General features: G+C 42.9%; 1 protein-coding gene across 4 annotated transcripts; it reads left to right on the top strand.

Annotated features, from left to right (window-relative positions):
* Positions 1–7,449: 7,449 nt before the first annotated feature.
* LOC113035964 (uncharacterized) lies at positions 7,450–45,708 on the top strand. 4 transcript variants are annotated; one of them, XM_080288382.1, is made up of 4 exons: positions 7,450–7,732; positions 36,334–37,906; positions 40,124–40,651; positions 44,663–45,708. In XM_080288382.1, exons 2-4 carry the CDS (start codon positions 36,544–36,546, stop codon positions 44,683–44,685), a joined length of 1,914 nt encoding a protein of 637 aa, XP_080144508.1. In that variant the 5' UTR covers positions 7,450–7,732; positions 36,334–36,543; the 3' UTR covers positions 44,686–45,708. The 4 variants fall into 4 exon arrangements, with proteins under 4 accessions (XP_080144508.1, XP_080144511.1, XP_080144510.1 ...); XM_080288385.1 differs by lacking the exon at positions 7,450–7,732 and adding an exon at positions 8,696–8,904; XM_080288384.1 differs by lacking the exon at positions 7,450–7,732 and adding an exon at positions 8,722–8,800.
* Positions 45,709–55,794: the final 10,086 nt, after the last annotated feature.

Consider the following 55,794-nt stretch of genomic DNA (forward strand, 5'->3'; position numbering starts at 1 on the left):
AAATCACAACAACAGTTGCCTCAATGTGCTTTGTATTGTAAGGTAAAGACAAGCTTAAGGCTCTGCCTCCAACTGTACTTTTAAAGACCCCAGGAACCACAAGTAAACCTGCAGTCTGAGAGCAGTGCTCTGTTGGGTGATCTATGAGGACTTTCAGATAAAAATGGCCCTGATTATTCAAGATGTTATGAGAAGGATTTTAAATTTGATTCTTGATTTAACAGGAAGCCAAAACAGGAGAAATCTGCTCTCTCTTTCTAGTCCCTGTCAGGACTCTTGCTGCAACATTTTGGATTAGCTGAAAGCTTTTCAGGGAGTTTTTAGGACTTCCTGATAATAATGAATTACAGTCGTCCAGCCTGGAAGTAATAAATGCATGAACTAGTTTTTCAGCGTCACTCTGAGACAGGATATTTCTAACTTTAGAGATGTTGCACAAATGGAAGAAAGCAGTCTGACATATTTGTTTAATATGTGCGTTGAAGGACATGTCCTGGTCAAAAATGACTCCAAGGTTCCTCACAGCGTTACTGGAGGCCAAGGTAATGCCATCCAGAGTAAGAATCTGCTTAGAGACCATATTTCTAAGATTTTCAGGGCCGAGTACAATAACCTCAGTTTGATCTGAATTAAGAAGCAGAAAGTTAGCGGCCATCCAGGTCTTTATGTCTTTAAGACATTCCTGCAGTTTAACTCATTGGTGTGTGTTATCTGGCTTCATGGACAGATAGAGCTGGGTGTCATCGGCATAGCAGTGTAAATGTATGCTATGTCTTCTAATGATGCTGCCTAAGGGAAGTCAAAGGAGCTTGCAAAGAAAAGCGTCTGGACTTCTTTAAGTTGCTTGAAGACGTTTCACCTCTCATCCGAGAAGCTTCTTCAGTTCTAAGGTCAAATGGTGGAGAGTCCCAGATATAAACCTAGTGGGAGTTTCCCCCCACAGAGGGACAAAAGGACCCCCTGATGATCCTCTAATCGCCTGAGCCAAGGTGGGAAACTGGGCGTGGGTCCCAATCAGCCAGAGTTTCGGGTGTGTTCATTGTGAAACCTGGCCCCACCTTATCATGCGAATTCCTGAGGTCAGATGGCCCAGGATGTGAGTGGGCGTTAAGGCGTCTGGGAAGGATCTCAAAACTGGATTATGGATGGCAGAGAGTTGGTGTCGTAAACCCCCGCCTCTGTTCAAAGATGGTCGCTCACAGTGGACATAGATGGCTTCTTTCACTCCTCTTTCAAACCATCTGTCCTCTCTGTCCAAAATGTGAACATTGGCATCCTCGAAAGAGTGTCCTTTATCCTTAAGATGCAGATGGACTGCTGAGTCTTGTCCTGTGGAGGTGGCTCTTCCAGACGCTTTTCTTTGCAAGCTCCTTTGACTACGATGACCTGGATGACTGAGAACCTTCACAGACATACTGCCTAAGGGAAGCATGTATAATGTAAACAGAATTGGTCCTAGCACTGAACCCTGTGGAACTCCATAATTAACCTCAGTGTGTGAAGAGGACTCTCCATTTACATGTACAAACTGGAGTCTGTAGCCACTTTTCCATAAGTACCTAGTCACAACACTCGAGTTGGATCGACTGGTTTTCCATTACAATCTGGTACTACCTAACATGTGTGGTTGTCATCATAGCAATGTGTCCAAGCATCATGCAACACGAACGCTACAAAACAGGTGGATGTCGAAGCAAGAATATACCTGCTGCTCGGTCTGTGGCTTTTCATTACACTCGGGGAAAACGGCGTTGTTTCTTGTTCGCCGGGTTTCGAAATGGCCGTTTTAATTTTCATGAATGAGAAACTCTCATGAGTAGTGAAGCTACTGACCAGCCAGTCGGTGGCATGCAGTCTGGCAACATCACATTTTAGTACCTGCTTGGATCGCCTGGAATCCTGGGCGGGTACTAAAAAAGTACCTGGTACCAGGAACTGTGACCTAATGGAAAACTGTGGCCAACTGTGCTGAGTCGATCCGAGTAGGTACTTATGGAAAAGGGGCTTGTTAGACAGATATAATTCTAACCACTGCAGGGCAGTGCCTTTGATACCTACAGGATGTTCAGATCACTGTAATAAAATATTATGGTCTGGTTGCCGTTAGACCGACTGCAGATTTCAGTTGCTTGCTTTGCGTTTTACTTCCCCAAACATAAGACACAAAATCTGTCAGCCCGACACACAGAATCAGACTCTCAGATTTTAAACCAGGTAGACATTTCTGCCATAAACTGTACACGTATAAGTAGGACCTCCACACGTGAAACGAAACGAGCCCATCCCTCTGCTCTGAGGAATCCCACGGAGCAGCTGTGAATGGAATTACACGCTTACCTGAAAGCATCAATGCATATTTATGTGTGTGTCAGTGCTCCTGGTCTCAAAGGCTCATTAGGTGAGCATATGGAGTGATGAGTGAAAAAGGTCTGCCGGTGATGGGGAACAGAAACAAGCCTGACTCAGCACTCCGGCTGCTGAATTACAGCTCGACGGTTTTACCTCTCTGCTTTTAATACACCGCGCTGAGTAGAACACACTAAAACTCGCACGACTTACCTTCGAATATCCGAGATTTGTTTTATTGGTCCGCAGAGATTTTATGCAGTCTTTAAAAAGGTAGAAAATGATTTTAATTTGCCTTTTAACCTTTTTTTTTAATATACAGACAGGAAGTGTCCTCTGAGAGGGACGGACCTGTTACTGCTGTGCAGGAGCAGTCAGGTGAAAATGATTTTTCCTCGGTTCAGTCGGGGATTTCAGCATGCTGTGACCCTGCAGGCAGTCTGAACCACTGGTAATAAAATGGAGACACATTAATTCCTGAAATGTTTCGAGATATCAGAGCGTGCAGTAGAACATCAATATATCATTACCACTTAAATGTCGAGACAGCAGTGTAATTACTGCAGACGAGAAAGCTGCCAGCCTCTATCAGTTCAGGAGATGTTTATATTCCCTCATGAAGATGCAGGATACTGAGAATGTGCTGCACATTTTAACCCCTTAAATCCAGCCACCGCTGATGATACTGAACCTGTTGTAGAGGTTCTGGACTCCAGATTTGATGCAACAAAAAACAACAATATTGCAAACGTTCCAGTCACAGCGGTGTTAGGTGGTAGAGTGTGCCTCACAGATTAGCTTTTTTGTTTCCTGTCAGGCTATTTGACCGGTAAACCAACATCACACTAATGACTTTCTCATCGGTACACACTAATAAGACAGTGTGTCACTTTGACTGCGAGGTTTATTTCTTGTTAGCCGACATATGAGCCAAAGGAAAAGGCAGCTAACATGATGAGTTGGCTAAACTTTAAAAATGTAAACCAAACTTGCCAATGTAGCTGCCATCACCAGTGTGTGAATGTGCGTGTGAATGGGTGGATGACTGAATATGTAAAGCGCTTTGGGGTCCTTAGGGACTAGTAAAGCGCTATACAAATACAGGACATTTACCTTTTTTTTTTTACCAAACTTGCTACCTCAAAAAAGACTGACTGTGTAGGACTTCAAATGGATACGTTAAATACACTTAATATAATGATAATATAATATAATGAATACAAAACGTTACCTGATGAATCGTGATTTATGCTGAGACATTCAGAATTTGGTGATGTTGTCATGTCAGTATGGACTAAAAAGTTTACTTTGTTAGTCTTTTTCTGAATAATTAAGAACACATCAGATACACTTCATCTCTATCTATCTATCTATCTATCTATCTATCTATCTATCTATCTATCTATCTATCTATCTATCTATCTATCTATCTATCTATCTATCTATCTATCTATCTATCTATCTACCTACCTACCTACCTACCTACCTATCTATCTATCTATCTATCTATCTATCTATCTATCTATCTATCTATCTATCTATCTATCTATCTACCTACCTACCTACCTACCTACCTACCTACCTACCTATCTATCTATCTATCTATCTATCTATCTATCTATCTACCTACCTACCTACCTACCTACCTACCTATCTATCTATCTATCTATCTATCTATCTATCTATCTATCTACCTACCTACCTACCTACCTACCTACCTACCTATCTATCTATCTATCTATCTATCTATCTATCTATCTATCTATCTACCTACCTACCTACCTATCTATCTATCTATCTATCTATCTATCTACCTACCTACCTACCTATCTATCTATCTATCTATCTATCTATCTATCTATCTATCTATCTATCTATCTATCTATCTATCTGTTAACTTATGTAACATTTTTTTAGTAAATAAACTCAGAAATTCAGATGATTAAATGTTTTCTATAAACCTAAGCCTGTGAGTCCACAGTATTTAAATTATGTTCTAACTCTCTATGATCTCACACTTTGCCTCATTCACATGCCCCATAACACCAGTTACAGAAACACTACTTTTAATTAACATTTAATCATAAACCCTGAACACGAGCACTGTTGCTGGTGGCCTGTTGCTGCTCTCGCTCCAAAAAACACTGGAAAGCACTTCTCATCCACTGGAATGACCAGTTAAACACATAAACATGACTAAACTAAGGCAGGTAAATATGAGTATTCTGTACTTTGAAAAACCAAGTACGAGTCACTGACTCAATATGAGTATAAATAAAGTTAAAGGCAGTCCACTGTGTGCATTTACAGTGTGAGGTCCTGTTTGCTCTGCCGGACTTTATATTGCTCACATTATGGCATGTTTGGCATCGTTAAAAAGACTGTCACGTTTTTTATGGTCAGAAGATGTTGTTGTGGGCTGAGACATCTGCAGTCATGTTTTAAGTCTCATTGCTGCCAACGTCCAAAAACTTGGAACATTTTTTAGAACATCTTATCAAAATGGCCAGATGTGCACCCCAGAAAACGGGGCTAGATCAGATTTTATGAGGGATACAATTCATGTGGAAATGTGCAGTCAAATAATACGTCTTCATCTGGTGACTTTTCTTAAACTATGAAAAAACAAGTTTGATTTCATCCACTAGGATCCTCTGTTGAATCTCCTTTGTTCTCTCCTTGGCTCTCCTCCTTTGCCCATCCACTCCTTCCCCATGTCTCCTCTCCTCAGAGGCACAGAGGGGGGATGAGGGCAGAGCAGAGGTAAAGGAGGAGCAGGAGAAAAGGAGGCTGCTGGCTGTCATGTCAAATCATCATCAGCATCAGACTGCAGAGTCAACGGCACGCTGAGTGACACATCCCTTTTCTGCTCGCTCACTCTCTCGTCTTCTTCGTGTCTCTTTTAAGATCCTTTAAGGGGTCGGCGTTGGACCGCGCTGTGTCTGTACGCGACAATTAACCCAGTCCCAGATGCTTTAGGCTTCAGAATAAAACAGCTACATTTCTTCTTTGCTCTTTAATGATCTGCAAACGAATGCACTGCAGTGTTGGGCAGTGGAGCAGACGTTTGTTTTTAAACTGGACTTATTTTTCTCATTTCCAGCTCCTCATTTCAGAGTAGCTTTGCATGATCTTCTGTGGAAAGCAACCCATGTGAAATCTTTTTAGAATGAGCATGAGCGTTTCTGGTGGGTCAATAGAAACTCTAAAAATTCATGCAGGGAAATTAAAAATCTTAACTGACACACAGCAGGGTCACTGAGTTGGGATAAATGGGATCAGTTGTAGTCAGTTCCAGCTCTATATTTTCATGCTCCTGCTAATAGATTTGCTTTGCATGATTCACAGTTCAAAATGATCCTTATTTGAATATACTGGGCCTTGGTGCAGCCCCTCAGTTTATCAGCTGTCTGAAATAAACCGTTTTAGCCCCTCCCACTTTAAGCCAACGGCTTTTTTAATTGGCTGTCCCGCATAAACAACAAGTTTAAACAACAGGTGGGTGGAGCTTTGTGAGATGATCAGATTATGGATGGTCTCACTTTGTGATATCATCCAGAGCTAAGAGCAAAAAAACAAATAAACATAAATCTGTGTTTAGAGCAATGTCCAACAATATTCAGTTATATCTGTTAAGATCCAATGAATGCAGCTTATTGAACAGTTGGCATGGAGTGAATGTTTAGCAGAGACTGTGATTTGGTTTGGTCTGTGCAGAAATTCAGAGTTGTGTTATCAGTTAAGTCTGTGAAGCAGCTTTCTTATGACTCTCCTACATAAAATAAAGCTGGTGTGTCACACTACTGCAGTAGTTACAAGGAGTAAAGTGCAGTTGCTGTTTATTGCTCTACAAACACACTTGAAATGCTGTAAAACCAACCGTATCATCCGTTGCTGCTGGACACTCCCCCAAAATGTCACATCAGGACAGCTTCTTCAGAAGCAGAGCGCAGTTAAAGGATGAAGATTATTAGACTGTGGTTGTGCCAAGTCTGTTCAGGTACATTAAAAACTAGAAATTTCGTGCCCAGAAACAGAAATGTGAATCTTTTGTCCTGTCTTGCTCCCCTAAACCCCAACTGCTGAGGATTCTTCCTGGTAAAGGGGAGTTTTTCCTTCCCACTGTCGCCAAGTTTTTGCTCATGGGGGTCATTTTTCAGTTTTCTACCTTTACTGCTGTTTACTGTAGATGCGATTAACCGCTATCTAAATAAAACTGAACTGCCTTGGATTAGTAAATTAACACTTGTGAATATTTTACAAACTGCTGTGAGACTGTTATTATCATAGTACAGCCAAATATTTTTGACACTGCCCCCTTATGACAGCAGATCCTCTCTGCAGTCCGTAGCTTCCAGCGAGCTACCAATGAGCTGCCTCCACTGAGCTATCATTTCCCCTTAAAGTGGACCTCAGAGCAACTGCAGTTCTGCAGGTTTCCAGTTGTGCTGAAAGAAAAACTGCAGCCATAATGTACACACAGTGAAGATGCAGTGTGGACACAAAAGGAGGAAATCCAGAGAAGATCTGAGCTTTTTGTGCATATTTCAAATTTAGGAGGAAGGGGCCACCTCGCCCTGCACCCTTCTCTCTTTTTCTTCTTTTCTTGCATTGATGCTTTGCCCCCATTGTTCTCCGGCCTACACACACACACACACACACACACACACACACACACACACACACACACACACACACACACACACACACAAAGATGGAAAACAATGCGTGAAGCGTGAATGGAGCAGCCACCACAGGGAGAGTTGTAAGCTGCTGGCGCACAGAGGAGCGCCGCTGACTATCTCACTCCATCTGCTCCCTTTGTCTCTCACTCATCTCTCTCTCTTTTAATTCAAAGTTTGCACGCGCATCCCTCGCACGAGGGATGGAGAGAAAAATCATTTTCACATTTTCTCAGAAACATTTTTTTTTGGGCAGTCTAAGGAGGTGGAGTCGGGTGAAGTGATGGTGGTGAGGGTGGAGATGATGGGGCTCCTGGACAAGGGGCGCAGAAGGGGTGGTTGCTAGGGGCAACCAAATAACGTTGAGAGGTGAACGGTGCGTGTGTGTGTGTGTGTGTGTGTGTGTGTGTGTGTGTGTGTGTGTGTGTGTGTGTGAGAGAGAGAGAGAGAGAGAGAAGAACCTGCCAACGTCCCGCTGCTCAACCCCTCGCGCCAATTTCATCTCACACAATTGGCTGAGCGAGAGAGAGAGAGAGCGACGACGCAAGCAGACGCGCGAGCGAGCAACAGAGAGAGAGAGAGAGAGAGAGAGAGAGGATGGCTGGTAGGATTTAGCCCCGGCAGCGTCTTTTCCCGTCCAACACAACAAGCTTATTACCTTTCTGTCCACGCGCCTGGAAACGGATTTACGCACACGAAAGGAGGTTTGTTTGCCTCTTTTATTTCTGCATTTCTCCACTCTGACCATCACTCTGCCGAGTGGCACATCTCTGGCGTCTTATTCATGTTTTCCTGCTCACCTCTTAATGAGCGGAGGCTTTTATTTCGGCTGCAGTTGGAGGCTACAGGTCGCAGGAGTGTGTTTAATGGCGATTAGCCGGCGGGTAATTAGCCTTTAACGGTCATATTAACCTGGTAGTAGTAGTGGTGGAGGTGGTGGTGGTGGCGTGCGGGGCAGTGAGGGTGTGCTGATCTGGGGTCCTCGTGCGAGGGCTTGTTTTTGTCGGCGGTGACGGTTGCGGAGGGGGACAATGAGCGGGGGCTGTTGTTTGGCGACGTCGCGCGCGCTAGTGCCCAAAAAGCCTTTGATCCAATTGCGTCTGTTTGCAAAGAGACACGTTTATATATATTTATTTCCATAGATTTTTTTTTCTTTAATTGAGTTGGGGGGGGGTGGAACACAGGATGGTTGCCGTGTTTTTGTGACGTTATGGAGCCTCACAGGAGCTGTGTGTGATAGGTGATGATACTCGCGCGGGGCTTGCGGTTGATACTTTGATGTCACACGGAGCTGTTAATGTCTCTCCGTGCTTCCACGCGGCTCCAAGGGGCGTTTGTTGCTCTCCGGGACGGAAGGTTAGGTCGGTCCCTGTGGCTCTGACATGTGTATCTGTCATCACCTACTTGCGCGCGCGCGCGCGCCTGTGTGTGTTTCTGTTTTGAGCGCGTGCAGTCTGGAGAATATCCTACCACAAAAATAAAATCAGTGAATTAGAACAAATAATAATAATTTAAAAAACAACCCGTCGAGGCGCGTGAGGTTGTTTACGCGCCCGGGCAGCAGCGAGCGCAATAAACACAGAATCTCAGTCTGAATGCGCGCGCAGGAAGAAAAGAGACTGGAAAGGGGGCGGGGAGGGGAGAGGGCGCGTGAGGGTCTTTAAGCCATTTTCGATGAAGCGCGTGTTTAAAAAAAAAATGGTGCGCACATGGCGACAGACAGAATCACATCACAATCAGAGCCCAGCGTGCACGTGAGAAACGTAAACGAGGTCAGTGCGAGGAAAGCGGGAAAACTCGTGTATGTAGTGTCACTATCGGCTGTTTCCCGTCCTGTTGGCCCTGATGTGTCGAGGCTGGGGGTTAAAAGTGAGAAGTATGCCACTCTTTTCTTCTTCCAACAATAGACAACGACGTGCTTGTTGGGAATCTGGCGCTTCACTTGTTTTGCTCAGTGATGGATTCTCTGCGAGCCCCCCTCTCTCTGTTGTTGTTGATCGTAAAGCCATGAACCCCTCACTCATTTGCTGCTTATCTTGATTATGATTAAACTACCAGGTGGTGATTAATCGATCATTTAGCGGTTGTTTTGGGGGCCCATGTGCCGTCCATTGTTCCCTGTATAAAGCTTTTCATAAAGACACATTGAACTGTGTCGAGTTGGAGCTGAATGCGAATGTTTGCGCTGATATTTTTCTGTCCTTCCTGCATCGATGTGAAGTGTGTCTGCAGCAGGTGTAGTAAACACTGAAGTCTGCTGACCTTCTGCATCATCATGTTTTTATCGCTTTGTTCATATTTCTGCAGTGTTTCAGCTCTGATTTGGATTTTTTTACTACATAACTTACAGAATTATCCTTTAAAACTGCAACATGGTGGTAGGATTTTAAGCGTTTTCCCCTCCTTTGGTGTGTTTGGGAGGAAAGACGAAGGGGCACACGATTTAAAAACATGTCGCCATATTAGAAGCTTTTTTTGCCCCCCAAAATGGAGGGGGGAGGAGGCTCAGAGAGGAGCTCATTAGCAATGCAAATTAGTTTTTTTCCCCCTCTTCATCGGGGGCTCGGGCACCTGCTGTCTCGAGCATGCGCGCGGCTGGCTGGCTGGCTGGCTTCCTCCCCTCGTCGTCCTCCTCGGGCCTCGTGTGCGCGCCTCCCTCCCTCCTTCCCTCTGCCTCCTTCTCATTAGACTTATGTTCCATTTTCCACTGCGCGCACACGCTGCAGGAGCTTTGACGGATAAAGAATAAATAAATAAAATAAGAAGGAGGAGGAGAGCTCGTGCACTCCTCTCTCTCTCATGCAGCTTCTAGCAGAACATGGTGGAAATAAACGGAGGAAAAGAGGGGAAATAAAAATGTGGGAGGACGGTTAGGGTTCAAGTTAAACTAGAAAGGGAAGAAGGACACAGAGCTAGGAGAAAGGAAAAAAGGAAGGAAAAGTGAAGAATGAGAGGTCACCTTATTTTAACTCAAATTTCACATTCACACAGGATAAAATATAGATAGTTGTGGTCTAACGCACATGTAGGGTTGTTTTATCTGCTTGGAAAGTCTGACGTCATACATTTACAGGTCCAAACGCTCCTTCAGGTTCTAAAATCAAACCAACCCTGAGACAGCACTCCAAATCCTTTCAGCTCCCTCTGACTGAAAGATGCTAAAAAAGAAGAAATTAAAGCATACAGCTGTGCTACAACAGTATTTTTATGTGATATAACACTGTTGCCTATTGTTACACCCATTTTTATGTATTTTGGGGTGCCATCAGGTGGTCTGGTGCACTGCTCCTTGCTAAATGGCGCTAGGAGAGCCAAGCGTCTCCTCGTTCAGACGGCTCATGTCTGAAATGACTGATTTGTCACAGCAGCAGATTAAATTTAGAGTTTGGTGTTTAGACTCCGGGCTTGCTGTTTTTTAATGATGGATGTAAACATTGGTGCATGATGAGTAAACGTCTGCCTGGAGGCTACAGGTGGATGCTGGGGTGGTGGAGGGGTTGAAACAAGTCAGAGGAAACTTTCAGTGTGAGTGTTTTTGGAGTTGTGATCAAAGTGAAGTGTGTTGTGACACAGGGCAGTATTTTTTTATGTATTTTGTACTAAATTTAGCTTCCATAAGTTTATTAAGTACATTCAGTTTTAGTTTAGTTTTTAATAGATTATTAGAATATATATTGGTATTTATCAGGGAAAAAAATGTAGTAGTTACTTTAGTCTGAATATTAGTCATAAACTGAATTCTCACATAGTTTCTCCTGTTTCTGTTATATTTTTCTTTATATTTCTTATTTAATTTAAATGATACTTTTCTTATGACACATTGTTTAGTTTTATTTTGTTCACCTTTAGTTTAGTTTCAGTTAAATAGATTAATCTTCCTCACACAAATGCGTCAGTATATCCGTCCAACATCTATAGATTTATTGATTTTAGCGCCTGATATTTACCTGATGTTGCCTGGATTTTGTGGCTTTATAATATTTGCACATTACATAAAGAAAGAAGTAGAAGTGGAAAAACTAGAAAACCAAAATAAACATTAAAAATAATCAGAACTCAACAGTCAAAGTTAAAATATCAGCATCCAACCCAAACTCACAGTGTTTACATTTTACAAACAGGTTTAGTTTGCTTTTGCCGATGAGAGGAAACTGTTGTACATACCAGTATGAATAAATCTGCAGAATATTTGTATGTTTGCTGATATGGTTAAAGAATAAAACTGATGTCAGAATCTGACATTTATCACATAAATTTTTCATGAGATAAATGTTTAAAGATCTGAAAAAGCTAAAAGGCTGCAGTTTTTACATAACGATCAAAGGGAGGAAAAATGTCGCCATTAGCTTTGGTTGTTTTAAACATCGATGCTGGGGCAGAATTCATAGTAAACACTGATTCATTGACGCACAGAAGATGGAAATCTGGACTAGAGCCCCGTGTTTTGATCGGTATTGGCCTTGTCCACTGACATCGGCACAGAATAAAACGGCATTTACTGAAGTCAGAGCCGATGTCAGTTGCGTTACATCAGTTTTTCACCAAATTAATGGCATTTAGTAAATATTTATGATGAAGATTTCTCTGTTTGTCTGCAGGAAAGGGGGATAAATAATAATCACTAATAGAGAGAGAGAGATGTCAGCTATTGGTCCAGTTGTGATGTCACACCCAGTTCTGATTTTTCTTACAAAAATCTGTGTATAACATGTCGAACGTTTAGTTTGACCTTTGACCCTAGGCTGCTCATCGTTGCACAGTCAGTATAACGTTTAAAAACATATTTCAAGTTTTGACTCAGTACCAAGACGATATGGTCACCTTCAGCACACACGCAGTCCCAGCTTGTGTCAGAAAGAAGACTAATTAGCTGATAAGCAAAGGTTAATGGGCTGAATGATGAATGGGAGATAAATGAACGAACGCAGGAGACGAGAAGACGGGACGACGAAGATGAACGATAGACAAAAATGACAAATTATTGTTGGGGTTAAAATGGCGAAAGTAAGAAGAGAAATGGGCAGGAAGCAATGACGAGGAGCAAAAGGATGGATGATGGCTTATACGTGGAGGAACATGCATAAAGGAAAGGAGAGAGCGATGCAGAGGATGGCACGGCAAATTAAAGAGACAGAAAAAGAAGAAAAGGGTAAGAATGAGGAGAAGAAATGAGGTTAAGAAGGAGAAAGAAGGCACAAAAGGAAACAGGAAGATGTTAACAATGAAAGATGGAGCAGAAGGATATTAGGAGCCAAAGAGACAGTGAGGAAAGGAGTGAAGAAATAAGAGAAGGGTAATAAATGGAAGGAAGGGAGGAATGAGAAGTGGTGAAGGAGGTCTCATTTAGAGGAAGATTAAAGGAGACAAAATAGTTGAGGGTGATAATGATCAATCAGTGAGTGAAATATAAATGACAGAAGTTTTGTGGGAACCCAGGACGCTGTGTTCAGCATCACGTATCGCAGCTAACCGCGAACAATCAGCGAGGAAAATGGATCTATAGATGCCGAACGCGGCGAGCGCAGAGGAGGGGATTGTTTCCTCTGGTCACGCGTGGATCATGTGGTTGTTTTAAATTCAGTGAAATGCACAACATGTGCAAAGTCTTCGCTTTACTGTCATGCAAGACTACGATGGATCCACGAGTTTCTCCGTATACGCTCATCTTTACCATTAAAAGGTCACCTGTTTAGCATCGATGGGAAATCATTGGGATACGGCTAAACCCTGATTTCTGATTAGCTTAGTCATGCTCATTTTTTAAACTTCTCACCTTACAGCGTATTCTTTTTCAGTATGTTTGATTTATGTAATGCTCTGCATGTCTGCAGCGATGTATCTGCAGCATCGCTCTGGTAGGTCAGGAACAGAGTTTAGGATGTGAAGTGTCTGACCAGCGCTGCGTTTCTGGGTCGGATGCTGATTGATTGATATATTAGCTTATGCATTGCTCATTTTTTGGTATTAGCATTGTGATTGCGAGCTAGTTGGCACATCACATACTCCCCCTGAAAGTGTGACATGATGACAGCTTTCGTCAGACATCACCTGTGGCTTAGCAAAGGTGCCAGCTGACACAGTAGCGTTGGATGCAGGGAGACCTGCAAGGTGCACACTGGAAAGCTGTAGTAGTGGTGAGGAAGTTTTGGCTCTAAAAACTGCCTGGTCAGGTGGAGGAAACAGTACTGGGTTAGATTGTAATGTTGTAGGCTGCATATAAGAATTGGACATAAACATTAGAGGACCTGCATTAGCTTCATTTTTCAGTCAAAAAGGTTGCTGTTTGATTCAGATCTGTCCCTTTGATGAAAAATGATGAGTTTGGAATGACCGCCCTGTCACCTTAACTCCCCAGAACGAGAACGGGCTGGTTAGCAACTTAAGGTGAAGACGCAGCTCGACTCACTGTCGTCTGAGCTGCAGATTCCAGCGTGTGCTGCAGATAAGTTAAAGAGTTAAAAACACTGAAGTGAATGGACGTGGATGTGACAGCGCCATTTCTAAAGCACCCCAGTCATAAGGGTTTTATATTGGCACATACTGGATGACACAGACACTCAGGTGTCTGGATTTGGGCTATAAATAAACTGGATTTTCAAAGCTGAAGAATATATGAGTAAGGAAATATTTAACTTAATTTAACTAAAGTCCAAACACGATGTCTTTAAGGAATGCTCTGCTGCATTTTGTTCACATTCCTCTGAGAATTTAACATTTTAAGAAGAGTTAAAATCTTTTGAAGAGATAACATTAGAAAAGGTGCAGAATTAACCAGAAACTCTCAAACTTTCTTTTAATAATCACCCCCTTGTTTCTTTGAATATTTGTGGTTGTTGAGACTGTTCATCCAACAAAACAAGTGATTTGGGGAAGTTTTGAGATGTTCCAGAACAAACTGGGAATAACTAAAAACAACAGCAACCTGCACCTCCGCAGCAGGTTTTGGCTCGTCGAGGTGGCTGTTTGTGTGTTGATGCTGAATGGCTGATATGAAGAGATTATTTGACCAGAAAATAAAATGTGGCGGAAAAAAAGAAAACCTCTGCTGGAAAGACTTAAGAGATAACATCAAATCGGTATTAAGCTACGCAGACAGATAGCGCTGCCATGGATAAAATATTTAGCTGGATTTCCAAATCAGCCTTTCCCCCCCACATTACTCTGAGAGTGTGTGTGTGTGTGTCTCCCCCCAAATCCTACCCAGCATGCCTGCGGAAAACAGGGTCAGGCCGGAGAAAAAAGAGAACGAGAGCGAGCACATGATGGGCAGATAAAGGCTCGTCTGTGTCAGAGGGAGAAGAGAGCAAGGAGGAGGAGGAGGGCAGGACGATGAAGGGGCCTCTCTGTTGAAGGAGGGAGTTCAGGCTCTATAGAAATCTCCCATGGCGGACAGAAACAAGGCATTTAGTCTGTGAGTCGGCCTCTGGAACGCCATAATAGGCTCTTATAATGATGCCACTATGGACAGGGACGAGAAAACACAGAATGTCCCTTTAAACTGAGCTTTTGGTGAGAAATGCCTGTAGTGTGAAGGAGGTGGATGAGCTGTTGGAGGGCCTGCAGTAACATGGACTCTCTGTTAAAGTCGACTTATCCTACTTTTCCTTACTTCATGGGCAAAGTTTTGAATACTGAGGTCAGAGTATGTACACGTAATCCCTGAAACCGAAGGTCAGACTTCTCTCTGCTCCCAGTGCTCAGTGTTTTACTCTTAGATGTCACAGACAGCAGATTTCCTCAATATGGTCATTCACGCAGAGAAGCCACGCCCACCTGCAGTATAGACTTGCTTACGAGGGGCAGCCAATGAAAGGAAAATATGACAGATTTTTCTCCCAGGATTCAAAGTTTAAAAAAATATGTGAGTTATTAATTATGGGTGCCTAATGAATGGGTTTTAAGAATGCATGGTGAGTAAAAAGTGGATTGAAAGAAATTGATTAAAATCCCCAAAGAGGATACAGTCTGAGGAAAAACATAAATCTACCCAGATTAAATTTATCTGTAAGTGTATCAAAGATTAATTTCATGAGTTGTGCTGAAATAACACTGAGCAAAGAAAAGAAAATCTTCCACTGTGACTATTAAATCATTAAATAGACCGAATATGCTTTTCTCTGTGATTTTTGTGAGGCACAGCCAATCAGAAGACAATCGGCTTAAAGGAGGAGGAGCTAAAACAGCTTGTTTTAAATAGAATGAACTGAGTTCCCTCAGAACTGAGAAGGATTATTTTGAGTTGTGAATCATGCAAAGCTACTCTATTAGGACTTCCAAGCATTGTTTGGGGAATTTGGTTAATGCTCACACGTGAGTTCTCGTATATTCACTTAATGAGCAACTGGTCTCTTTGGAAGAGAACTTAATTGGAAGTTAATAAGTGTTAACTGGAAATGTTATAGGTTTGCAAAAATTACATATTAAGTTTGGATTCCTGTGTTGAACCTTGAATATAAATCATTCTGTCGTTAAAGAAGAGAAGCAGGGCTGATGGTTGGAGAAACTTGCCTATTGTTCAGATAATGTGGGAAGTAGTTTCACAGTTGGAATTACAGTGGATGTTTTTCATTGTCCACGATGCATCTGTGCTTCCAGTCGCCCACGCTTCCTTCACGCCAAGCTTCAAACAGAAGATGCTGTCGTTTTGGTCTTTTCTGCAGCTTCGAATTTGAACGTAAAATAAAAGGCTGACTTCTGAGAGAACGTCACATCTGTACAGCCTGGATTTCATTTTGACTTCTATAAAGAAAAACCTTTATTCTTCTCAGACTGTCAACAAATATCTGACCAGATAGAGGAAAATTCCTTCTTCCCAACTAGTGAATGATATGTTTTATTAGGACGAGCAGACAGCAGCTTCAGATCCAGGTATCCATTTAAATGAAGTCAGGAAATATACCGACTTATTATCAGTCACGTATTTCATATGTGAAATATCGTCAACACTTTTCACAGGATTCTACATTAAATGTGTGTTTGTAACATGGTGAAAAGCTGTTTTCCTATTTAATTCAATTCAGTTCGGTTTAATTTACACGGCACCAAATCACAACAACAGTCGCCTCAAGGCACTTTACATTGTGAGGTAGACCCTACAATAACACATACAGAGAAAAACCCAACAATCATATGACCCCCTATGAGCAAGCACTTCCAGGTGTGCCTCAAGATTTTATGACATATTCATTATAATGCATTTTAAAGATAATGATATATGTATAGAAAACATTGTTTAAATCACTTCTGTCAGAGGGAAGTTTGGTCTGTTGGTTCACTGGTGGATGGTGGGAATTATGGGAGGGTAACACACATGCTCTGAACCACAAATAAGGTGCAGATGATCCACTGCCTAAAGAATAGAAAGGAAGTAAGTCCACTAAAGTGGAATATTAATGCTTTGATTGGACATTTGAATGGGATATCAGTCCGATCCTGTCTTAAAAAGTTGGTTCAATTGACATTATTTGATTTCGTCACCTCGGATCAGCTCCACAACGTGTCTGTGAGGAGCAGTAAAGGAAGATAAACTCCGAGTCAGAGGAGGAAAGTCAATAACAGCAGTTTCCTAATGACTCTCAAAGTTGAAATCAAACTATCAAATTTGTTGAATAACATTAAAATATTTTTGTTCCTAGTCTCTGCTTGACAGTCGGGGTTACAGCTTTTTAATTTGACACCATTATTACAGAACCCAGCATGAGCAGATACCAGAAGCAAAGGTATCAGTATTGGACCTGGAAAAAAATTGGATTGGTGCATCCCTAACTTGGACACCAAACACCCTTTCTATTCATAGGAGGGCTGAATCTGAACCAGACACAGGAAGATTGTTAATTAGACTGTGTCAGAGTGTGAGGTGATGCAGGCAAAGAGGAAGGCATCAAATCTGAATTTTGCATATGTGAGTACTGGTGTGATATGGTCAGAAAAGGTTTCACCTTTGTTGTGTTTAAAATATTGACAAATGATTAACAGCAAAGACGGAAAACACCGGGTCCAAATTCCAAGAGGGTCCATGCAGAGTGTTTGAGTCGGCCTTTCAGCTCTCCTGTGAAGGACTTCATCAGCTTCTAAAGCTGAAGATGCCGTTCAGATGAAACTTTTGCAGAGGACATAAGTTTGTCCAGTTTGTCTTGAGTCAAGCATATTAGCCCATCGTGACCTGCATGGACCTACACACATATGTCTACAAGGAGAACCTCACACAGCTCTAACAGATCAATACAAACAATGAGCCGACAGCTCTGTTTCTTTTTTGTCTCCCAGATTGTGTGTTCATACTCTCCGGGTGTGGTGCAGATAAAATAAAACTCCTGATTTCAGCTTGTAAGAGAACCAGGAAGTAAAAACAGACCTTAAACTCTGACTTCACTGTGCATGGACAGTTTGGCCTCTGAGACTTCCTCCACTTGGCTAAATTAATGAATAACTTTCTCAAACAGAAACCGTCACTGTAGTTCTTCAGTTAAAATGTAAACCGTGCTGTTAATCAAGCTGCAAGTGAAACAGCAGAGTCCAAAGTTACAGCAGTGCCCCGGAGATATAAATTAATCTTAAATACTGTCCTTACTCCTTGCTTGGCATCAGCCCAAATTAGTCTGGATTAGGACTGCTGTCTCCATCCTTCTTAAGATGGTGTGACAGAGACTTCCCCCTTTTAGGTTTTACTGGCTGTCAGAAGATTTTAGTGAGTTCAGACTCTAATGTCTGTGCCGTCTCCAAAAACTGCATTTTTCTTTTAGTGGGTGCATAACAGTAAAGGTAATTATTCAGTTAGCTTTACTGGTATTCAGTTATTCAATTCCATATTTTTATTCATGGACTGTATCAGAGCAGCTTTGCATTATTCACTGTTCAAAATAATCCTTGTACTCGGTCTAAGTGCAACCACTCAATTCATCTTCTGTCTGACAGAAGTTGTTCTAGTCCCTCCCCCTTTTGGGATAACTTTTTTTCTGATGGGCGGTTCCATTCATATCTACATACCTGCCAGTCCAGACGATAGAGTGGTTGAGCTGATGTATCAGTATGTCCCGACAGCTAACATACAACAAAAAGTCATTATGTCCGCTTTTCTTCATCGAGTTCTTCGCCTTTCTCAACAGAACTCCATCTGGAACTGATTTAAACACAGAATGACTACAAGTTGCAGCTTTTTAACCTCTAGTGTCGAATCACTGCAAAACGTAAACGCAGCACGACACAGATTTCTGTGCCATGGGTCTGAGTCTGGACACTGGTGACATTAGTTTGACTCCACTGTGGCCTTTTCTGCTGCTACCAGGGTCACAGCTGCCACAGAGGACTTCACGTTCGTGTCCTCTGAAAGTTTCTGGCAAAGCGAAAATGATCCATCGAGGTTTTTAAAGATGGTGAAACACGATTAAACAAAAGGCATTTTAGTGTTGTCCGCTTTGAAGATGAGCCCCTTCTCACCAACTTTTAACCAACCTGCAGGCCCGAAAAAGCCAACACTGAAGTGCAGTTTCTCTAATGACCACTAGAGGCTGCCTCCAAATCTTCAAAATGCTACCCTTCAGCCTTCTAGTAGTTGCACCTGTGGTATCAATTGAAAGTCCTTGGTAACCTTAACACAGCTGAAGTGCTAAAGTTCAAAGTAATCCGTCACATTAAAGGCTTTAATGGACCTTCATGAACTGCTGTGAGAGTTTGTTGGAATGAACCTGCTGCACAAATGTTCAAGAAAGCTGAGCAAGGGTCACATGTCAGATGATTTTCGGATACATTTTGGATCAATTGTGTTTGTTAGACTTGATTTTGATTAAACCAGCAGAAACTGCTGGTTCTGCTGCAAATCCATTTAAACAAGTTTTTATGTCAACACTGAAGATGTGTGAGGGAAGTCCTTCACAGGCAAACCCGTGTGAAGACACTGTGTGTGGTCTCTGCTGCTCCTGCAGATGGATCTAACATGCTTAAAGCATGTGCCGTGTCATTTGAAACTTTATAGCTCAGCGAAATCGTCCTGTCTCTTGACCCTCTGCACTCTGTGGTCAGAGATGAAGGTTAGTGTCAGAGCCAGACACCTGCCTGGAGTTGAACTGTTTTACCTTCGGCAGACAGGGTGAAGGTGACGGTGGTCCCGCGGCCCCACCGTGCATCAGGGTAGCATTTTAGATCAGAGAGCTTGTTTCATGGTTTTAATTTTAACGGCAATAAGGTCTGCGCTCAGTGGCTGTAAGGCCGGTGGTGGGGTATAAGAATAAGTGTGTCCTTTCTACTTCAGGTTCACCGGAGGCTTTAAAAAAGATGGTGGTCTGGGTTAAAACAAACCCCGTGTCACAAACCAAATCGTCCATCTGTATACGTGTGGTTACACATGTGCAAAACAGCACTAGTGTAGCTTTTTAATAGCCAGTGTGCTTCATAGACGTTTCAGTTCAGTTTTATTTACATAGCACCAAATCACAGCAGCAGTCACCTCACGGTGCTTTACACTGTAAGGTAAAGAACCTGCGATAATGCAGAGAAAGCCCCAACAATAAAAAAGGGGCTTCCATTGAGCAAGGCGACAGCGGGACAGAAAAACTCCCTTTTAACGGGATACACCTCTGACTGAACCAGGCTCAGGGACTCATCTGCTGCGGGACAAAGGACACTAAACATATTCTCTCATATCTTCATTTTCTTTGGTAAAACGTTGGCTCTGCTGTGCAAAACTGGCCCTGCCTTCCTGGATTTGATTATTTCTCACTGAGAGGCGTTGCTATCAAATCCAACAACCTTGAGTTTCAGGGCAAACTGTTTAACATGTCAGCATTCGGGGGATATTTACCCTCTTTTGTGGGCTCTTTTAAACTGAAGGATGAATCAGGAGGACAGCGGTGTCTTGTCTTTCTCTGCTCTTGTAGTGGTTGAATGGGTTGCTGTGTTGTTATTGCATTTCTGCAGATGTCACGGCCCTGTGGAGACTTAACACTGTACGTGTGATCTGTTTTTAATCCACAGTAGTAATGTGTTTTCCCCCCTCTCTCTCTTTATCTGCCTTGTAGCTACTCTCCTTTTTGCAGCTCTTTGGCAGATTGAGCTGAATTGAAGGGTTTTTGATTCAGCATTGTGCCCTCATTACCATGCAGACCTATATTTTCAAAATACAATTCCCTAATTATCCGTGCTGTCGTAGTTCTGCATCAGGAGCAGGAGGGGTGCTCTGAAAAGGCTTTCATGTGCAGCGCAGTGAGGGTCCCGTTATTCTCAACTCCTTCATCAAAAAAGAAAGAAAGATTTGTGTGTGCTGGTTCAGATGAGAGCGTTTGTTCCTGGTTATTCAGGGAAAGAAAGGGCAGGAAGTCTTGCATTTTTGGGAGGATTGTTGAAGAACTGCAGCTGTTTGGTTTTTTTTAAAGGACCACCTATGAAAGTACAAATGAACAAGGGCCCAGCCAGTGGTGCATTACATGGATGGATGGCACTAAAAATTGATATTTAGGTTCAAACGGTTAACTCATTGGCCAAGCTTCTTCTTCTGTAAATGCAACACCCTGAGAACTTTCTCATTTTCCTGACACAGGTGGATGCAAGGCTAGAAGATGAGCAGCCAACTGTCCTGCATGGTGGTGTGACCCTTTAAAGTTTACCCAGAATGCATTTTTTGAGGTGAAAACAGATTGAATTGGGTGACAATGCTTGTTTCTATTCCTTTGCAGACATTAGGGGCCAGATTTACTAAACGGGGCAAAGTATCACAAAAAGCCCAAATAGTTGTGATTTTATGGGGGATTTAAAGAAATTGTGCCGTTGTCTAAATAAGTATTTAAATCAGTCTGCACACTGGATTTAAATATTCTTCCCCTGATATTTCGCAGCTTGAGAAAGGAAGTCCCAGAAACACACATCCAATAGGGTCAGCTGCAGAAAGCTCTGAATTCTCAGCTCTTACAGTCTTGTAGCTGCGCTGTCTTTGTAAATACAAACTTCTGCTTTTTGTCCTGGCACAGTACGCTAGGAAATCCTAAACATTGTTCTTGTTTAACTGCGTTGTATAGCACTAAATTTTGAAAGACCAAAACCAACAGTGTGCTCCTCTGGTATTCACAGGAGAAAGCCCTGCAGGTTTTCCTGTTGCTTTTCATTCTTGCTGTTGAATTTACAGACAGGACGTCACCACACATATCCTTACAGTCAAATATTCAAAAACAAAGGGGAGATAAAGACATAAATGGAGGCAACTCTCAGACAGCAGCAGAGAGACTGTGTGGTCCCATGGGCTGAATCCAGTTTAAATTGGCTGCTTTCCTCGCTCAGGATTAGACCTGGGCTTAATACCTTTACACTAAAAGGCCTTTCCGTTCTCTCCGAGGGCAATCTGCTGCAGGAACACACCCGGCTTTTAATCCACAACAACAACAACAAGTGCGTGGCTGAAGCTGGCGGAGGCGGATCGCACCACGACGAGCTCAAAGTCTAGTTTAAAAAATAACAGAAATCTGGGAAATTATTAGACAGAGTAAATCGGTTCTTATGCAAACGAGGAAGGGGTTTCTGTTTCTGGCAGCCATCTTTGTTTTGGTCAAGGAAGGTGCAGCTTATGGGGAGCTTTCAAGTTCTTTAACAACAACCGGACACGGGAGACTGGTGCCAATTAGATAAGTTCATTGACACAGATTGAATCAAGAACTGGTCTAAAAGCAGATTATTTCTTCTTCTATGGTTCTTTAATGTAAAGGTGCTGTTTTCCTCGCTGGTAACCGGAGTATCTTTGGATTTTGGTTGGATAAAATGGAGAATCTGAAGACTCCAGTTTGTTTTTATTTGACTTTATGATTGTGTCATGCAAAAACACCACCATGTCCAACTGTAAACCCCCCAAGACACAATCAAGAAGAAACTGCAGCCATGCTATGAATATTACAGAGTACTCACACAACCTGCATGTTTGTAAATCTGATGATTTTATGGGTAAGAGGAAGGATTCCTGTTACAGACCATTATCTTATTAACAGCTTGCCGTAACGTCATGTTCATGGCTGAAGTTTTACTTGATCCAAGTACGTTTGTTATGTTGTTAAAAAATATTTCAACAAGTTCTCTTAAAACAAGTCAATAACTTTATCCTAATTATGTTTCATTTAAAATTATTAACACACTGTAGCAGAGCAGTAATGTTGCTGCGATTCACGCTCAGCTCCCAGGCGACCTGTGAATCCTCCAAAAAAATAAAGACTTGCTGTTTTTAAATGTTCATATTCATACAGTCGTGGGCAGCAGCCTGCAGTTAATTGCATTAGTGACTAGTGACGTGAACTAGCCTTCGAAACATTTCAGAATCGGTACGAAGCAAGCGAGCTCTGCTGAGCTTAAGTCCGAGTACCGGAGGAAGCAGTGCAGTAAAGCTGCAGCAGTGCAAACTGAAATATGACTGAATTTTTATGTTTTCATTTGATAACTCAGAAAATGCATATTTACACTTTTCTGTTTGGTCCTAATTGGCTGTTAAGCCTGTTTGAACATGGGTTGGAAAATGTGTTTGTCTCTTTCTTGTCCGTTTATCGCAGAGAATATTGAAGCTGCATTTCACGTTGAGCTTGATCTTCTCCATCTTCAGGCTGTCGTCCGAATCGCAGCAACTGAGCTGGTTTTTTGCTGTCATAATTTTAGTGGTTATGATGTCTGTGAAGCGGGCAGCACTCAGTTATTTTGCAGGTGAGCAAAATGATGTGACGTCCTGCTGTTATGTGAGCGTGCTCAGAGCCTGAGGCCCGGGTTAGCAAAGGAAGCCGATGCTCATGTTTGGGGTGCCGTCATCTCTGACTGGGTTTTAGATTTCAGCAGCAAACCAGTGTTTGAAATTATTACTGAATATATTACCAAAATTATTCAGACTAATTATCATAAACAAATAGTTTCAAATGTATTAAATTAACCAGTAATGCTAATCCAACCAAAGCACCTTCAGACAGCAGAGGCAGGGTTCACTTTCTGTTCAGACTCACAGGAAACACCTCTGAGGAGCCTCCTTACCTGTCCTTAAACCCTCCCACTGTGAAATCAGCTCCTGGCTTTACAATCAATCAAAATGTGCTGCTTTGCGTTTTGCTTTGATCTGATTGGCTCACAGTCTCACAGTATGGTGGCCAGCAGGGACAAACTTTACAACCAGCAAGGAACAAAGAAGTAATTAGTCTCAATCAAGTAATCAAGGCGATCAGAGCAGCTGATTGAATTTAAATTCTTCTGTCATGTGTTGCGACGCTGTGTGGGATTTTTGGGCTCTGATTAATCCACCAAATGCTCTGATGTTACCTGCCGCCACACGAAACGAGGCAAAATGAACTCCTGAGGTAAAGTCCATGTTTTTGTTCAAATAATCCATTTGAGATTTTGGTTTCAGTTTCCCTGGTTCTGTTGAAATATGGCTCAAGTGTTTGGGTGCAACAGTAAGCTGCGTATTTGTGAAGTGTGATACGTTTGCTACTCTGAAGCCAGAAATGAAATGACCACATGTGTGCCGGAGCCGGTTTTATACACACTGAAGACGGCCGCTGGTTTAAGCCCAGGTAGCTTCGCTCTGTGGTAGCTTTCAGTCGTTGTGGACTACTTCTATATTTTCTCTCTTGTTTAACAAGTGGACAAAACAACACTTTTATTCTGTTTAATATAATAACAATGAAAAACAGTTTTCAGTTCTTTATCTGTGGTGAAAACACAGAACAGTTTCTTTCTTCCACGTGATCCCAGCATCTTCCTCCGTCACACCAACCCTCAGCACGTCCTTCATCACTACATCCATCAGTCTTCTCTGAGGTCTTCCTCTTCCCTCCTGGCTAGCTGGAGTCCAGTATATCCTCTCTCCCTCCTCCGCACATATCCAAGCCATCTCAGCCTCTCCGACTTTGAGCCGTCCCTGTGATGGACTCATTTCTGATCCCGTCCATCGTGGTCATTCCTAATAAAAATCTGGACATCTTCAGCGCTGCCTCCTGTCTTTCTGTCAGCGCCGCCATCTCCAAACCTTCCCTTTCCTTTTCTCGCTGCCAGTCACAAATCACCCGCTCCACCCTGCCTGCATGCTCTTCTTATTTGAATTTAAAAATTCAGTTTTCCATTATTTAATATTTTATCTACAATGAAAACAGAGGAAACTGTCTGGTGTTTGATGGATGCGTGGTTAAAAACGTACACCTTTTTATTTAATGGAATACTAATACCATTAAATCCCACCTTATCCTTGGGTTTTTAATGGTATGCGTGGAGTGAAAATACAAACCTATACACGCCTGTGATGATACGAGGTTTTTGCATGAGGGACAAATCCACAGCCTTTAATTTTGACTTTACATGTTCCCTCTGTAATCTGTCATCCTCAGGCTGTTGATTCAGCAGGCGCCGGAATCTGTTGTCAAATGAGGTTGAATTGGTTTTGTCTGTACAGCGTTCAGCATATTAAAGACAGAGTTTTCTGTTATGTTATCAAGGTTAGTTCCTGATTTTTGCCACTTTCAATGCATCACGCTGTGTAAAGGCTGCTGTCCTGGGAAACCTGATCATCTCTCTGTTGTCGTCGTCCAGCTGTTTGTCTGAAGGCAGTTAAATTGTGAATGCTTTTGCCTTCGTCTCAGCTGCTCGGCCTCCGTCTCAAAGGTCACAGGTTCAATTCCCTCGGCAGCTACTGTGTCCTGGAGGAAGATTTTGGCTCGTTATCGCTGTACTTCTGTCAGCTCTGTAAAGTGGACCTTTTCCTGCAGGCCTGGTTTCATTTAATGGTTTTTATTACAAAGCGCTGCAGACTGCTGGAGTTCAGGGCTCGATATTTCATGAGTGTAACCTCACATCACCTGGAATGTCACCTTCACCGGTACTTTCACACAGTGAAGCTTATCGCTGTTGCATGACTTAACCTGTGAATGTCTGTTTGCTTTGTTATCTGTTATACTGTTACACATCTGGCTCCTCACAAAGTTTCAAGAAATCAAACCGTTTTTTCCCCTGTCCCTGCAACCTGATAACTTAGACAGTGGATTTTACTAATATGGTCATCTGAGACCCAGAAGCCCCGCCCACCTGTTTTCAGACTGGACAGCCAATCGGAAGAAAGCTAGCTTTCACTAAGGGCATGTTTTATAAGAAGCCTCTGCTTTTTTTTTTTTTTTTTATCAGAAAGTTTATTTTTCTACCCCAACACATCCACTGGACAGTAACGAGTCTGCACCACGTGATTCTGAAATGTTTTCCAATGAAGTCACTCTGCTGGCGTCAAACTGAGTAAGCAGAGGTTTTTACTTCTAAGTGTGTGCTAACGTCGCGCTGTCAGACTGGGCTTTTGTCACTTTGGACTGAATAGTGTGGTGTTTGTGAGCAGCAGGAATTGTGGCCTTCAGCTGTTGGAGATGTTTGTGTGTTGGACATTTTGCTTCACATGCAGCTTAAACCAAATTAGAGTAATTTAATTAGCTGTAAAACCAGAAATAAAATGAGGTCGGGGTAAAATCTACTCAATTACTAACGGAATTATGTAAATTAGCAGTGTGACGGGTAAAATGGTGGCACATCTTATTTTTGCTGTTGTTGTGCTTCCCTTTAACAACAACTAACCTCCACAAAAGCTTCCAGGTAAAGCGGCGACTGCTGAGTCAGTTATTGGACAGGAACCTGTGTTTCCATGTCATCTGTGACTTACTAAATAGATTACCCACAAATCCTCTCTGATCAGGCGTTGAGCTGTGGACCATCTTTGTCACCGATAACTAAACAATAACCAGACAAATAAGAGCGCGAGCGACGAGCACCTGTATAAATATATTTAAAAATCAAAGTTAGGTTGTAAAGTCTTCAATGATCAGCATGTTATTTGTTGAGATTATACTTTAGAGATTTCCAACATAATGTCCCAGGGACAGAAAATGAATGAATAAAACATTACTTTATGTTAGGGCTGCAGCCTTCAACTATTACAGTAAGTCAGTATTATTTATTCTATCAATGAATGAGAAAGCAATAATAACTATTAAAAAGAGAAACACAAGCCTTTTAACATCAATTAAATAGTTTAACTGCACATAATAGATGTTAAAAGCAACTAAACCTTTTGTTGTTACTTAATATTTTTGAAAGGGAACATTTTCATAAATGCAAAAATAATGACAAATGCAGTAAAATGAAATGGCCATTACTTTGTCTTCTTGGAGAGCTTTCTTACTAATGCAGGAAACCATGATGTAGCTCGTGTGTGTGTGTGTGTGTGTGTGTGTGTGTGTGTGTCATGAATATTTTATATTAATCTAAAAATTGCAAATAATGTTACTAAAGCCTTGAAATGAATCCAGTGCCCCCCGTGCCCCCCTTTAGATGCTCCCCTGATTATTGGAGGTATGACAGCGATGGAAAGTGGGACGGCTGCTGATTTAAACACGTAACAGTTCATCTACATACATGCACTTATATTCTACTGTAGGTTTACTGTAGAGTTTTCACTGTGTAAAACAAACAGTAACGTGTACACAGACTCAGCCTCGACATTAAACTAGTTACAAGGTGACAACTGAGTCGTTTGCATCAAGTTTTTAAAAAAAATTTTTTAAAATAGCTGAGTAATTCAAGTCACACGACGAGTCATTGGAGCCTTTTTTATATACTCAGCTTTATGTATAACATTACAACATACTGTAGATTTATGTCGCCTGTTTAATCTGTGACACAGCTTTATAATAAATGTGAAGGCTACACCGCGCCCTCTTTAGAGTCCCTGCTGCATGCTGCTGTCTTCTAGAAAAAGAGAGGAAGGACATCTGTATTCTTACGTTTACAAAAAATAAGATCAACTTAAACTAAACCAGCAGTTTATCTGAATAAGCAGAAGTTTAGTTTCACGTTTTACTTCAGGTTTGCCGTCTCTATAAAAGAAAGCAGTGCTGAATGTGAAGCGGCTCCACCAGAAGCTTCATCTGCACTGCTGCTGTGTTTTCAACCTTTCTGTTGAGCAAAACAAAGACTGCTTGAATCTTAGGATACGTCCTGGTCACACATGTGCCCCTCAATACATGTAACGGTCCATCTGGTTCAAATGTGAGCGACATGCTGTACGGCCCTGAATCATCAGCATCGGCTTCCTGCTGTGTTTTCTGCTTCACTAAGAACAGTCTCTTTATTTCATTAACCTCAGGCATTTCCTTTAATGTGACAGCAGGAAAAATCTACTTGTTAACAATGAAACTCTACTTAAACTTAACGTTGAATTTTAATTTTATATAGTGCCAAATTAGGACAACAGTCACCTTATATTGTAGTGAAAGGTACAGACTAGGTTATGCTGACAAATCAAATCATAATCAGCAATCAAACGACTAAACATTTGGCGACAGTGGGAAGGAAAAAACTCCCTTTTAACAGGAAGCAACCTTTGGCAGAACCAGGTACAGTGGGCGGAGCCATCTCCTGCAACAGGGTGGGTGTGGACTGAGATTGCTATGCCTACTTAGGCGTTGCAGGTTGGAAAATGTCTTGAAAGTAAAAGCTGGTTTAGTCTTTGTGGGCAGTATTTGTGTTGTTGATCATGTTCATACAGATCAGAACAGAATCGGAGTGAATAGCAGCTGCAGTGAACCATACTTTTGTCGTTACTGGAAGTAAAAGTATCCACGAGCGCTTCAGTTCCTCAGAAGGTTTAAATGTGGAGCTTAACAGTGAGTGTGAAACCTGCGAAGGGTTAGGTGAGGAAGCTGAGTGCTGTATTTGTGTGTGGATGCAGCACTGAGTGTTTTTATGTGTCCATGTTGGTATCAGGAAGGTGTGAAGAGGAGGGCTATTATCGCAGTGTGAAGTGGAAAACTGTGATTGGCCATTCTGACGCTTCCCCATTGACCCCCATTATAGCTGCATTAACGGGCGTCCTGCAGGATTAGATTGCCATCACAGAGAGTGAAAACACATGCAGCTGGAAATGCACCCGAGAGACGCCGAAGGCCCTCGCATGATGACAAAGTTATCTGCGCCAGCGACGGTTTACCTCCAGAACTTTCAAACTTTCTAATATGAACAGAGTAAATCTCTGCAGACAGGTGAGAAGGGAGACGATGGTGTTCACTGTAGGGCTGCCACAAACGATTATTTTGATAGTCGACTAGTCACCGATTATTTTTGCGATTAGTCGACTAATCAGATCATCATCCATTGGACATAAAACTACAGCTTATTGCACCAGCAGCATCTGCTCTTATATAACTATCATTAGCTTACAGCTTTAAGTCTTTAAGGTCTGTGCTAACTAAAAATAAAGACAAGATGATGGTTTATTAAACTTCACCGAAACAATCTGCAAATTTCATTAAAATTTAATAAACTCCTTGCTATCTAAAATATAACAGGACACTGGAGTAAATTCTCGAGCATCTCACACTTCTGATGATCAGCTGTCTGCTTGATGTTTATTCAGCTGTGTAAAAACTATAACTTTAATCTCAGCCAAACAGATTTACTCAGGAACAAATAAAACACTGAAAAAAGCCAAACAATAAAATTTTTAAGTTATCTAAGTGACTCATATATCATGTTTAACCTGAGTAGCGAAAGACGGCGGTGGGTTTGAAAACGATTAGTCGGGAGTCCGGTGTTCTCACGGCGCTAGTGACCTAGCCCCCGGCTAGCTATCGAGCTAGTGGGTAACAGACGTCTCCGAAAACGTCGGAGCGCTTTTGAAAATATGTGGTGTCCTGATAAACTGAGCCGATATTTGAGGTTTACACAGCTACATTCTCACCTGAAAATATGTTAAACGTTTATTTTGTGACCCAGAAAGAATAATAAGAGTAATATTAAAACTAACTAGCTTCCGCCATTGTTGGAAACTGAGTTGGGCTGCGCTATGAATTCTGGGACACCGCTGCTGCTTCTTCTTCTTCTTCGGGGTTTAACGGCAGCTGGCATCCTTGTACATGCAGTGCTGCCATCTTCTGTTTCAGTCCGTTATTACACTCTTAAATCCTGCTACTTATTCCTGCGTCTTTTGTGATCTTACAAAGCTTCAAACGACGCGTCGACTATTAAATCAGTCGTCGACGATTTTGATAGTCGATGTAATCGTGACTAGTCGACAAATCGTGGCAGCCCTAATTCACTGGTACATAAATATTAGATTTCTGCTTCAGTTGGCGTAGATGATGGATTAAATGTTCCCTTTCTGTCAGGTAATCTACAAAATGTACATACTGAACATTGACAGAGCCACTGATTAGTAAAGTCCAACCTCTGACTCCTTAACTGAGCATTTTCACAGCCGCCATGTTTGTTTTGTGGTAATCTAAACCAAAATGTGTAAAATGAGGATCATGTTGTTTTAAATAAGACTTGAAACCATAAACCAGGCTTTACATAAACCTTTGGATTATTCATTGATTGGTTAGCGTGAGCGTCTTACTGCTTTCAGTTCGAGTCACATGGTTTTCTCCTTTCCTGCTCTCAGTCTCACTGCGAGCACACCTCCGTGCACAAAGAGTGGAGCAGATTTTAATCACAGTGCAAGAAAAGCTGTTAGCATGTTAGTGTGAAATGCTTTCTAACTGCTGATACTTTGCTGTTAGCTTCCGTCATGCACTGTTAGCTCTCCTCTCACCTACAGCATAATCATATAAAGCTACAGAGGCAAAATTGATTCCACTTTTGTGTGGACACGTGTTTAAATGTTGCGTCCGGCTATCTTACCTTAACTGTGCATCGAGTTGGCTCTGAAATAATAAAGATGTTTGTTGCAAGTTGCCAAAGACTGATGGAAAACAAATCAAGTAAATTGCTAGTGAACACTACGCAGCTTTCAGATGTATTCATTAAAATGTTTTCTCATTACGTTGATAAAAATGAATTCATTACATCCTCCCAAACTGTATTTGCTGTTCCAAATTGGTAGTTCATGAATTAGAAATATGCTTCAGCTCGCAGCAGTGTTGCTGTGTTTACAGTTACGATACAAAGAGGTTTCGAGTCTCATGCGTCTCACTCAGTCAGTGTTGTGCTTTGACTCCACATATTACACACGTCCTAAGCTCTGACTGTGCAGCTGTGCTTTTGCTTTCCATTGGAATTGAAGTGCAGTTGTGTGCTTTCGATCTTTTGCATGAAGTTAAACTTTGACTCCCGGCCGTACGGTGCTCACAGACAGACTGCATCATAGTGAGTCTGTACCAGCCCGGCACAGAAGGTGACTCATCCCAGCTGCTTCGTGTGCCTAAAATGTATTATTATCGACAACGCTCAACTTAACTCACAGCTGCACAAACGCAACACATCTTGTTGGTCCTTTGAGTCTTCACTTGACCTTGACAAACTACACCACATCCACTCCCTTCGTTTAAACCTTTCCAAGATGCCGGCGTCACGATAGCGGTCGTTGCTCATGTTAAACGAAGATGGTCGTTTTCTCGTACCAGTCAGGAGCAGTGTAATCAAAAGAGATTTTATTTTTTCATATTTCCCCAAGACCTCAGAGCAGAACGAGGCAATGACGGCAGATATTATATTTATAAAGTCAGGAACAATATTTTAAAAAGGGAGGCTGGGGTGAGGTGGGCTGCACAGCTGGTTGCAGATGTGACTGTAGGTTAAATTAACATAAATAGATCCCAACTGTAGCAGGTCTGAACCAACACTGTGGTCGATTCCATTCTCTTTACTTCATTAGACCAAATTTTAATTATTTCTTCAAATACTTTCAGGAGACTCGAGCTTCAGGACTTTTCTCAGTTTCCAGAACTTGTGGTGTTGAGTTTTTACGCAGTAGTGTGGTGGTGGATTGCCAAGCGGCTTGCAGAAGCAAATGTAGGTGGTCTTAAACATCTTGGCTCAGTGTCCTTTATGATATTTGCCATTGATATGTCTAGAAGGAAGTCTGCTAAACCACCAGATGATGTGGGCTGAAACCAGATGAGCTGATCTGCCGAGCTTGACTTCATGACCTACCTGAGTGAAGGTTATGCTTGATTGAATCAATTAGATTTTAAATGTTGCTGAAATGTGTGGCTGACTCCTACTTCCTGTGGCAAACATTGAGGACATCAGCATTTAAATGTATCATTTGACTAGTTATGGGGACATGTGCTCTGTTACAATAAATAAAAATGGTGAATTTGGGTCTAACAATCAGAAAGATGAATATAAAGCTGATAAACCGGGAGAGATGAAGACTGACAAACAGGTTGGAGGAAAAAGATCAAGTCAGAGATGGAGAGACATGGGAAGGTGAACGAGAACAAACGTGATACAAAAGATGCCGAAAGAAGAAGCTGGCATCGCAAAAGACATGAAGGCAAAAACGAGACGGTGACGGCAGGAGAGACGGAAAGAGTGAAATGAATAACTGAATGTGGCTGAGAGGAAAAAGGAAGGAGGATGAATTAAAGTGAAAAGGAAGAGACAGAAGAGAACACAGCATGAAAGGAGAGGCAAAAACACCCAAAGACAAAGATTTAATGAGAGGGAGAGAATAAAGACGAGTGCAAGAGAGAGGAAAACAAACGAGAACGAAAGAGACGGACGAGAAAAAACCAGACAGACGGAGGTGAATGGTAAGAGGCAAACGAACAGAAAGAGCGGATTCACAATCAGCCCATGTCTGCGCCACTCCTCCTCCTCCCCTTCCTCGCTCCCTCCCTCCATTTTGTCGTCGTCCTCTGTCTGATGCTGTTCCAACACCTCGGGGCTTCAGCCTCACATCCACCATCCAACACGCTAATGCTCCTCTGCTGCAGCGTAATCAGACGCCAGCAAGAAACACAACAAAAACACAATCCATCCAAAATAAAGAGCGACTGAAACAAAGCCCCAGCTCGTCTCGTGTGGGCGAACGTGCCTCAAACATCGAGGTAGAACCCAGCAGAAAGTTGGATCAACTGATGCTATAACGTCTGTTTAAAGCTGCAGTGATGAGGATTTCTATTCTCCTGTGTCGCCGTGCGATTAATCCTTAAATCCCGTTTAATGAATCCGTGGTTGAGATGATCAGTCACCTCTAATTCACAGCAGAGCAACTTTTTCTCACCGGTCCTGTTTTATTTGAAGCACTTGTCCGCTCTCTGACGGCCTTGGCTCAATGCTGATGTTCAGTGTTCTTTGAATCAGTTTATTAAAAATGTAAAGAACGGTCTGTTAGGTTATGTCAGTTTTGAAGCTCAGCGTTACGGCAAATGAGGAGCGTGAGACGAGTTTCAGACTTAGTTAGAAGCTTTAAAGACGGGATTGAAACGGCTTTCAGATGCAGACATGAAGGGTTAGGGTTACCCCTCTCTGGTCTGCTTAAGCAATCAATAAATAACAATTAATGTGTGGCCCAGGTGTGCCCCACATCTGCATTTCTGGTAAGTATTGAGACCTTTGTGCCAGACCTCCCTCACGCAGGTAGATCCTGTAAAGTCCAGCTCCTGACTTTTTAGGGCTTGTTGGACCCTCGTGATACCTGCTGTATTCCAGCTCATGAAATCTAGGGCAGTGGTCCCCAACCTTTTTTGCGCCATGCACCGGTTTATGCCCAACAATATTTTCATGAACCGGCTTTTAAGGTGTCGTTGATAAATACAAAATAAAGCTAGTACCGGTACCGAAAAAAATATTTATTCATAACACACGTGAAAAGACCCAGGAAAACAGAGTAAACGATAAAAACGATAACAAAATAACACTAAAAACCGCTAAAACCCCTGAAAACCATACATTTTACACCTGAGCCTCAACTCTCGCAGCCCGGTACCAAACCACTCACGGACCGGTACCGGTCCGAGGCCCGGGGGTTGGGCACGGCTGATCTAGGGTAGGGGTACGTACCATAACCTCATGTCACCCGGTAGCCTAGAACACAAAACCAGTGGCTGACACTACTACTCTTTGTTTAAAGTCCAGTGGATTTGATTCGATCCAAAGAACATCCCTAAAATCCCACAGGTCTGATTCTTTGGTAGGTTTTGTAAGACTCACTTAAATGATTAATAATGATCAATATTAAAGTGAAAACAGCCAAAACAAAGCAGCCTGCAATGGAAAAACAGATGGTGGTGCCAGTGTCCATCAGTCTGTACGACTTGTTGTACTTTGGCATCAATCAGCGGCACATCAATGAAATTATTCTATTTTTCATCCTGTAAAAACGGAACTGAAATGACATATCGAAGTAAACCCGAGTCGACGTTTGCTTGGGAAGTATTTTGATGAAACCAAGCCCATCGGCGTCTGAATTATTGATAAGCAGAATATTTGATCAAGAGCTTCTTAATCTCTGTCCAAACTCAGCTGCTAATGTGATGTTTCCAAACAGTCTGAGCGAACGCGTCGCCAGATGAAGGAAAGAGGCAAACAAACCAATTATTGGAAGAACGGGACCAAGATGGCTGATATTTGACAAACCGTGATGAAGTCCAGTGAGCTGGAGTTAAATCAGTCAGCGCCAGCTGGGGGGGGATAGTATAAAGGTGAATGCATGTGCTGAGCGTCATGTGGCTGTTAGCCTAATTTGTGTTTATTTCAGCTAAATGACGCAGTGATTTTAATATTGTGTGATAGTGGCGGTGTATGTGTTTCTATCCCTAGGCTACAACCTTCAGGGGCTCAGAAACCAGCCACATGGTCACATTTATTTCTGCCAATGCTTTTATTTTGTCTCTTGGATTTTAACTCTAATGTTGCTGCTTTTTCCAGTCACTTCATATAATTTGTGTATATTTTTTGTTTTTATTAAATGCTGCCCTTCTTTAAAACGCACCAAATAAATGAATAACAGCCAGTCAGGCCCATTTGTGTGCTTGACATTGGTAAAGGTGAAAAAATATTCACCATTTGAGCTTCCAGATTCAATAACTCAGACATGAAATGATACGAAACCTCTTTCTGACTGCGGTAAAGTCCAGTACAGCATGAAAAACACGAGTAAGAAGTGACCATTGTGGCTAAGGCAGCCACGGCTATAAAAGTATTTATTCAAATATATTTTTGCATAATTCAGGGCAGTATTTATTGCCCGACTGTACGGCCCACAGCTGCACACACAGTCTGGTTTCAGGTTTCCTAGCTGGATAATTTTGATGTCGATTGTTACAGCTTGGACATCATAGTCAGACTTCCAGGTCTGAGGCTGGAACAAGGCTGATTGCTCCCTCTTGGTTAAGGAGTTGTTGTCCCAAGCAAGGAGCTGAAGTATCCTGAGTTCTTGTTAATGAGTGATGGGAAGGAAGGTGCAAGACCGACGGACTGACGTGCCATCCAACGTTCGCAGTCAGTATATTTGTGGCAACGAGAGAACTGAGCTGAGCTCACACGACCACCAGCTGTGGGTCGCGGCCAAAAGAGTATAATCTCAGTTAAGAGTGCAAGAAAGGAGCTTCCTCTGAAGGGCGTGAAGGTGACTCTGATGAAGGAGATGGCGAGAGGAGATCCGGGCATCTCTGCTGAGACTGCTGCAAGCAGCAAAGAAATGATGCATGGATGGAGCACTTCGACGCCGTCCTCTGTCACCACAATCTTTTATTACAACGATTAGTTTAGCAAAAAAAAGGGCTTTTATCACCTGCTCTCACCAAACCTTTGAAGCGTCAACACTGGCAGGCATGAATATATAAATGAGTGAGTCGGTCAGGCCGGGACACAGCAGTTTGGGGCAAAGCCACATAATGTTGGTATCAAATGTCACAGCGAAGGTAGTAAAGATAACACGTCATTTAGATGTGGCACTATGTCGCAGGGAGCTCTTTGCTCTTCCCACAGATTTCCTTTCGTTCGTATTTCCTCCGAGCAATGTCAGCGAGGTCTGTCGCAGGTGTGCAGATGTGCACACATCACTCAGTAACTGCTCTCTGTGATTGCCGTCCATTATATCTGAGAGCCCTCGTGGTTTTTTGCTGCATTGTTTTGTTTCTAGTTATTGTTTCTGCATAATGACGGGGTTTCGCTTTTTGTGTGCGTAGGTATGAAATTGAACTTGATTTGAACTAAAACCAGCAGCAGTTTATGTCATTCACTCCAGAGTAAGATGGTTGTAACAACGTGCAAAGGTAAAAGCAGTGCTGTAAAATTAGTGATTGGGGTGGCCGGGTAAACCAAGCGTCTAACACAAACGCTTCGTATCGTCCTCACCGGGATTTATTTATGCAAATCCAAATCTTTACTACAGAGGTGTTGAACAACAAATCAGACGGCCCGTAAATCTGCCTCTCGCGCCGCTCAGCCATCACGGGATAATGAGCGCAAATCATCCGTCCCATCAGCAAGCCAGAATGACAGGCAGTCGACCAGTAAGCCATCCAGTTGGCCGGTCAGTCAGTTGTGGCAACAGCATAGTGTGAGATTATCTGGAGCATGTGATGTATGTGTTTACACCTCGCTCCCTCCGTCTGCCTCTCCTCTGTGTGATTGTCTCTCCACCCGAGTGCCTCTCCATCGGCGTCTGACTCACTCTTTTCACCTTCTCCTCTGAGAGTGTGCGACTGTGCACACTAAACGTCTGGACTCTCAGAGCTGAAAATTACTCTGCGTCGGCACTCGTGTGTGTGTGTGTGTGTGTGTGTGAGTCATTGATCTGCTGATTCATTCATTAAACTGTCAAAATGTGTTACAACCGAGGAATGTTTGGAAGCAGCAGTCTGGTCGTGTTTTATAGTTTTCCTCAATGAAAACAAACCACACCAGCAGCACACTGATCTCACCAGCAGGTGTTTTATGTGCGTCTCTCAGAACAAGACGGACAGTGTCTAATTGGTGCCACGTACCAAACATATAAAATACACGATGATTACCCAAAATGTACTTTTGCTGAGTCAGTGCTTGTGTTCTTATACATCATAAAGAACACAATTGGTGTCAATATATGATTGAAGGAACATCCCGTCCCACTCTCCTGTGATACTGATGGAGTTGTAAAGAAAAAATAAATCGTGCTGAACGACAACAAGCAAAGCAACAAATGCTTTACAAGATCCTGTGAGCGCGACACCGAGGCCTTCCACTTCTGTGTAGGTTTTGCATTTCATCCTTTTCAAGGTGTGTTGCATGTATTTATATCTTTGTGTGGACCAAAAATTGCAAGTTTACTGTACTTATAGGGACCAAAATCCAAGTCGCACAAGTTGAAGGAATTTTAGAGACAAAATATGTGGTTTTAGTGTCAGGGTTACAGTTAGGCTATGTTTAGGGTAAGGTTAGTGCGTGTGCGTGTGATTAGGAAACATGCCTGTATTTTGTGTCCTGCTGAGATTCCTTATCATGTTACACTTCATTCCTCATTCGGTGCAGACCAGACCAGACTCATTGAGCGCCTATGGTGTTGCTTCAGACTATTAACCATCTGTCTCTCGCTCTCTCTCCCTTTTTTTTCCTCCTGCAGGAGTTTGGAGGTCTAGTAGGATGCTGAGTATCTTTCCTCCTCGCCACTGCTCTCAACCCTGCTCTCCATGACCTGAGAGTGCCACCACAGCGGGAGGAACGAAACACTAGAGAGAGAGAGAGAGGAAGAGGAGGACAGAAGGCCAGGGAAGAAAGGCAGGCCGGAAGGAAGAGACTTTTTTGTTGTTATTGTTTGGTTTCCCTTTCTGAGATGGCGGCAACGGAGGCCAGCACAGCACCAGTGCTCCAGGAAGATGGAAAAAGCACCGAAAATAAGCCAGCAGAGGTGGAGCAAGCGGCCAAAAACGCCAACACGAGCTCAGAGACTGTCAACGACGAGGCTGTCGATAAAGACGGCACAGCCGTCAACAGCGAGGTTGTCGAAAACAAAGAGACTGTGAATAACGACACAGCGGTGGCGGACACAGTGGGAACTGAGGAGGGGGGAGCCACGGCGGCAGGCGAGGATGCGCCGCCGCCTCAGAGCTGCGAAAACACCACTTCCTCTGAACCCAAGACCTCGTTCCTGGACTCCTTCCTCAACAAGAGTGGCCTGGGAAAGGTGATGGGTGGAAGGAAGAAGAAAGAGCAGAGCGCCCCTGCAGCTGGAGGCGAGGAGGGCGCGGCTGAAGGAGGGGAGAAGGAGGCCGATAAAGGAGGGGAGGAAGCTGCAGCAGCAGCAGCGGAGGGAGGAGCAGAAGGAGGTGCAGAAGGTGAGGCGGCGACAGAGAAGGCTGCGGAAAATGGAGAGAAGGAAGACGAGAAGAAAGCGGAGAAGGGCAAACCAGCGGAGGCGAAATCCACAGTTCGAGATTTGATCAGGAAGCCTGTGGCGAGAATCTTCTCCCATCGCAGCACTGAGAAGAAGGAGGGCGCCGCTGCAGAGCCCCAGAAACCAGTAAAGGTCCGGTCCAAGTCTCTGGACCGGCTGGAAGATCCCGAAGCACTTAACACCACTGCAGACTCCATCATAGAAGAAGGAGGAGCAGCGGGAGGTGCAGAAGGGGAACAGAAAGCCTCGGCCTCTTCAGCAACCACTAAGCACATGAAGCGCTGGCACTCCTTCAAGAAGCTCATGGCTCAGAAGGCACACAAGAAGACTGGAGGAGGTGAGGATGGGAAAGAGGAAGGAGCAGAGGGAGAAGGAGGTGGCGGAGACTCCTCCACACTTGACTCCAAAGAGTCAGGCCAGAAGAGGTGGAAGCTCAAACGCTCCTGGACCTTCCAGGGCTTGAAGAGGGACACCTCCATGTCCGGCATCAGCGGCAAGGCCAAGGGCTCCGACAAAGACTCCGCTGAAAACGCCAAGCCTGAGGAGCCTGCAGGAGGAGCTGAGGGAGGAGAGGAAGCAGCTAAGGCAGAGGGAGGAGCAGAGGAGGGCAAGACAGAGGGAGGGGAGGAGAAGGAGAAAGCAGAGGGAGGTGAGGAGGAGAAGGCGGCGGCAGCAGGTGGAACGGTGACACAACACGCCAACGAGATCTGGACCTCCTTCAAGAAGCGGGTCATCCCCAAGAGCAAACGCACCAACACGGAGTGCCACCCCGGAGGCGAGGAGGAGGCGCCTGCGGCCTCGGGTGAGTCAGCGCAGAGTCGAGCGCGCGAACATAACTGGTCTTTACGAAGTCTTCATCTGACCTCAGTCACCCTGACGTCAGCCAGCCAAAGCAGTTGCAACCGTCTTTATCCAGGCTGTCAGTGAAGCATGTGCAGGTCCAGTGGCTGCAGGTGTGTAACCGCATTCTGCAGGTATGTGGGCGTTAATGTGGGAGGAGCCAAGGCTGATAATGTTAGCCACACTCGGCAGACTCTTGCTTTTAATTTAGGCTTGTTTTACTCATAAATGCAGCCTTTTAACGGCTTCAACTCTGCACATCAAGATGTTCTTCTAAAGGACAGGGTGTGGGCATCCGTGCGTGACGAGTGACCGTGTTGGTGTTACGCTCATCAACTCTTGAAACTTTAGAGGTTCCTCTTTAAAATCCCTCCATCCATCCATTCGCTTCTGCTCATCCAGTTTTTAAACTTATAACCAAATGAAACTCATTTAATATCTCGCCAGTTATCACATGACCTGCACTGGGGGTTTGGCCTTTAGATTGAGAATCGCTGCACTTTGGGCGTCGTCATTTCCAGGTTTCTGCTTCATGATCTTTTGGAGGAAGTTAAAGCGAGCGGAGATGTATTAAGAGTCTGACTGCAGGTCTTAAGCGTTGCTGTGTTTTTGTCAGCGCCACAGTTGGACACCGTTTAAAAATTCAGCTTCTGAAGCCGGCAGCTTGTTTGCACTCGTTTCAGTCTGTCGCTCTCCACCAAGGACACGCAGGAGTTAAAGGCTTGCTAACTCTGGGGGAGGTAATGTAATTGAACATTGTCCCAAATAAAATATTCAACGGGTGATGTGAAATTCAAATTACAGCATAACTTAGGTCAACAGAAGAGACTAAATTAAGCTTTACTTTCTGCTCTTTCTTCACAAGAACACAGCAGAGTGAAAATGAGAGATTTGTTTCTTTAATGGCTGAGAAAATATTCCACCTTCTTTGGTTCAGAGTTGAAATTTCATGTTTTAATTTTAAAAATAAAAGTTTGTTCTTGTTTTTTTGCTTTAAGATAAGAAAAACTTTATTCATTGGGAAACATGGCAGCTCAAATATTCACCACAACCTGAAAAAAACTTAAATAACATGATGTCATTGTTATCCAAAAGGGCTTATTCCTGTTCCTGCCTTTCACAATAAAAGACCTCAACAGAAACAGTGTAATGATCCTTGGATGATCTGATATCGTCGTGTTTGTGTTCCCAGATCATCATGAAAATGTTGTTCCAGGATCAACATTGCAAGTGACCAATCACATTGTTGTGACGTTATTCTTTTGCGCACCAAGCCATTCGTTCATTTATGAAATTCCAAATTTTGCAAGTACAATATCAGTTCTGCTTACTGTTTACCGTTTATTAAAGGGTTAGGGTCAGGGTCAGGGTCCGTTGATCGGCGGACAGAAGCGGTTTCTCGCAGCTTAAGTACAGTTTTTTGTTTTACGGCAGTTTTTCCCGAAGTCGCAAAAGTATGACGTCACAACATTCTGATTGGTCACTTGCAATGTTGATCCTGGAACAACATTTAATATGATGATCTGGGAACAACACCAACACGACGATATCAGATCGTGCAATGATCCTTAACGTAGAAGAAGGAAAATCTTAAAAAAGAAACCAAACTACAGAAATATGAGAAGCACTTTACAAAATAGACTCGACAGCTTGTCTTTGGTTTTACAACTTATCAACTGTTTTCTTAAAAAGGAAATGAACATTTGTCTTTTTGTTTGAAGAACCTGATTGAATGAATTTCATGAATGTTTGCCAAGTGTAAGAAAGGACCACATTAGCAAAATTAATGAAATCATAAAACAAGAAGAAAGAGAAAACAGGGATGTATTTGATAAGACGTGATATGATAAGGACTTACAGTCTTCAGTGTAATTAGATTAAATGTTGGCACCGCGCTGGGTGAGCAGCGGCGTGAATACGATAACGTGAGAATGAGGATTTTTACATTGATGCCATAGGTGGAGCTACTAAAAATATCAGACAAGTTAGAAGCTTAGAGATCTGGACCTCAAGGACGAGGTCAGACTCTAATATTTTTAATCAATAAATTTGTTTTTAGTAATATAAATATTTGCTAACACTTGATGAACACTTCTTCCACTCACCCGCTGTAATCCTGTGCGACTAATTGATGCACACCCTGATGAACTTTAACCTCAAATGCTTTTTTCCACTCCAGGTGAGGAAGGCGCCACAGAGGACGGCAAAGACGGAAAGTCGGCCAAAGCCAAGCGCTCACATTTTGGCCGTGCGGTTTCCCTGAAGAACTTCATCATGCGGAAGGGCAAGTCCACCAGTGTGGACACGGGCGAGGGCGCCAAGGAGGAGGAGGCCACAGAGGGAGGAGAGGCAGCGGCGGCGACAGAGGAGGGAGGTGCTGACGGCGAAGCTGCCGCAGCGATCGCAGAGGCCAACGACAAAGATGCAGCGACGGCAGCTGAGAAGACACCAGCGGAGGAGAGTGGAGCGGAGGTGGCGAAGGAGCCGGAGAAGGAGCCGGAGAAGACGACGGCCGAAGCTCCGGTGACCAACGGGGAGAACGGCTGCTCCAACGGCACAGAGGAGGAGAACGCCACACATAATCACCAGGAGGAGGAGGAGGAGAAGACGACGGGGAGCAGCCCCATGAAGAAGAGCAAGGAGGCGGGAGGGGTGAAAGATGAGGCCAACGCCAAGATCATCAACGCCACGGCGGCCGTGAACAGCGGTGAGTTAGAGCACGCCGACCGGGACTCTGACGAGCCTCAGAACAGCAGCAGCAGCAAAGATGGAGAAGCTAACGGCAAACGGCAAGAAGCGCTAATAAACGATAGCAATAAACGCGCCGCACACAGGGACCGCCAGACGCAGATAGCATTAGCTGTTAGCGGGGAGAAGGGGGAAGGGCAGGGGGTGGCGGAGTCTCCGCAGAATGGAGGTTGTCACGATGCTAAAGATTCACATGACCAGAGAGAGGGTGAGGAGGAGGAAATGAGGAAGAGGGATCTAAGAGAGGCGGCCGTGGTCATTGTTCAAAACGTGATGTCAGCAGCAACCGACCAATTAGAGAAGGAGCTGTGTGTGGACAATGGGTTAAACGGGTGCTATGATGCTGATGCCTAGGAACACACGCACGTGATGCAGTGAAATGTGACAATGTAAAGTAACACACACGTTAGCACAGATTAGCACAGACGTGGTGATCATGGAGCTCTGAGGGGAGGAGCCTATCTTTGTGCAACGACTGAAAGCAGGAGGAGGAGCAGTCTCCTCAAATGTCACAAATACAAAAAAATCTGATTCAGAATGAAAACAAATGAAAAGCAGGAAAACAGCTGACGCCTGCAGGCGCTCCAGAGTTTAGCACTGAGATGTAAACTGAACTTTGTCTGCGGCCGAGGTGACTTAACAAACATGCAGTTACTGAATTTGAAACAGGATTTCCTTTGAACTTTGAAATTCAATAAGAAGACACGATTTGAAAGAATTGAATCTAATTTATTTAGTTTAAGTAATACATTTTTTGGTGATTAGACTCAGATGAAGCTCCACAGCAGGTCAGAGTCCTGGTGAAAGATTGGCCTGGAGCAGAGTCATGAAGACTTGGCTGAGTTTAATAGTGTGGTCAGAAGAGACGATGTATAGTCTAGCAGCCCAAACACCTGAGAGCGCAGGTAGATGAGTGAATACAGATGTTTCTTACTGAACCTGTACAATAAGAGGTTAAAGAGCTGAAGGTGGCTGTTTGAAGCCCCAATCCAAGCAGCTGCTGGCCTCCGTGGTGACAGAGACCTGCACCGCAGCCGGGGTAAAATCTAGCTTATGGTCACCGTTTGCGTTACACTCTGATATCACCACAGCCCTGTAACACTGGCGCTCGACTCACTGCAGTCTCCTGCTGAAATACAGGTGCGACGGCAAACTCGAGCTGCTGGGACTGATGGTTCAAAGCTGTTTGAAAGGTTACAGTTTCACCCCGCCTGCATTCAGTCGTTAAGCTAAGCTAGGCTAACCGTGACCAGCTCCATATTCAGCCCACGCACTGATGGACGCTGTTTACTTGTACGTTGAAAGGTGCACGCACAGAACCACGCACTGTATTTATAGGCATGCCAGCTTTTCTGGGCGATCGCTCGGTAAACATAACGCAGTTCTTCCTGAATCCCTTTAAGTAAGTCGTAGAGTAGATGTTTGCTCAGCAGCGAATCACCTGCGAGTGTTCAGCAGAGAGAGAGAGAGTTCATGCACAGATGAGCAGCAAAAAGCCATCAACGGTGACCGGGACTCAGGTGGCGAGCGCGGGAGGAAGCCGGCTGCTCGTGGACTTGTATGAAAATGTAAATATCAGATCATCTGCTCTGCGGCACATCGCGTTAGAGCTAATTTGATGTTGAAGTCGCTTTGGTAGGTTTTGACCCACACACGAGAGGATCGAGGACAGGCACGAGGAAGTGTGACGATGGAGGTGAAATTTAGCATCTCCTGACATTTGGAGCCTTTTCTCTTCTTTACGTGGGGGCGGTCTGCTCCGTGGACTTGCTCTTTTCCTTCCTGTTCCCACCACTTCCCCCGTTCCCACCAGGGAGCCGGCAGGAGCTGCTGGACGCTGATCAGTAGGAGGTGAAGTGCCTGCGAACCAGAAGGTGCTCTGTTTCCTCCTCCATTATTTATCACTTCCAGCCTCCTCTTCATTCAAGCGCTACGTGAGGCTCGGTGTCCAGCGAGCGCCTCGCTTTGATCTCTTGCAGCCCGGCAGATGCTCGCAGAGAGGATCGCAGTTCCTCCTGCTGCTGCTGTGCCGTTCACGGGGAGTCTCTTTGAAGCTCCAAGTCTTTTGCTAAAATGAGCTCGGTTTAACGCCCAGCGTTTAGGACAGTGTGCCGAGCTGTCTGCGACACCAGCAGCTGGGCTCTGCTGAAACGCTCAGTAAAGGGTTTTTATTTGGTGGCACAAAGAACCAGCATGGAAATAAATGCCATACCAAAACAGATGAAAATTTCAGCTCTGATAATTAGTTTAGATTTTTGGATGAAGCATCTAAAATTTCACTCAGCAAAACTGGAGCTCAGACTTCATGGACCGTCTGCTAGCATGAATGACCTCACAGCAGCCGTATTATTGGTCACATGATGCCATTAAAAATACTCCAAAAGGCTCAAACATCACAAACGCAACCCAGAGGTCCAGTTCAGGGACTCCAGTTAGCTGAGGTGAAGCCTAGCAGACCACTAGCACCTACAGCCACCTGTGTCACCGTCCACCTGTCAGTCAAAGAGGCCACGCCCCTAACCCCTAATTGGTGGTGAGACCAGTGTCTGTATCAGGCTGTAAACGTGCTTCTTTCTGATGTAAAGTTGCACATTTTAACACCGACTCTGTTTTTGGCACTTCGGCGTTGTGCTTTCAGTTTCCAGCCCTCTAACTGGCTGCTTGGTTGACATACTGGTGGAGCTTCCAACTGAAAATGCTGCAGCAATTTGGCAGCTTTTTAAGGCTCAGTGTGTGATGAGCAGAGAAGGTGAGAGGTTTGGAAACCAAATAAATGATGTGGCACAGCTCTTAGAGAAAGACTCAGATGTCTTTACATCTGTAGTAACAGAATTACCATGTTTGTGCATTTAAACCTCCTTTCTTCTCCGGCCAGTACAGAGTTGGCTTCTGTTATTTCCCATATGGATGCTGTGCAAGTCCAAACTGCCTTCGATAACGCAGGAAGATTAATTTGTGGAAACTCTCAAGTTCAGTGCATGAAGTGTTATTGTAACCGTCACTGCATTGATAATATAAAAACGCATCTTTTGGGTCTGAAGTGAAGCCAGTGCACAAGTGCCTTAAAGCTGCGTTCTTTCTGCAGGGAGCTGCAGCTCACACTTTGGGAATCAGTGATGCAGAAATGTTTTAAAAGCCTTTTAATGTTGGCAAAATAAAGCAAGGAGTTAATTTAGTAAATTACGGCCATGTTGGACTCAGAAAAGGATGTTAATCCAATGAGCTTGCAGTGTGCTTCAGTTTGTGTGCTCACGCATCACATCCGGTCTCAAAACGCAGAGGTGGCGACGGTGAAAAACGTCTCGAGGCGTTAAACAGGACTTGATGTGCTGAGTCCGTCTTTCGGACGTGTGCTGGATTCGGATCAGATTGGACACCGTGCTGACTCGCGGCTCCATCTTGTGGTTCAAACTGGAATTACGTGAAAACGCAGCTCCGTGATCGCACAAGCTCCTGTGCTTCCTGCTGCTAGTTTTACACGAATCACGTTTAAGGCACCGGTTTTGTCACAGCGCTTCGACCTCTGACCTCGATCCTCAGGTGGCTTCTAGCTCTCACTAGCTGTAGCTGAGACAGCAACGGGAGAGAAAAGCTGGGTCTGGACAGACTCTCCTCCCTCACTCGCTCTCGGAGGGTTTTCTGTGTGAGCGAGGCAAAGACAGGCTGCAGTGGGTGGTCGGGTTTATTTACTAGAGGGCAAATCTCCTCCTCAAGGTCAAGAGCACAAAGAGCACAAGCACAGGTAGAGTAGCTGTCACGTGATCCTCCATGCTGTGACGACTCATTGTTGTCCTCGTCAGCTGTCGTTGTGTTGTGTTGTTCTGCTCTGTGTGCGTCCTGTGAGACCAACCTCCTCGTACTAAACCACTGAACACACGTGCAGCATTTAACCCTTTTATGTGACTGTTGCTTCTTCTTTTTTCCAATTTTTTAATCCTTTTTTTCGATCTCTTCTGTTATCATTTACCAGACAAAAAGGCGGGAAACGTGTGAGGCCACACAAAGAGGATTAGAACTGCCCGGGATTCGCTGAGCAAGGAGCTCTGAGCCCCACCCCCACCCCCCAACTCCTCCACTTTCTTGTCCTCTTATTTCCTCCCCGTCCTCCTCCTCTCTCCCTTCATCCCTCCCAATAAATGGAGTAATCACGTGTTATCAAACCAACATGAGAGACGGAGAGAAAGATGCAATTCATGTAGATGAGAAGAAAAATGATTACTCGGAAAGCAATAATTCAAGCCCTTCTTTTTGTCCATCCATCCGTCATCCATCCATCCTTCATCCATCCACCCCCTCTGTCCGATACAAACATCCAGTCTTTTTCTTTTCTTAATCCTTTCTTTGCTTGTCTGTGAGATTTTATATTGTCTACGAGAGAAAATGAAGAATAAAAAATGAAAATCGAGACATTCCACTTTCCTCCCCCTTCTCTTCCCGAAGCTCTGCCGACTCCTGATTGGTGGATTACATAAAAAAAAAAAAAAAAGAGAGAGAGAAAAAGACTGTTAGTTTTATATCGACGGCCATTTTGGTTTGTAGTCCCCCCTCTCCTCCTCCTCTTCCTCCTCCTCTTCTTCTTCCTCCCCATCTTTGCCCCCCGTAGATATTTGACAGTACAGCAGGACCATGTTGCTTCCATATATAAACCGCCCCAAGGACTGCCACTTCCCCACCAACACTGCAATGTCTTCAGCTCTGTGTGTTTAATGTTTTTAGACTGTTATATTGTGTACATGAATTTAAAACAAAGGGGAAAAAAAAAAAAAAAAAAAAGAAAATCCATCATTGAATATTAAAGTCAAACTGTTTCTTTTTGTTTGTTTTGTTCCCGTTTGGTTTCAATTCTTCTTTTGTTTTTATTTTTTAAAAACATCTTCTCACTATTACCGACGATTATGCTGTAATTAAAATAATAATAATAATAATGATGTTTTGTTGGTCCAAGTTTTCACATGTCCGCTAGCAAATTGTCAAGAAAAGAAATAGTACAATAAAGACTAAAATCTAACAACTAAACTGCAGGTTTCTATTTTTATCTGCACGCCTGAAGGCTCCTATGGTTTGAGGGGAGGGCGGGGCGATATGCTGAAATATGATTGGGCGCTCGTTAATCTGCATATCGATAATCTCATCCTTTTACGTAACGGGTGGAATAATACGAGATTTCTTTGTATTAAAGTAGATCTGCGTGTATTATCTGGCAGCAGGCGGCTGCTGCTTCCTGCGGACGGTCCAGGACGTCCGTATGCCGGACGCTGGTGTCGCACAGGTGGCTCAAAACTTTATAAAGGACTCGGCGACCTCTGCAACATCTTCATTTTAAATAAAGCATCATGTTTGTGCAAGTAGAGTGAAAGCAGTCCATGCTGTCAGTAGCCATTTAGCATATTCATTTTAGTTCTAGTTAATGAAGTTGGGCAAAGTTTAACTGTCACGTTCCCTCAGTTACACAGAAGGGCCTCATAGTGGCTGAAATCCAGGAACAACACACATCAAAGACGCAGGATGAAGCAAGAATGCAGATCATAAAATAATGTTTGTTCATGAACAACAGAAGCAGAATGAATGTGTTTTATATAAACTCATCAGGTACCTACACAACAGGTGAGGGCTTGCAGGACCTGATACCATCACACAACAGGAAACAGGCTAGTTCATGATCCTATCATTTGGGGCTTGATACCCATTCTCAGGGTGGGGGTGATGGCGTCTCCCCCCTGACCTGCCGTCCTGGCTCCTTGCCGTAGCGTGATGTCCCTCATCAATCTCTAGCCGTGAGAGTGGTCCCCTCCTCCACACAGCTGGAATTGAACTTGCAACTCCCACTCCAAAGGCATGTAGTCTTACTACTACACTATCCAGTAGGATCCAATCGGTTCACTCTGAGGGAAAACTAAAGGACATAAATGTAATTTTCCATGGCTGATAACTGCAATAAAATGCAGGCTTTGGTGTTTTAAAACAGGAAATCATTTTAGCTCCATTCACTCTCATCATCGAGGATTTGGTCCTGCTGAGTTTCAGCCAATATCTGAGCAACATTTATAAAAGAAAGTGGAATGTCGGAGCAGCAGTATAGATCCCCTTTGTAAGAAAAGCATTTGACTTGCCTGATGTTGTTACTCCTAAATCAAATAGGTCTCAAAGGGTGGAGGGGAGGGGCTAAGAGACGAGGGCCGTGCAGCAGAAAATCGTCTGCTGTATATATGTAGAAGGTTTACTGGTGGAGATTAGAGAGTCGAGCTTCCAGTGTCCGGGTGAAGGTCCGCGGGCCAAACGTTGACGCTCACGGCAGCAGTAATAACACATGTCTCGCCGTCTGTGAAGTGTGTGATGATGATAATTCCCCGCTGTCAGTTAAAATCGGCAGCATACTGTCTCGCTGTCAGGCCAAATCTCTGGGATTATGTTATTATAATGTGGGAGTACAGTAGCCGAGCGTGCGCGCACACACACGGAAACACCCTGAGGAAAACTGCTGCTTTGTCATTTAAAGACATCTTAATGGACGGCGTGTGATAATACCGCTCATGTTGGGAACAGCTCTGAATAGCAGATGGAGACGATGTCGGAATAACAGCTCGGTGGTTAAAGTCGTCTTTTTCTGAGTTCAGGTCAAAGACGGAAAAAAACAGGCCGAACAGACGGATTACAAATCGGGATTATAACGCAGAGACACCAGCTGCTAATTACAGAGCAACACCTACATGAACGGGGCCCACAGGCCTCTGCTTTTAGGATTAAAGTAACACCAGCGCACAGACTAACATCCAGGCTCCAGCAGCCGTCCTCAAGTTTGGATGAATTCTATTCTTCATTTCATTAAAGACAGATAACGTAACCCAAATTTGAATGTTTTATTTAAAGAAGCCCTTTCTGCTCATGCTCAGTGCCAGTTTTTCATGCTTGGAGTCTGGAGCAGCTTTGCATGATTCACAGTTTGAAACTAATTGAGGCTTTACTGGCTTTTTAAAAGTGTACTTGGACACAAATTCTTTAGCTTTCTTAGTTCAGACTCTGCTAGAGCAGCTTTGCATAAGTCCTTGTTCAAAATAAACCATCTTATTCTGAGGCTCGGTGTAACTTTTTAGTTCATCGTCCAGGTTCTCTGCGCCAACTGTGCCAGAATAAAACAGAAATAGCAGACAGCAGGAATAAATGACATACAGTGTAAATATATACAATCAAGGAGGAAACAAAATAGTTGTACTTGGAGGCGAATAGAGTCTGAGTGGCCTGAGTGATGATTCGTGGGTGGGTGGAGAGGGGTGGGGTTTGTTAGCAGTCTGATGGCCCAGGGGAGGAAGCTGTTAGTGAGTCTGGAGGTGTGGACCTGACTGACCTCAGGTGCATCGGGTCAAACAGGCGGTGGGCGGGGATGCCAGGGCTCTGTGATGGGCCTGCTTTACCTGAAACAGGAAGATGGCAATGGTCCTGGTTAGAGCAGGGGGACATGGCCAAAAATATTTATCACGATATACATTTGAAAATTTGCGATAACGATATAACTGACACGAGACAAAATACTTTACAACGCCACAACTTTATTAGTGCAAAAAAAACATCAGTGTATTTTCACTTAAACAAGCAGCTGTTTTTTATGTGCATTAAAGTTATATAAAAATGTAACAGTGCAAATGCAAATTCCTCGCTGACAGTTTAACCAAAAGGCATTTCCAGTGGAAACTGGCCGACATGTCCTCAGCATAACCATGTATCATATCCACAAAACTTAAAAAGAGGTTATACACACACAATATGGTAATATCAGGGGTCGGCACGCTGCAGCTGGCACACAAAGGGTTAACTGATGGCACGACCATAGCTGGACTGTGATTTTTCGTTTTTATGGGTCAATGATTTTTTTATTTTATTTTATTTTTGTAACGGTATAAACAGTGAGAGGTGGTGGATTGGCCAGATGCTGGTCGATGTGTAACAATAACTCAGTTGTTTGGTGGTGGCTGTGGCGGAGCTTCCACTGAGGCAACAGGTGGATGAGGGAAGGGGAGGCAGGAGGAGGAGGAGAGACCCGAGGCGGCCGCCAGTCCGAGTGTCAGGTGAACTGAACTTCGGGTAAGAAGTCATGACCTGCAGTCTGTCTGGGTCAGATATAAACCAAGTTTAGGTGGAGTTTATTTTGTTGTGCTGACTTTTTACCGTCAGTTACAATAACTCGTACTGCGTGAGCTAGCATGACGGAGTTTCTATACAGCTGGGTGGGTGCTATGATGTCACTGATAGTGAACTTTATTTTATTCATAAGGTCAGTTAGTAGAGTTGCCAACCGTCCTGTACAAAACGGAATCGTCCCACATTCAGAGAAAATATTACTCGTTTTGTGTTGAGCTGAGAAGGAACATAGTTTGTCCCAGGCCAGGTAGGATGGATTCCCAGAACACCGGACTTCAGCTACAATGAAAAAGACACAAAGCTGGATTTATTCTGTGTTTACGCTGCACAGATGCCTCTTCTCCTCTCTCTCCTGTTACTGCGGTCAAGTGAGCCCTCACTTACGAAGTCACAGTCAAGCTAGCCGCTCCGCCAGCCGCACCGAGAATGTGGTTGCACTACTCTTACGTATATTACGGTATGGGTGAAGACTGGCTTAGAAACGCAGTGTTTTGTGTCCTGACACTATTTTACTTCACAATCCACTCCCAGTTTTAGTGTATCTCCACTTTCCCCCCTGTGATCCACAGCCCAAATTACTGTATGATTCAGAGAAAATTAACAATAAAATTTACCCAATTTACTCAACTGTACTCTTAATGTCCTCATCTTTGAGCTCAGATTACAGGAAAACTGTAAGAGGTGACACAGATATTTCACTGGATTCTGAATCAAGGCCATCTCCACTCTTCACCCTGTCATCCACAGCAAAAATTACTGTACAGTTTTTGAGAAAATTGATAGCAGAATTTACCCAATTTACTCTACTGTACTCTATATATTCTCATCTTTGAGCTCAGATTGCAGGAAAACTGTAAGAGGTGACACAGATATTTCACTGGATTATGACTCTGGGTGACCCCCACTCTGCACCCCGTGATCCACAGCAACAATTACTGTATGGATTTCTGATAAAATTAAATCCTATTCCATTACCAAACAAAATGAGTTCATTGAAGTATTTGCTTAACTACAAGAAATTTCTTTCCACACACAATTTAAATTTTTCAAAATGTCATTCACACACCACCTCAAGTAGCAACTTTAGTTTTAGACATTATTTATTCAGTGCTTAATCACAACAATAGTCACCTTAAGGCACTTACATAATAAGTTAAACCTTACAATAATACATACAGAGAAAAACCCAACAATCATATGAGCCCCTATGAGCAACAGTGGGAAGGAAAAACTCCCTTTTAACAGGAAGAAACCACCGGCAGAACCAGGCTCAGGGAGGGGCGGGGCCATCTGCCTCAACCGGTCAGGGTGAGAAATTACATTTCTCAGATTACTGATTTCTCATATTACTACTACACAGTTTAGATATATTGTTATTCATTATCTGTCATCACACAAATCAACCCAAAAAAATCAAAAAGGAAATACTTGAAGTACGTGCACAAAGCAAGAATGTTATACACATTGTGTTTTACACATGTGTTCCTCAAAACACCAATAACAACTATAAGCAGATTATTCAAGTAGCTTTCACTGCATGTGGAATTAGGTTACACAAAGCACACACTTCCACTCTGTCTTCTGAGCACTGCTGAGCTGTTCATTTGTCATGTCCAGGCCTTCAGAATGGAACCAGCGGTTGCAGTTATCACACTGGATCTGTAAACAAAAACATGAACTTTCATAAACACATTACGTAAATAATTCTATGTTTTAATCAATTACAATCATTAAAGACACAGAGTCAAATACTTTGTTGTAGATAACATAAAACTATTTAAAAAAATACTATACCCAGTCAGTTGCACACATGGCACAGTTGTTGTCACTGTCAAATACTAAAATAAGTAAATAAATATATATATATATATATATATATGTTAGTGTTCATCAGTTTGACACAAATAAATATGTCCATTTGAAGAAGATATTACACACCAGAGGCCTCAAGTATTGTCTGTGCAAATGTCCTTCGTGCCTGGGCCATCTCGTTTTTTGTCGTCAAAAATGTCATTTCTGGTTTATTTGGGAATGCTTCCATTACTTCTTTGACCATCTGAAATAAAAAACCCCAAAAACAATTAATTGAAAACATCTGCAAACACTTCCTGTTTACACAATTTAACCTTTTAAGATTATTTTAACTTCCCCCACCCCATCTTCTTATCTAATTTCACAGAAAAATATTATTGCGTTAATGTGGTGCCATACCATGATGACCATTACTCCTCAGCTAGAACCATCCCGTTGAAATGGATGTGTCAGTACTCCTCCTCGAAGTCTCACATTCACCCAGTCTGTTTTGTTGTAGCATGTCCTCCTCATTTTGAAGTATTCACTTTGTGAACATAACATATATCACATTTATATAATAATGAAAGATAAAAGTCACACAGAAAAAGACACATATAGTACATATCACTGTTTTTAATGGTGTGTCAGAAAGCCCTGTGCTCTACATTATGTTAGATGAAGTATCAAACTTATTAACATGTTCTTTTAAATCTACAAATGTTAACTGTCTCAAATGTATCACTGCTTAAACACTGTCAGTGGTTTTTTTATTATTTAAAATTACATATGTGAGTAATTTTGAATTATTTTTTTAAATTCTTTAAAGAACTGATAACCACAGATTTTATTAAACTTTCATCTACAACCATACGTTCACCTTTAGAAAAAGACCTCCTAAGTCCTCCTGTCACTTCTCTAATACTTCATGTTATTATATACATGTAATGACGCATAATTACCGGAATCTTCTGGCTGCACGGTCAGACTCTTCCTGCTCCAAAGAGTTTCTTGAAGGATCGACCAAATACAGACAGCTGTCATCTGCATTTATGTACTGCGATAGATATATAAATTTAAAAAGTACATAAATTTTCAATAATGTGTTATTGAAACAAACTGTTTTCACAGAAATGCTGCTCATACTAACCAGAAACTTCCAGTGTATATTTCCAATGTTCACAAAGGATAAAACGGCTCCGTAGTTGTCAAAGTTCACCTGTGACATATTAGGAATTAATTACAAATTTGCAACAATACCGTTTCCATTTTGAGACATTAATTAACTTTTAAAAAATTAATTCTAGAATATATAAAAAATTTTTTTACCTTGGACAAGCTTTGTCTCCTGATTAGTTCTCTCTCCATAGAGGATCACACCGCTCATGTAGTGGTTCATAATGTAGGTATTATTCCCCTGATTTAGCCGAATGGCCCAGTGGTGCAGGAGACTTTCAATGACCTGAGGAGTTTAATAAATAACCTTTTATTACTTTGTAAACATGATAAAGTTTTGGAATACAAAGTTTAATAAAGATTTTTTTTACTTACGTATACTCAGTATTCAGTCATGAGGATATGCCTGGAATGTCGATCTAAAGTAGTACTTACTGAATGTGTAGGGAAAAACTAATGTCCTGCCCCAGCTTTAACGTTAACCTTATGCAATACTTTTTTTTTTTAAATAACTAGTTTACATACCTCTCCAACAAGCCAGCTGTGTGGTCTAAGGGTCAGGAACTCACTGTGACGTATGACAAAGTTGTTACCTCTAATCTGAGATGGGACCACAGAAACAACAACTTCCGTTTCCTGTTGTTTCCACAAATATGCGACCTGTGTTTCAACAAGACAATAGTAACTAAATTCAAATAATTCTTCTTATGAGAACATTCATTGTAATCAATTACAACGGTTTTAAATCTAACTCAAAAAAGTATTTAGTCAGCCACCGATTGTGCAAGTTCCCCCACTTAAAATGATGACAGAGGTCAGTAATTTGCACCAGAGGTACACTTCAACTGTGAGAGACAGAATGTGAAAAAAAAATCCATGAATCCACATGGTAGGATTTGTAAAGAATTTATTCGTAAATCAGGGTGGAAAATAAGTATTTGGTCACCTCAAACAAGGAAAATCTCTGGCTCTCACAGACCTGTAACGTCTTCTGTAAGAAGCTTTTCTGTCCCCCACTCGTTACCTGTATGAATGGCACCTGTTTGAACTCATCATCTGTATAAAAGACACCTGTCCACAGCCTCAAACAGTCAGACTCCAAACTCCGCCATGGCCAAGACCAAAGAGCTTTCGAAGGACACCAGGAAAAGTATTGTAGACCTGCACCAGACTGGGAAGAGTGAATCTACAATAGGCAAGCAGCTTGGTGTGAAAAAATCAACTGTGGGAGCAATCATCAGAAAATGGAAGACATACAAGACCACTGATAATCTCCCTCGATCTGGGGCTCCACGCAAGATCTCATCCCGTGGGGTCAAAATGATCATGAGAACGGTGAGCAAAGATCCCAGAACCACACGGGGGGACCTGGTGAATGACCTGCAGAGAGCTGGGAGCAAAGTAACAAAGGTCACCATCAGTAACACACTACAACAGCAGGGAATCAAATCCCGCAGTGCCAGACGTGTTCCGCTGCTGAAGCCAGTGCATGTCCAGGCCCGTCTGAAGTTTGCCAGAGAGCACATGGATGATACAGCAGAGGATTGGGAGAATGTCATGTGGTCAGATGAAACCAAAGTAGAACTTTTTGGTATAAACTCAACTCGTCGTGTTTGGAGGAAGAAGAATACTGAGTTGCATCCCAAGAACACCATACCTACTGTGAAGCATGGGGGTGGAAACATCATGCTATGGGGCTGTTTTTCTGCCAAGGGGACAGGACGACTGATCCGTGTTAAGGACAGAATGAATGGGGCCATGTATCGTGAGATTTTGAGCCAAAACCTCCTTCCATCAGTGAGAACTTTGAAGATGAAACGAGGCTGGGTCTTCCAACATGACAATGATCCAAAACACACCGCCCGGGCAACAAAGGAGTGGCTCCGTAAGAAGCATTTGAAAGTCCTGGAGTGGCCTAGCCAGTCTCCAGACCTCAACCCCATAGAAAATCTGTGGCGGGAGTTGAAAGTCCGTGTTGCTCGGCGACAGCCCCAAAACATCACTGGTCTCGAGAAGATCTGCATGGAGGAATGGGCCAAAATACCAGCTACTGTGTGTGCAAACCTGGTAAAGACCTATAGTAAACGTTTGACCTCTGTTATTGCCAACAAAGGTTATGTTACAAAGTATTGAGTTGTATTTTTGTTATTGACCAAATACTTATTTTCCACCCTGATTTACCAATAAATTCTTTACAAATCCTACCATGTGGATTCATGGATTTTTTTTCCACATTCTGTGTCTCACAGTTGAAGTGTACCTCTGGTGCAAATTACTGACCTCTGTCATCATTTTAGGTGGGGGAACTTGCACAATCGGTGGCTGACTAAATACTTTTTTGCCCCACTGTATGTGTCAAGCAGGTACACAGGCCTTTTGTTTTGCATATTATTTTATTTCCACTTTAGGGAAGCTGTTGGCGTCTTTTTGTTTTAGTAATGTCTTTGATCTGGCTCAGCCGCCCGGTTCTCGTCCCCAACATTTTTCTTTTGTTAAGCTTACTGTTATCAGGGCATGGTAAATGAACAGTAAACCTTGCCTGATTACTAATCTTCCCGTTTCCCTCTCATTGATTTATTTGGGTTGTCATGGAAGAAGTATTAAACAGTGCCTTTTATTAGAACATAAGCATTGATATGCAGTAATTGTATTTGAATTAGTTAAATATGAGTGGGCAACTCTGACCATGACAAGACTGCATTTACTTTAAGGAATTAATAAAAAAAATGTAGACATATTGTTGTCATTATTTTTACTCTTCAATTTGATGTGTTTTTTCTTTAAGATAGTATCAGAAGTTGCTCCTCCACCATGAAAAAAACAACAACTGCATGTATTCTTTTACTACATCCATGATTCTCCTCTGTGGTCTTCCTCACTCATCCTGTTTGGAGCTTAATGTTCAAGATCTTTTATCTATTAAAATTACAGAAGTAGAAGAAAGTAATCATCAGAGCAGGAATCATGATAAATGATAAATAGATTACCAGTACATGAAAACATAACATTTGCATAATTTCTCTGATAACCCTGCATTGGATGGGTTTATTAACGGTGGGCTGAAATTGTACTACAGTCTGCTGATGAGGAACTTTTTTGAATGTTGAATTAAATGTCCTCCACAATCTGTATATGAATTGTCATTAAAACCATAGAGATTCTTACTTATAACGGAAAGAAAAGTGTGACAATGCCCATCAACATATAGTGTATATTTTTTGAAACATTACAAAGATACATGTAATTCTGAGTTCACCTGAATTACAGATTAGACTGGTGGACAAACAGAGATGCTGTGTACAACTGGTGACAGCATCAGTGACAGGGATGCCAAAAGGAAGAACAAATTAATCAACAAGGCTGGAAGCAGAATTAGGAGGCGTCATAGTCAGCGAGGGTCAGACATCAATGAACAAATTTCCCACTTTCTTGGATAATGCATCACCCTCAAAAGGATTCAAAATTTGGGCCATGAAGAACAGTTCAGGAAACCTCTTTTATTGTTTCGTCTGTGAAAATGTATAAATGAAATGTAAATTATGTTAAAGGCAAACACATTTGTAAGCAATAAGAAACAAACATGCTTTGCATTATGTCTTTAACCCCTGGAGGGTCCTACATTTATTACAATATTTATATTTATAACAATTTACATTTATAACAATATTTATTAACTGAATTTAAAAACATGTCTTACATAGTGGGAGTATTTCTTTTACTGATGATATTACAATGATATGTATTTTCTATGACTAACACATGGCAATAACAGCAGATGTGGCAATTTTGTAATTTGTTGTATAACTTTGATATTATTTTAGGCAGTATATTTTCTTAGCCTTTATCATACTCTGTCAACACAGCAATCTCAGAAACCGTACAGTATATTTGGCTGTGGATCACAGGGTGAAGAGTGGAGATGGCCCAGAGTCATAATCCAGTAAAATATCTGCGTCACCTCTTACAGTTTTCCTGTAATCTGAGGTCAAAGATGAGAATATT

The sequence above is a fragment of the Astatotilapia calliptera genome, chromosome 14 (assembly GCF_964374335.1).
Source record: "Astatotilapia calliptera chromosome 14, fAstCal68.1, whole genome shotgun sequence".
Lineage (NCBI taxonomy): Eukaryota > Metazoa > Chordata > Actinopteri > Cichliformes > Cichlidae > Astatotilapia > Astatotilapia calliptera.

Coding starts and splice junctions, on each gene's coding strand:
- LOC113035964 (XM_080288382.1), top strand. CDS start 36,544: ATGGCGGCAACGGAGGCCAGCACAGCACCAGTGCTCCAGGAAGATGGA. Junction 37,907..40,123: donor GGAGGCGCCTGCGGCCTCGG/GTGAGTCAGCGC, acceptor TTTCCACTCCAG/GTGAGGAAGGCGCCACAGAG. Junction 40,652..44,662: donor CACGGCGGCCGTGAACAGCG/GTGAGTTAGAGC, acceptor ATCATTTACCAG/ACAAAAAGGCGGGAAACGTG.